The 72,089-nt window shown below is 38.6% G+C and overlaps 5 protein-coding genes across 9 annotated transcripts; 1 reads left to right on the top strand and 4 right to left on the bottom strand.

Annotated features, from left to right (window-relative positions):
* Nucleotides 1-15,280: 15,280 nt before the first annotated feature.
* On the bottom strand, nucleotides 15,281-26,707 carry LOC124156213 (pyroglutamyl-peptidase 1). 2 transcript variants are annotated; one of them, XM_046530608.1, is made up of 5 exons: nucleotides 26,457-26,707; nucleotides 25,893-26,101; nucleotides 25,559-25,791; nucleotides 25,274-25,344; nucleotides 15,281-15,716 (listed from the first exon to the last, which is right to left on the bottom strand). In XM_046530608.1, exons 1-5 carry the CDS (start codon nucleotides 26,506-26,508, stop codon nucleotides 15,682-15,684), a joined length of 600 nt encoding a protein of 199 aa, XP_046386564.1. In that variant the 5' UTR covers nucleotides 26,509-26,707; the 3' UTR covers nucleotides 15,281-15,681. The 2 variants fall into 2 exon arrangements, with proteins under 2 accessions (XP_046386564.1, XP_046386563.1); XM_046530607.1 differs by lacking the exon at nucleotides 25,274-25,344 and having other exon boundaries at nucleotides 26,457-26,693.
* Nucleotides 26,708-28,214: 1,507 nt separating this feature from the next.
* LOC124156212 lies at nucleotides 28,215-39,105 on the bottom strand. The gene is made up of 2 exons (XM_046530606.1): nucleotides 38,831-39,105; nucleotides 28,215-28,570 (listed from the first exon to the last, which is right to left on the bottom strand). The coding sequence occupies exons 1-2, from the start codon at nucleotides 38,888-38,890 to the stop codon at nucleotides 28,220-28,222; spliced, it is 411 nt and encodes a 136-aa protein (XP_046386562.1). The 5' UTR covers nucleotides 38,891-39,105; the 3' UTR covers nucleotides 28,215-28,219.
* Nucleotides 39,106-40,756: 1,651 nt separating this feature from the next.
* LOC124155074 lies at nucleotides 40,757-46,017 on the bottom strand. 2 transcript variants are annotated; one of them, XM_046528813.1, is made up of 4 exons: nucleotides 45,794-46,017; nucleotides 45,583-45,710; nucleotides 42,129-42,419; nucleotides 40,757-41,147 (listed from the first exon to the last, which is right to left on the bottom strand). In XM_046528813.1, exons 2-4 carry the CDS (start codon nucleotides 45,658-45,660, stop codon nucleotides 40,794-40,796), a joined length of 723 nt encoding a protein of 240 aa, XP_046384769.1. In that variant the 5' UTR covers nucleotides 45,661-45,710; nucleotides 45,794-46,017; the 3' UTR covers nucleotides 40,757-40,793. The 2 variants fall into 2 exon arrangements, with proteins under 2 accessions (XP_046384769.1, XP_046384770.1); XM_046528814.1 differs by lacking the exons at nucleotides 45,583-45,710; nucleotides 45,794-46,017 and adding an exon at nucleotides 43,229-43,559.
* A 987-nt stretch (nucleotides 46,018-47,004) lies between these two features.
* Nucleotides 47,005-52,015, bottom strand: LOC124155073. Its single transcript, XM_046528812.1, has 2 exons — nucleotides 51,218-52,015; nucleotides 47,005-49,618 (listed from the first exon to the last, which is right to left on the bottom strand). Exons 1-2 carry the CDS (start codon nucleotides 51,299-51,301, stop codon nucleotides 49,055-49,057), a joined length of 648 nt encoding a protein of 215 aa, XP_046384768.1. The 5' UTR covers nucleotides 51,302-52,015; the 3' UTR covers nucleotides 47,005-49,054.
* Nucleotides 52,016-55,686: 3,671 nt separating this feature from the next.
* On the top strand, nucleotides 55,687-63,728 carry LOC124156211. Of its 3 annotated transcripts, none has more exons than XM_046530605.1 (3): nucleotides 55,687-55,988; nucleotides 56,177-56,354; nucleotides 61,650-63,728. In XM_046530605.1, exons 2-3 carry the CDS (start codon nucleotides 56,274-56,276, stop codon nucleotides 62,415-62,417), a joined length of 849 nt encoding a protein of 282 aa, XP_046386561.1. In that variant the 5' UTR covers nucleotides 55,687-55,988; nucleotides 56,177-56,273; the 3' UTR covers nucleotides 62,418-63,728. The 3 variants fall into 3 exon arrangements, with proteins under 3 accessions (XP_046386561.1, XP_046386560.1, XP_046386559.1); XM_046530604.1 differs by having other exon boundaries at nucleotides 56,087-56,354; XM_046530603.1 differs by lacking the exons at nucleotides 55,687-55,988; nucleotides 56,177-56,354 and adding an exon at nucleotides 58,830-58,984.
* Nucleotides 63,729-72,089: the final 8,361 nt, after the last annotated feature.

Here is a 72,089-nt window from a genome sequence, read left to right as displayed (position 1 = left end):
AAGCAAAGGCTGTCCCCAAGGCTCAGTGTTGGGTCCCTTATTCTGGAATTTGATCTTCAACGATTTCTTAAACCTCGAGTTACCCACTGAATCACAAATAGTTGCATATGCTGATGACGCTCTTCTCCTCATTAAAGGGGACAGCCGATTAGAAATTGAAACCAGAAGCAATGAGGCACTGCTTAAAGTTACAAAATGGGGAAAAGCAAACAAACTGGAGTTCTCTAAAGCCAAAACAGAATTTACAATACTAAAAGGAAAATTGCAAAGAAAACCAATACTAAAAATGGATAATAAGAACATAAAATTCAGTGAGCGCATTAAATATCTGGGGGTGATAGTGAGTGAAACCCTAAAATTCGACGACCATTGCAAATATGTAATCAAAAGAATCAAAGAAACCTTTATCCCGCTCGCTAGACTTGCCAGAACAAATCAAGGATACACATGCGAGTCACTAAGGAAATTGTATGTGGGATTGGCCGAGCAACTCATGCTCTACGGCAGCGAGGCCTGGGGTGATGAAATTAAAACCAGGAGAAAGAGCCGCGAAAGTATGCTTCGCGCACAGAGGGTAGCTCTTTTAATTGTGACCAAAGCCTACCGGACCGTTTCCACCCAGGCTTTATGTGTTTTAGCGGGATGCATCCCAATCGACCTTCTAGTAGAGGAAAGAAGAGCAATTTTTAAACTAAAAATGACGAACGCAGACAGCGGTCCCGAGCGAAAGCGACTGAGGGAAGAGACTCTTGCCAGATGGCAAGAGCAGTGGAATACTTCTACTAAAGGCCGGGAAACTTTTAAATATTTTAACAACGTTAAAGACAGAATAGCAATCAAAGCACGAGACCTAGACCATTCGACTGTACAGTTTGTGACTGGGCACGGGGACTTTCGAGGCAAACTAAAAACCTTCAACTTAAGTGATTCAGACAAGTGCATATTCTGCAAAAACTCAATAGAACATGCATGGCATCTATTGAAAGAATGTGAAGCTCTGGAGCCATGGAGAACAGAAATTAAAAATACACTGGCACAGAACAAACTTAATTTTAACAGACCAGACTTAATGAACAAGAAAATAATTAAACAAACAAAATGCCTCATGAATAAAATCCTGGAAATGAAAATAAATCAAAGATAACACGAACCAAGAAAAGCCTGAGTAAGCCGATTTCCCAATGAACCAAACGCATTGCGGATGGTGAGGGGGACACCAGCCCGGCGTAAGCCGGGATAAACTTGAACCACGAAATCGCAAAAACGCAAAACTCATTAAACGGCTAACTCAAATAAAGGCTTAGAAAAGCAGCCCCCGGGAGATAAGTCCCACTTGAAACCCTGGGGGGTGGAGGAGGGAACATGGGGGCATTGCCCCCAACACTGGTGTAATGGGGACGATGGAAGCTGTTACATTTACTTTACATGATCATGCTTTTGCCCAGTACAAGGATGAAATTGATAGGCAAATTAATCTTTTACAAGACAGTGATATGGAAATGGTAAACACATTATCAAAAGTCACTGTAATTAAATTCAATGGCGATTGACAACATTCATGAATTTGAGCTTAAATTCAGGGATGCCATGGCAAACGCTCTTACTCAAGATGGTTTAAAATTGATGGTGTCCAATTTTCTTCAAGAACTAGTATCAGATAGAGCATTCTCTCTCGATAGATTTTTCCAGGGCCACATTAAGAGTTATCTGATGCCTTATCAGTCTCAAAAAAAGTGGCTCGATATGCGATATCCAGACAAAAGATTGTTTGATCACATAACACCAAAATTTGAAATATCAGTTTCTTTTATTGATTTTGAAGAATTTACGGTATATGTTTACATCAAATTACCCGTTATTGATACTAAAACAGTAACCACATCAATGGGGATTTGGAAACCCAAACTTCTCATTGGTCCTGATTGCTTTACTTCGCGAGTTTAGCAATGTCCCAACGCACAGTGGGCTGAAATCGAAAAAAGCTGGCCAAAAATCATATCTTCCATATTTTTATAATTAGCTCGACGAAATTTTTCCTACTATTCATATTTGGGTTATATAACATGAATATAAAGACTTTTTGCCGAAAAAGTGATCCTGGGAAATGTTTTAAACAAATTCGCGGAGACGAAAAAAAAGCAAAAATCGACTATTTGGACGGCTTCAGTTAAGAGGGAACTTTTGATTGAAATTTATAGTTAGGAATAAAAAAGTAAGTAGTTTACCATGAAATTTAATAATTTAAATAAAAATGTTCATACAAAATACATAAATTATTTTTTTAAACATTATTAATGATTTAGTCAACTAATTTTGCGTTAACACTTTGAAAGGACACACATAAGAAATCACCTAGCAAAAAATTTATACCATAAACCAAAATGCCACATAAAATTATTTATGAACCATAATATATTAACATAAATATATAAAACATAGGAAAACATTAGGGATAAATTTACCAGCCCACTACCAGTTTTCATCGGATTCCCTGCCGTCACTGTCCTCATCAGAAGTTGGCTCCTCTAATACAAGTAAGTTTCGTATATCGTTTGAAACATTTCTTTTAGCATATGTACCTACATACATAACTATTGGATATTAGATAATCCGAAGTAAGGAGGAGCCTTCGGAAAAGATCTCCCATTTCTTCTAAGCGCAAAATTTTTCGCGTGTGGTGCGCTCCGAATCTTTTGATATCTTTGTGGACAGATTCCAAAGCCCTCCTAAGAAAATTGGCCAATTGGAAGCACTGCTACCTTGGCAAGTGATGCTGCATGAAACTGCACTTTGTGCACCGTGGGAGACATGTAGTATCACGGATACATATCCACAAAAAGGGATGCAGTTTCTGAGCAGTACTCGCTGAAATTGGCGTAATCTATCTCAAGTCCAGATGTCAGAGCTTTTAAAATAAAAACAAACCTTGAGATGAGTTCCTCGCTAATGCCTATTTAAAAAGGAAAAAAAGTCCTCACCAAATCCTTCTTCCAAAAAATTTTAAATATTCATAACAAATTTTGGAATTAATAAATAAAAATCTATATAATATGACTTTTTGATGGTAAACATACCGGTAATTTCTGATGTTAGCTTAGGTTCAGAAAATACGTCGGGCTGTGTTCCTTGACTTGACCATGCTTTGACAAGGAGTCTCAAGAAGAGATTCATGCATATCTGTTGGGAGCGGTATATCCTTCTCTAAACAACATCGAAATTTTACTACAAACCTGACACTGGTTCTCTTGCATTCTTTCCATATCTGGATATACCCATTGAAAACGTATTTATCCATGACATTCTTCAACATTTCCTTTGTCTTCTCGTCTTTCCCCAATTTTAACTTATCTGAAAGATATTGAAGGGCCAATTCACGTTTTGAAGACAGCAAATTTCCACTTTCATTAACAATAACGTCATGTATTTCTTTGCAGGTTACTTTTATGCGCTCCATTTTCTCTCATCCGAAATATTAACAATCTAAATCACCGCGTAAGGAATGCGAAATTAGAACATATTTCCCTAAACAATACACACGATCACAGAGATATTTTACTTGGAAAACGTACCTTTTTATCGTTCCGAGATATCCTTCACTAGTGGTACTTAGTTCGGCCTCAACGCTGAAATGTCACGATATAGGGGAAAAAATCCTCGCTCTTCGCCTCCATAGCACAAGCACGCACATTCTTTCGCACTCACGAAGACAAAATGAATAATTTTCTCGGTAAAATTGTGGAAGAGAATAGTTTTCAACCAATTGGAGAGAAGCATTTGTGGAAAACCCCGTGCGAAGGGAAGCGATCCTCAACAGTGCAATAACTCTTTCATAGATCGAGGCAATAAAGCAATAAGCGGCATTTCTACAAAGGGACAATTATGAAACGAGTACAGAACTTCTTTAACGCCAGATAAGAATCATAACACGGTGGTTGGGTTTTCGGGCACAATAGGGATTAACGTGGTCGGCAGGGTAGTGCCCGCCGCCACTGTGCGGGCGGCGCTCCGCCACACGTGTGCCCTTTCCAGTGTCTGAGCTGATGGGAGTTATAAAAGGTCTAGAAGAGTACGGATAGCAGAATATGCAAGTGTGTAGTGTTAAGAACTGGGCTTTCCAAGAATTAATATATAATTCTTTGCAGCCGCCCGCTTCCCGGGACAAGAATCTGACTTGCCGGCGCAATCGTTGAGTCCATTATATGACTTATGAAGGAAATCGTAATGTGCCCTTGGAAAAATTGGAACAATAAGACTAACATGGCATGCTAAATGTATACAGAGTATATAAGAGTAGACAACTCTAATTTCGCCTCACTTTTGGCGAATTATCGTCGACTACAGCTAAGTCTGAACAAAGGTTAGCATCTAACCACCGCGTCGGGCGGTTGGACATTCATGCACGTAACTTGATGGGAGAGGCGGGGTGGCAAATTGGGGCAGGATTTTTCAATTGATAACTAAAGTTGACACTTCATTTTATAACGTGGTGCTAAACACTTCGTGAAGCAAAGTGAAAAACATCAAGTTTTTCTCTACATTATGCTAAGAATACGTGAAAAATAGGACATTTTAATTGTTTAAATAAAACTTATAAATATTATCGCTATAATTAAAACTTTCACTACAATGGATTGTAAAAATGTCAATTTCTATTATGTAATGATTTAAATTTAGGCATTTTTAAACATAACGCAACAGTAGAAAAAAACTTCCGTCAAGTTTTTCAAAAAATGGGGAAAAAATTTTGCGATCATTTTTCATTAAATTGACAGATGTCTCCTGCTTTAAAAAAATTAGTTATAAATAAAATTATTTCAGTAATGTGGTCAATGATCATTCTATAATTTGAAAATATATTAGTTTTTTCCAAATTAAAAAGTGAAAAAAATCATTTTTGGCCAGCTTTTTTCGATTTCAGCCCACTGTGCAACGGTCGAACGCGAGGTGTAAGGAGGCAGTAGCGCGACTAAGGCCGAAATTTGCTGGCACTGTGGGAAACACTTAGTATTTATGCAACTGGAGTTGCACAAATATTAGGAAAAACTAGAACGCTGGACCTTGTACTACGATACAGACTCAGTATTGTTCAAGCAGCACCCCAGAGAGTGGATGCCTCCACTGGGAGACTACCTCGGCGACATGTCTGATAAACTCTCGCCCTTAGGGGAGGGGTGATATATTTCCGAATACATATCTGGTGGTCCCAAAAACCATGCATACATAGTTCGCTCCAAAATTATTCCAGCATTCGAGAAAAGAGTGTGTAAATTCAGTGGTGTCACAATAAATTCCTTCAACGACGAAGTGGTGTGCTTCGATACTTTGAAATCGATGGTCCCGCAGGCGCTCCTGGGCGGCGACTAACATATAAACATCGAATATACAGAACTAATAAGCACGATGTTGCCACTCGCGAGGAGACTTAACTCTTCAGAGTGCTTACACGAAGAGGAAACGAGCCCTGTACTACGATACCCTACCATACGGGTTTAAAAAGCGGAGAGCTGATGATGAATGATGTGGAGAAGAAACGTTAATTTTTATTTAAACATTTTTTTTATTTACGTCTACATACATACCTATACTATGCAAATTTTTCCATATTTTTTATTTAATTTAATATTTCCACACACACACACACACAAGCGCGCGCGCGTAGCGGCGGACCGGGATTTTCTAGATGGATTCTAGTCCTCCGCGCATCTCGCAACCATCGTAGAAGAGATGGACAGCTCGGCGAACAATGTAATCGTCGACGAGCCTGCTGGCGGGTGGGAATGCCAGTAAATCGAGGCGTCGGAGCCGAGACGTGGAAATCACTCGCAACTCCTCCTCAGCAGCGATGTAGTCCCTACTACTTCGCAGAGTCAGTGTACCTGTGTGGCGTGCACTGATTGCATAGAGGCCATAATGGCTGAAGTGGTTGAAAGATACCCGCAACTTTCAACCGATAGTCAAGCCTGCGTGTTTACAGTGGAGAGAATTAGCACTACCCGTTCTTGCGCGTGCACTCTTTGCAATAGATGTAGCGCCGAAATTTTCAACAGCATAATATCTTATTACGAGGATTTAGCTGAGTTGAAATAAAAGCAAAATAAAGTTCTGTGAAAAGAACTCTCTGATTTCCCCCTTTTCTCAGTTTTGTAAAACTGTGTGTTTCCAAGAGAAACTGTGGAGGCGGATGCCGATCAAGGGACAATGTGGACGATAAGTTCCATAATCACGGAGATGGAGGTTATCAGCCTCGCGGTTACTATGACCGCGGAGCCAGGGTAGAAAGCAAGAATGGAGGAATAACCCTGAAGCACGTCAGAATGGACGTGGTGGGCGGCGACAACCCCAGCCGCGCACGAACGTGGAGGGGCCTAGACCACAAAGGGAGAGTGGCAACAGTGCGCCTCCCTCACCGAGCACCTATCGAAGGTAGCAAGTGCGGAACGGAACGACCCGCTGTACCGTGAGGCGGTCTGTTCCGATGCAGGAGGAGAGCTGGCACCTCTTGCTGATAGACAAGAGATAGATCCCGGCTGCGAGGGCTGGACCTAAATGATGGAATCAACATTCGAAGACCTGCCTGCTAGAAACTACGGTTTCAGTAAAAAAAAATCCACTATGCATCCTACGCCTACTATGACTCGGTTTTGGAGTACGCACGCATTCTGCAGCTGAAGGATACGAATGGCTTTCACATTGAGTATGAAGAAAGGTACTTTATCAACGCCGTTTCACAAGCCAATTATGACGTCCCTTCCCCTATTCAAGCCTATCTTAACGGCATGGGGAATGTCACTATTCCGTATGGTCGCATTGTTTATTTTAATCGACTTGACATAAACTATTTGACATTGAAGAAAAAGGAGTTCCTGGCCTAGGTTGGTTTGGCAGGATTTCTCCCTAGACAAATCATCTGTATTGGATGTACCCTTGCCCCGCAATGTTTCTAGAATACATCCGGCAATGTTTAGAGTTTACTGCCCACGCACGTAGTAGTAGTAGTAGTATTTGGATTTGGGGTGCGTCGACGGCAAGGTCATTTTGCACCACTACTGAGCGATTTAATTACAAAAGTTATGTATAAAGTAATCTACTGCATCTGATGTCTTCGTTCAAAGAGTGTACATAATTAGACTTTATTAAAAATGTTTATTTCTCTGAGAAACCGAAATGTACAGATTAAGTTGGTAGGGTGGTCTCCTAAAAGGGTTTTTAGGTCTCCCCCTAGATTATTTCGTCTTCGCGCTTCGCGGTACTTAACACAATCTAGCATGATGTGTCTAATACTTAATGGACATTTACAATCCCCACATTGGGGAGGTTCCTTCTCTTCAGTAAAGAGATACGCATGGGTCAGGGGGTTGTGCCCTATCCTCAATCGTGTAAGTACTACTTCCTCTCTCCGATTACTACGAGCTGAGGAGGGCCACGCTGCTACCGTGTCCTTGATGCCACGGAGCTTGTTATTATTTAGAATCCTCCATGACTCCCTCCATTTTCCAAATACCACGTTTCTTAGAGATGCTCGTAAGTCCTCGTGGGGAACCAGCGTTGAGACAAGAACTTCGTTATTCAGAGCTTCCTTGGCCATAGCGTCTGCTATCTCATTCCCGGCTATCCCCTCATGTCCCGGTACCCACAGAAAATGGATATTCAAACGCACGCACGTTACGATCCACATTGGGACTTGCCTGACGCAATTGTCCCAGGTAACGCTAACGCTGATAATCCAAGCATGTTGATTTTGGGGTATCGACCTGCTACTTTAGTTGGTTCAGAGCAACGAGCCTTTTTGAATTTGGCTGGTTTCACTCCAAATCAAGTACCCGATAGTGACGACTCCATTGTTAATTTGAGTCATTTTATGAGGACCATGCATGCTGAAATTGTAGCTACCAATACGTTTAAACTTATTCCGGTGACGACAATAGAGCAGGAATCCACTGGACGAATGTTAGTAACGGTCCCAGATGAAGGCAACATTGACCAGTTCGTCTTCCTTCCCGCGCCTTTTTAATTATGCAACTTCCTAGTTCAACGGCATATTTAGGCGGGGCTTTTAAATATCGTTTTCAACATGCTCCTTCGAATTATTTGATTAATCCAGTTTAAGTGCCAGCAGGGTACCTGGACAATGCCAATTTTCCGAGAAATCAAGAACCCTCATATTAAAATTTATTCAATTTCTCGACGCATAGTTTCGATGCGAAGGCACGCATCTCTAAATTTCTTCAAACGGAGTATGTAACAACTTAGTTCGGTTAATGCCTGACGAGCGTGGAAAGACATCTCCCTTCGGGATAAAATAATAATAAAATCCCTGTGTGGCTTCTCTACACCATCATACTAAACCCCCAAACACCCTTCGACAGTTTTCCCAACCTCTTCCAACGGGAAAATAACGACCGATTGTCTAATAGCACCTAAAAGTGACACTTAGAGGACAACAAATTCCTCTCAACCACCCCCCAGCTCCAAAATCGCTTAAGAGGGCTAAAACAACCTCTCGTTTCCATAGAACAAGGGGGCGGCGCCCCCCCCCCCCCACTAGGAAACCCCACTTCGTCTCCATAGCACAGGTGAGGTATTCTCCCCGTCCCCCGGTTCTATAGGCTTGGCGACAATCAGTCTCACCCCCTCCTCCCTCGTTCTGAAGTTCCAGGGATACTACTAATATTATAGATGCACTAGCTGATCTGGCAAACTGATACGTTGTATTACCGTATTAATTATTTCTAGTGAATATTTTGGTATGTCAAGTGTTTGTAGTTAAATAAAATATCACTAACTTATTGTAAATGAGTGGGGTGTGGTATATGACTGAAAGAGGAATGGCGCTCTGCGAACGATGACGACTTATAAAAATGACAAAACATCAAACATCCTTTTTTTAATTCGTTGTGCTTTTATTATCGTAGTCGATATGTTTCAAGTTACGTCTCTATCTCAAATTTGAAAATTGTAGTAGATACTGCTAGAAAACAGTATACAGATGATGTATTATTCTTTTACCTACCTTCACCGTCATAAAATGCATACCCCGTACCCTCAGTAATGTTATGAAACCTAATTTTATGCCTGGGTTTTGTAAGGAGGCAAAAGATTTATTACATTTGACTGCTGAGAGAAATTCTTTTCCTCTTCTTCGTAACCTTGTGATTGATGAAATGTCTGCAAGGTTTGTGGAATTTGATGGGAAAGAGACGGGGGGATATGTTCGTTTTGGTGAACATTTTGCAGAGGATGAACAAATGCCTGCTGCAAAAGAGACATTGGTATTCATGCTTGTCGGACTTAATAGTAGTTGGAAGGAACCTATTGGATATTTTTAATGATGGCCTTAACGGGGAACAGCGATGCTCATTAGTGGAAGCATGCTTGGAGTGGGTACATCACCCTAATTTAAAGGTTACATCAATGACATTTGATGGTCCATATGTAAATTTTTCCACAGCTAATAACTTAGGTTGAAATATAATGGATTATGCGAACTTGCAAACTTCTTCCCCGCATCCGGTCACTCAAGAGCCAGTATCTATATTCCTTGATGCAGGTCACATGCTGAAACTGGTCAGAAATACATTTGGGGGAAAAATGTTTATTTGATCGGGAAGGCCAAGCAATTCAGTGGGCCCTTGTTGATTCTCTTGAGAAGCTGCAAAGAAAAGAAGGCCTGCATGTTGCTAATAAATTAAGAGCTGGTCATATCAATTACAGGCAGCAAATCATGAAGGTTAAGTTGGCTGTTCACCTACTCAGCAACTTTGTTGCTGATGCATTGACATATTGCCAGGTAAAAAAGATCTCTGGTTTTGAATATTGTAATAGTTATATTAAATTAATAAGTGTTCAATAGACATTTTGATGTCTCAAACTCAGGGTCTATTTTCAATAAGGGTAGTGAACGTCCAATTAACATGCGGAAATACAGAGAGAGTAAAAGCTTTTTCCATGAAATGGATAATTACATCCAGAAGTTGAAGCTTGGAGATGGGACTCATATTTCCACAAGCCCCAGTAAAACTGGTTTTGTTGGTTAGAGGTCTGCATGATAAGTCTTATGGCCATTTCTGAAAAATGGATCGAAGCCGAATGTATTTTAAAATACATATTAACATATAAGTTGAGCTAGGACCACCTGGAAATATTCTTTAGTGCTATTAGATCCATGTTTGGTTGCAATGATAACCCGAGTTTCCGTCAGTTAAGTGAATTTAAAAAGAATTTAGTGCACAAGGAACTGATGGAAAACAAAAATGGAAATTGTGTGCCAATAGATCATGTTCCTATTCTAACATGCTCTGTGGTCAAAAACATTAACATTTCCTCAGACAGGAGCATAATGGTGGAGGAAGAAATTGATGTCATGGAAGAGCATAATTATGCAGTTCCTGATGTGATGAAGGTGTCAGACTTTAAATATGACATCATTAGGTACATTTCAGGGTTTGTAGTTAGAAAAATTGAATCTTCAATTACTTGTGAAGATCGTTTGGCTGTTTTGAGGGAAAATAGTGAGGACTCGATGCCCCTTCTCATCAACATTAAAAATAAAGGGGGCTTGATCTTTCCATCTGATGATGTTATAATCTGTGGATGCTCTGAAAGGGTATTAAAGATATTTATTTTGAAGCACAGCATCTGCAAGGTTAGTGGCATTGTGTTCAACCCGACCAGCGAAGTTCTTGGTAAGATGTTGACTATCCAATTATTTTCAACCCTTAATGAGCATACCCACGAGCAGTCTTTTGAGGGAAACCATGTTGTAATGTTAATAAAATTAATTTCGTTGTTTTACATGAAATTGAGGTGCCATCGTGAGACAAAAGGAGTGATTAATGCCTCTACAAATGTGTGGTGAGGCAAAAATTAAATAAGCTGGTTCCTTTCAAAGGTCAATGATGAATTATTTAAGAGAAAACTTCGTGTTTTTACATGAATATTAATTCACTTATTTACATGACCATGGTTTCAACACAAGACGTTTGTAGTGCAGCATATGATGGCAAATTCTCTAATAAATTTGCCGTTGATGATTGTGAAATCCTAAACCTTCTGCTCGTGGCTAATTCATTTTTTTTTAGATATTTTCAGTGTTATGTATTAAAAATTATTTTGTTATTTAATACAACTTTTAATATTTGTTTTAGAATTTTACCGTTATTTTTTTAAGTTGAATACTCCAATTTGTAATAGGGGATATGGTGGCAGTTCTGGTCATTCAAACCACAAACAAAGTGAAAAAATATGGATACTCATAGCGTCATTGTCACATCAGTTACGCTGCATCTGACGCGGAAAGGTGCGGTGGTTGAGGGTACCGTAACTTGAAGAAACATGCATAGAGCATTCGGTTTTGCCACCTCTAACGGCTTTAATGGATTCACAAGTCAACCAAAAAAATCGAGGAAAGAAGAGGATTATGTGAAGTGCCAAATTTCACCATAACTGCCATATAGTCATGGTTTCTTAAACGCCGAGTTCGTTATCTGCCAAATATGATCGATGGAAAGGTAATTAGTAGTTTGCTTTCCTTACTAGCTACTACACAGGCAGCGCAATCGGGCATACAAATGGTAAATCTCTTACAGTTACAAATTTTACCGATTCTTGTTATGTATTTGTACAACATTTGTTTTAAAACTTGTTTACATAATGTTTGTTCATAATTCGGCTCTAATACAAAGAAAATATACCAGGGAAATATCACATTTTTAATAAAATTGTAAAACCAAGAAAATGGCCCCACCACCCGAAAAGAAACAACGATAAAATACGTGAGTAAGGTTTGTTTTCATTCGTAAGAATTCAAAAATTTCTGGGTAGGACAAAGTGGTCGGAATTTCAAAGTACAGCAGAGCACAAAAGATGTTTTGATAAGAAAGACACCAAATCCCAGCTAGCCACTCACCTAATCAACGAGAACCATTCATGCAGTTTCCAACCTAAAATAACCCTAACTGCCCTTCGAAGGAAAAGGACGTCGGCTCGACGCACTCGAGCAATGGGAAATCACCAGGAGGAGAAAACGCAAGGAAAATCTTTTGAATGACATTGAGTTCCTGAGTCATTCCCCGCTGTTAGCCCTCCCCCCTCTCAAACCTTCAACCGAACCCCAAATCCTTACGTATCCCAACCACCTCCCCACCCCCTTCCCCCATCCTTTACCCTCTCAATCCCTCTCCCACTTCCGCCGACTCATAATTATACCCCTCCCATTTGCATGATTGTACATAATTAATAATATGCCCATTCTAAAGTCTGATGTAATTTCTACTGTTCCCAAACCTCATAATTGTCACCAAGGAGCATATTCCAAGAAAGACTCCGAAGGGTAGGAGTCATGCAGGTCAAATTGCTATTGAGTTTAAGATATCAATCCCATTCCACGTTTGATGGTAGTTGGCAAAATACATACTCGAGCCGATAAGGCATTTACACTTTTAAGTGCTATCCCCAGCCTTCATCTTCCTTCAACCAGGAAGAGTTGGATCCAGGAGGCCATCACCACAAATGATCTACCAGACAAGAATTGGATCACTACAATCGTCAATAACAGTGTCCTCTTATTGTGTGTAATAGTAGACTTTTGAGCATGGAAAACTTTAGTTAATGCCAAATAATTCAATGTCAAGGTGGGTTTTCTTATTTATTTGAGTCTGTAATGTGTTGACCATAGCATTTTTACATCCCAAGTAATTTTTCAGGTGAAGGTGCTGACATTGAACTTTTCTTATGTCCTTTCACGTGTTGCTATCTGGGAGGGAGGTAATTGTGGACGGTTTCCAAATCATTCAGAGTTTGGAGGATTAGTTTGTTATCATCCATACTCTGGACCAGTTCAAGATCTGCACTGTTATTTCCAAAGTTCACAAGAAGCAGTTATAACTGCATGGTTTCCAGAACTTTTGGGCAATGTAGAAGGGAGTGGGGGTTGACCCTCGATAGTTGACACAAAAGGACCGGAGGGAAAACTGTCGGGGGCATTATCTCCAAACAAAAGCTGGGCAGAAGCGGGTCATGCTCCTACGTTGTAACAACCCAGGAGTAATATTTAGCTAGAGGAAACTTGTATTTTAATCCCAATAATAAGTAGTTTCATACTCAGTGGGAATTGCCATTTTCCCACATTACCCATCACCCCCCGTGACTCAGGAGGCAGCCAATCAACTCCTCTTGCCATTGTCTGTATATCTCAGCAAAGGCGTCAGGATGTGACAAAGCAATTAAATTGCTGAATATTTCCAGCCAGCGAGGTAAACAAATGTTTTCCCCACCCTTTTAGTCGCCTCTTACGACAAGCAGGGATACTGCGGGTGAATTCTCAATTCCCCAACCCGCTGGGAAAAACAAGCACAATCATACAAAAGCCAGAATAGGCTGGCAATTAAACAACAGGAAACAATGAAATAGAGGAAATTAGCTTTCCCTCACCTGTCTACAACATTTTCCTCAAAATATAACAACAGGGTGTCCAGCCAATCAAAGCAGAAAATTTCATGTTTATTTCCAGGATTTCCAGGGAAATTTTAAAAAATTCCAGGTTAATCTTACGTGATTACTGTGAAGGATAAAAATTTTAAAACATCCAAAATGACTTCGATACTTACTCGAGAAACAGAAATTTTATACTAAATTTATGAATGTCTCACTAGGCACACGAGTGCTAGACATTTCAATCCTGTTGTCTTGCATGACATACCACATATCAATGCAGCTGTAGAAAATCCTACAAAGCTAGAGCACTTAAATTACAACAAACACATATTAGGCCAGAAAATGGGTGTTGAACTGGCAACATTTTATGTGAGATGAATTTGAAGTAAAAGATTTTGAAATTCCAAGTTCGAGCAAAAGCTCTTGAATAAAATTATACTTATTTAAACACATGCTATGATTGAACTGAGCATGGTCATCTATCAAACTTTATTAGACACAATCATACTTGCCTTCACACTTTATCACAAAGCGCAAGAGATTCCTTCAGTTGCTATGCATTGATTACAACCACATAGATACAATAAAGATGCCTAGACTCCACAGAAATTTTAACGATTTCTTCTACCATGCAGAAGCATATTGTTGCCAACACACAGAAACCAATTAATACTGTCTTCAGAAAAAATTTCCAAAAATTAATGACCATAAATTGTGCAATTACCTGGTATTTACATCTCATAAGTGGTATAACCTATAGTGGTGGTGATATCTGGTGGTAAATACCTATCTGGTAAATCAAGTGAACCCTTCACAGATTAAACCCTGCTGAAATGTAGCTCCCCTCCAAATGAACCCTGTAATATAATTTTCTACCAATGGTCATTCTTCAAGGTTTATTTGAGTCTGTAATGATGTCTTTACCCTAACTTCCACCCTGAAGTTTGCCATGGCAAAAAAAATTTCTGCTCTGAGTTTATCAGATTGTTTAAAATCATTTGCCTTGACTGGGATGGATCCCTAAATTTCCGACCGAGTGCTTTGAAAACCCTTTTTTTTTGACATGAGAGAAATTGTTTTCAGGCAAAAAAACATCGTCTCGCTTCAAATCATAAGGAACCCAAGTTCCTTGCTTTGAATGATTCCCAAGGCATGCATTTGCTAGGAAATGGCTTGATGGGTAACTACTAATGTTGAAGCAAGCTCTGCAGCACATTGTCGCAATCAATCTCCCTCAGGAACTCATACTCCCACTTCTGCGTTACGCTACACCCCCTCTCCATAAAAACTTCATTAGAGTAGCATCTGCATAAATTTCTTGGTGCTCTTGATGCGCTTCAGCCACGGTTTTCTTCAAATAAAAGAAGAAAATCTAAATTTCCCAAATATGACAGTTATTTGGCACAAAACAAGACATTTTCACACAACAATAAGGATATGATGCCAAAAAAAAGCAAACTATTGTCATCAAGCTGTTTCCTTAGCAATGTCTACACTAGGTTCGCGATGTTTCTGATGCATCAAAATTTCCACTCTAAGTACAACATAAGAGTGAAACATTAATGAATATTAAAAAAAAAATAAGCTCCTAGAAAGTCAGGGTCTTCGTCTCAAAATATTTTATGTATCTCCAAAACACTTTGGGAGGAGGGTGGGAGATGGAGGTTTGAGGTCCTTGATTCCCCAGATAGCATGTCCTTGCCAAGGAAGAAGAAAAAACCATGAATTAACACTCACCAAGGAAAGTCATTCATCATCCATACATTTGCACTGACTAAATCAGGCATAGATATCTTCCTTAACTCACAACACTCTTTATAGGCAGTTAAAATAAAAAACACGACAGATATATAAAAGAAAATATATATTTTCACGCATTAGAGCACATGTTAAACAATGGCTAACACATAAATAGAAACAAGTTTCCATTCTTGTGTTTCTTCACACTAAGAATGTTGGATAACAATAAATAATGATAACATATGTATGACGATTAGTACTGAAGTCTAGAACTTGGCAAATACTGAGGAATTCAAACACCAAACAGTAAACAAACTACTGCAACATGCACCACAAAGGCACTTCAAAACTTAAATTACCATTCTCATAGTGCTTCCAAACACTTTTTCCTATTAACACAGCCAATCATTGATTTAATTATTCTAGATATGCCTTCAGCTAATTCCATTGCTGTATATGGCTTGTATAGTTCTGGCACATGGATAAAAATTGTTCTATCCTTATCAAAACTTAATGATGTATAATAGATGAACTCACAGAGGTACCTGGAAGTTTCACGGAAGCATTTGTTAACACAGGCAAGTGCAATGCAAAAAATGCAGTTGTTAAGACAACTAATGATAACCTTGTGATACTAAAGTGCTGATTAAAGGTTTACAGAGACTGAATAAAAAATAGATAGCTAAGTAAAATTTAAGATAAAAAACATAGAGGCATCATGGCTGACATTGTAAGTGGGATTCTGATTCTTTAATAAAGTGACCTTTTAGACATTCATTAATTATTTTTAAACATTGTTAGCTAAACTGGTGAAATAAAAACTTTCATAGGATAGCCACCTTAATGATTACCATCTATCATTTCCATTTTTCCAGAAATTAGGCGGGAGCTGAGGCCACATCCTCCTCCCTTCCCATGCTTATGCTGCATTCGTTACAGCAAGGGAAGAGTTTCCTTAAGTAATATTTGGCCAGAGATTTTCTATATTTTCAAAGAGTTGGCAAAGAAAGGTAGTACACCCACTAGGGTTTTGACTTTTTGTAAAAAATTTGATTTCCTGAGCCACAAAAGGTTTCACCCAAAAATAATGTTAAAAGTCTTAGTCTTGTTCAATTTTTTAAAAAAGTCACCCCCACAAGAAATAGCAAATTAAAATTACAGTCAAATACAAGGTACAGTGGCGGAAAAAATTAACGCAAAGCTCATTGGCATCTGAAACGGCCACTTCCGGAACTACTTGTCTTCCAAAATTTTGCCCTCATAATGCTCTCATACACCCAAGATTTTAACATCTATATGCCCCTTATACTAGGAAAATAATCACATCCGTCGCATTATGACAACACAAAAGAACCAGCTACGAATTCTTTCCCATATTCTCCGAAATGTGATTCACCCACAGCTCACCTAGAATGGAGTTTACCCTCTTAGGGACAACTGTGAACACAGCCGACATATTGGGCATTGAGACTGCCTCAGAGCACAATCGTTCAGGTAGTGCGGTGGGTAAAGTATCATACAACGAATCATAGGTTCCACGGATCACGTCTCAGTGACGGATGATTAGATGCTGCACTCTCACTGCGGACATTTTTCTGATCTTTAAACTTCGAAAAACCTATCACAAGGTCCAGATGATGTTGCATGACTATTGAATTCTTACGTGCTTTTTTATTTGTCGAAATTGAACTCCTATACCGTATAACTATTTGGGCAGTTGGCTGCAGAGTGAATTTTGACCTTTTCCGCATCGTCCAGCCCTGCTTCTAGGCCCCTAACATTAGCTGCATGTGCGATGTATCACGGCCTACTCCTCCTCCTTCTTTTCAAGGGAAAATTCCTCGTACGTTCCGCAGAGCTGAGCGAAAGCAGAATATAGAGCTGCCCAAACTCAGTAGTATTCAATCGGGAAATTTTAGGTGTCCGTGTATGTATTTCGTCAGAAACATAGAGCATATAAACGAGGTAACAAAATGTTAAGCTTGCCCTTGAATTTTCCAACAAAATGCACACTACAAATACATTTTTTTTTTAATATTTCATCATTCTCTTGGAACTGATTTTATATCGAAGTCATAGAAATTTTTGACTGCTGTCTACTTAGACCCTACTTTCAGCTTATGATGACTTTAAAGACTCATCATAGGTTTAGGAATAGAGCTAAATTATACATGGATATTTCACCTCAGAAATGTAAGACAGTTATTTTAATTTTCGTACGAATTTATAAAGCCACCTAATCTGGTATAGATTTTTGTCGTAACATTTTCAAAAGACTTAGTTACGAACCTAAATGTAGCAAATACAAACTGAGATGCTCATTATCTTTACCTATCAATGAAGAGATTTAATTCATGCGATTACATTAACGACAATTCATTGTGATACCTTCATTTTCTGGCCAAATTTCCAATATTCTCCATGCAATGAATAGGTGCGATAGAGAATTTTTTTGCCCGTACTGTTAATGAAAGTGTTTGATTGAATCTTGTCATTGACTTAGCAAAAAATATTTCCATTGAGTCACCGAATATTTACTAAACATTTTTCTCATACACAGCAGACCATTTCCTTTTCACTTTCTAATGAAGGATTTGCTTTTATGATTTTTGCATGGTCGAAATCTAGTAAAAATGGACTGATGAAGCAGTCTCCTCAAAATAAAATAACAGTAAATAAGTTTAATTGTGGACATAAAATACTTTGCGGAAAATGATTTGGACACAAAAAGGAGAAGATAGGTAAATGACTGCATTGTACAGCATATGTGCCTAAGAGAAGAGGGGAATTATGAAGGAATCAATAAAGAAAGCTAGCATCAAAGATCAGATTTGATAAAAAAACATTCCCATAGAATAAAAGGAATTAAAAACAAGAATAAATAGATTATGCCTCGATATACAGTGAAAAATACATTAGTTCATGAGATGCATAAACGTTACGCTAGGAAGGAAAAAAAAAATAATTCGATTATAGTGGAAAAAAATTCTAGAAAAAAGGTCACTCTCTCCTACTTACTAAAAAATAGTCTATCTCACTTATGTTCCTTTCTGCCAATTCAAATTTCTGCAATCTTTCCAATTTTCTAAATAACTTTGCGATAGATGAAATACATATAAATACTTTTCTGATTCTCATTTTATATCAGTTTACAGAATTAAAACACAAGAGATATTACGGCCAATAATAAGAAGTTTTTTATAAATACCGCGGAAAACTTGGAAGGAGTATGAACTCCAGCACGGATAAGCCACAGCTGGAAATTCGGGAGTAGGCTGCAAATGAAAAAGCGTTTCTATGTTTCACTTTTTCTTTCGGGGTAAACTGTAGAACTTAATAATATTTAAACATTTTCGTTAATTAACAACAAAATATGCATTCTAAAAATATGCAAAAGCCAACTTATTAATCTACATTGATGAATGCAAATTTGTGGAAGATGTATCCTAAAAATGCCGTAGTTTTCCCCAGGTCGAGTTATAAAATTCACAAAGTTGACAGAACAGCTAATTTTATGGTGCCCAGAGTCATTTATTGCACTGGCACTAGTACATTTTTTAATTTCTCGTGCATCAAAAAATAAAATGAGAATTTTGAATAAAATTGTCTTTAAAATGTAGTATCATTCATTACTACAGTATGCACTGAAGTCCAAATATAAATTCACAAAGTACAGCCGCACATCTTTTTGATGCCGATAGTAAGCTAACTGCCCAATAGCAACAGTGATTCACTGCAAACAGAAAATCCTCATAAAAATTATCCTTATATGCAAGTTCAGGCACTTTAAAAGCTCATGACCTACAAATAGAGCAGTAGATAAACAATGATATTTCTTCCTCAACATCCCTACAATAATATCCCAGACTGCCACCTGTAATGCTTCCTTAAAGTCCCAACAATAATTAATGGAAATATTTTATTGAGTTTAGCACAGCTACATAAATATATAAATTTATCCATAAAGCTACCAACAAATGCAGTATTTAACCAGCCAGCAATATAGATTATTATAGTTTTACATGAAAACCCAAAATCAGTTTCCCACAGACAATTAGGCCAGAAATATGCCATTGTGTACCTTTACAGCATTTTCAGTTCCACATTATGAACAGCTTTGCATAACTTATTAGTGTACACAAAAATGTAAAATGTATATGGAATGTTTCAAAAGTGACTGCCTTGTGAATTAAAAAAAAAATGAAAGAACATTGTGAGTAGGCTATGTAAAAAATGGCTCCACTCTCTTTGAAGAGCAGGCTAAGTGCACCAGTTCCTACAACAAATATATGCAATTCAAACACATTCCGTGTCCTTATATGCACAGTTATTCACAACAGCAATGCTATTCATCAAAGGTAAATGATAGAATAGATTAGTGCAAGCAAATTATGAGATAACCTGAAAATAATCATATGTCAGTACCATAACTGAACACAGATGCAATCATACATGCCTATTATCATTCTGAGCTACATACTTTAAATCGCTTCAGTCTTTAGTAGAAAAAAACATGGATTGAGGCGGTTCAAACTATTTATGAACAGTGGAGGCAGAAGTGAGGGGTGAGAGGGATCATAAGTTACCTAACCCTGACACAATTTGGCCTGGGCTTTTTGAGTAGGCCTCTTTTAAGGCCCAAAAGCTTCTTAAGAGCAGAGGTTTTTATTGCTCAAGCAAACATAATTCAAGCTACAATAATTACCAACCATTTAAATAATTAGTATGTATTTATATTCATCGGCTGAAGATGCAGCTGGCAAAATGACATTTTAACTTTTGGACACATTACCTAAACTGATGGGACTGGGTTCTTTCCTGGTCACACTAATGCAGATATTTGGCTTGAAAAAGAGAAAAAGTGTAAATTAAAAAAAGCTAAGTGTAAGATTTCAAGCCAAGATACCCATTTGAATTGAATTTTGATGAGAAACCAACATTTCCTGTAGCTGAGGGATACAAAACCTTTTCTCAAAATGACAGAAATTTTAAGACATGCATTCTAGAGGCCTGAAGACAATCGGAAAACCTCGAGCATGGCTCACCCATTTTCATTTATTATCCTTGTGTTCACAACCATTTGCTGATGCAGACAATCACCTATAACCAACAATCCTGTCATTGGGGTTTCAGCATATGCTGCCAACGCCATGAGTGAAGGCAAAGGAGGTCCTCCAGAAAGAGACCTGCATGGCTTAGAGACAACTTAGTAAATGATACCCTCCGAAGCACAGGGTTCCCAGTATAACTAAACTATAAAATTCACTGTTTTTTCCAGGTTTTCACGGTCTAAATTGCGTCAAACTCATGGCCTGTTGATAATCCATTTTAGGAAGAATTATCGATCACATAACAATCACTGGCCGCACGTTAGCTAAAAATATAGCAAACGCGATAAACGCCGTAAATGCAAACGCAGCAATGAAAGTGCTCTTATGACGTCGCCTATCGTTAGCAAAATTAAGTGCCGGCTAAAGGTTGTGAGAGGGACAATGGAGGGTGACAGGGAAGTGAAGAGGTGTCTGATTTCTCGCCCGGGTTAATGATCACGGGATAACGGTCTTCTAATAACAGGCTAAAGGCATGTGTGTCGTCATATCATACGGACCAATAATTGCGCTTCGAATACACGTGTGCAGATGAATGCGTAGACAGTGTCTTTGACTGACCTTGAAATATGATTGATACATCGACTTTTCTTTTGATCCGTCAATCGTAGGTCCACAGTCAATTTTGAGAGGTTTTTAAGGTTTTACGACGAATTTCACGGCTATTTCCAGGTTTTTTCACGGTGGACAGAATTCACAGCTTATTCACGGTTATAAGGTTTTCACGGTTGAGTGGGAACCCTGGAAACAGTTCCCACCCTCACCCCTCCCAGAGAGAAGGGTACAGAAGAAAAAAGGTGTCAAGAGTCTTTCTCTATCTCTTGCATGCCCCTACCCGAATTGAACATGACAGAATTTTTGGTTGTATATTTGCTTGAACTATCAATTTATCATTGCAATTTTTGTTATTATGGATATTATGGCAATACAGGCAAAGTTAATTCTAAAATCTGCACAAATATTTTCTTATCAGATAAGATTTCTGCTGCAACACTAAGCAAAATGCTTATGCGTATATAGTCAATTGATAAAAGATTGTACAACTAAGAGGAGTTGTATTATGATTATAATGAAGCATAATAGCACGAAGCTCATTTATAAATAAGTTTCATTATCTACTCAAGCAGTAACTTAGTGTCATTTACTAGTTTTAGATGTGCAAGACAAAGTCTGCAACAAGAAGGCATTCAAGCAATGCTTTCCTGCCTTAAAAGGATTTTATGGCCAATTAAAAACTGTTACAAGTAGCTCTTGATGCAATAGATTAGATATTATTTTCTTTAAATTTGGCAAAATTAACTACAGCAATGCAAAACAAATAAGCTTGGTATTTTACTAAAAAAATGAAAGAAAAGATTTTTGTCTTCCTTCTTCAACACTGTTCACAACAGGAGTGGAAGAAAAGATTTCATACTGTATTGTCATGAAGAAGAAATGTGCAGCACAAATCTATGAACAAAAACCTAATGAAAGAAAGACACAATATAAGGATGCCAAACCCCAACGATTAAAAAGGAGACATGAGAAAAATATTCATACAAGAACAATACAATACAATGATACTTGTGAGCAACCAACCAACAGAAAAGGGAAAATAACCTGTAATAAAAATTATTATTAATTCCATGAATAACCGATTTCTTAACCATAGATACTTCATACAGGTACACACATTAGCTAGAAGAAAAATTCTGTTTTAATATTCAATTTAACTAGCAACCTAGCAACAACCAGCATTTCAAAACAATAAGAGCAACTACCTAATTTCGTTCCAATCAAAATCGTGATTTAATCAGCCACTCAAATTACCTCAAGCAATTTAAAGACACTGTATTGGAATAACACCTGATTACCAAAGTTGCAATCGATCATTTGTTAAGCTAACTTCACAGGACACATAATGATTATAGTATTCAGTGGTTTATACCGAAATCAGCCCATCCTATCTCCTAAGCAGTTGACTTCCTGTTTCAATGAACAATAATTCCAAATCCATTTCATTCTATCCTTAGGCATTTCACTCCCTCCCCTCCTTTCTTTCTTTACTGAATTTCTTCCTCTGACATGGATTATACGCAGTAATTACAACATCCACAGCTCATTCTCCACCAGTGCTTAATTTCTAAAATTATAGGTACTGCAACGAATACATACACATTTAATCCACACAATTTTCAAATATAAGCCCCATCCCCTGAAACTTCCTATTTCTTAAAACTTGTAATAAAATTTATAATGAGGGATCATCTTGTACCAAATATTTTTAGAAAATAACGAAATATTTTGACATGACCCTATTTTCCCTGAGAGGTGCTATAAAGCATGTTCCTATTCTTCAACTAGGAAAACATTCACCCGATGTGAAGGAAAACCCGGCATTTTTCCAAAAGCACCTACATAGTGCTCTCGGCAGATTAAAAGTTAATTTTGAAAATCCATTACAATGATTTAAAACAACACTGTATTTAAATTTACAAGTGTGTGTGGTTACATTCTTACCTACATTTAATTTCCTAATTATGAGAAGCATAAAACCATGTCATTAACACTATATAATGATCCACTACAACAGCAATACTATTATTTGTTACCAATTCTGCCAGTGATAAATGTCACTAAGTAAAGGGGTGAGAGTAATTTGATAACCCCGATTTAAAAATTAATTTTCATTTTCCAAAAAGTTAACACCTTTGGGATTCTTACATTGGACAAGATATAAAAAACTATCGAAAGTTCAATGTTTAAGATGCCAGATTCGTGACTGGGAATTTCAAAAGGACGGCCAGTGTAATGGAGATGATAAAAGTACTACAGTCGGAATCCCTTGAATTAAGGAGAAAAAAAGTGCAGTTGAAAGGGATTTTTAAATCCTACGTTGGTGATCCTGCAACAATAGATTTAAAAAATAGATTTAAAGATCCGCACTATTTGTCAAAAAAACGATCATAGACACAAAATAGACCCTCCAAAACAGCTATCCAATTTGGTGAAATGTTCTTTCCTGCACTGGGGGGATTGACACGGTCTTCCTAAGGTAGTTTTGGAACCCTTCCCACAAAATCTTAAGTTCATTATGAGAAAGTTAAATAAGGTTGAATTGCAAGGGTCTATCCATTTAGTATGTCTTACTATGCTAAGATTAGTGTTCATATTGAATTACTTGTTTATGAGTTTTTTTATTTATTTAATTGCATCTATTTTACCACCCGACCCAATGGTGGACTAATAACTGTACTTTAATAATAACGTCCATTATCTCACCATTACCTAACTTGTTGCATTTTCACCGTAAACTTCTTGCTTTAAGGCCTGTTTACACGATACATTAACACGTACGAGTTAATGTACGTTTGCGTGAATGATTTTTGTGGACCGGAACGGAACATGTACGAATGCATGAACCAAATTAGAACAGGTTCTATTTTCTGTGCATGCATTCGCACAAGTTGGGTGGTTACACGGTGCATTTTGGCGTTCATTCTCGCGTTCATACATTTAGACATTAACCCGTACGTGTTAATGTACCGTGTAAACAGGCCTTTAGACAATGAATTTTGACCGGCTTTATGGTTCTTGTTATCAAAAATAGAATCACAGAATTTATCTCAGAGTCAGCAGATTCCATTTGGTGGAGGAATTGTCTTGAACATTTTAAATGCAATCAGAAAATAAAATACTTTAGAGAAATTAACCAAAATGATGTAAATAGTATTCAACAAACTCGAGGCTAGTGCGCATAGGTGGAGAACCAACAGTAGCACTAGAACTAAACAGCTCTTGCTCTCTCGATATGCCTCGCCTTCGGTAATCAAGACAAGCTGGTACTTCGTATTTTATATTTTTGTCTTTATATATTTTCTGATTTTATATGACCACCCGACTTATGGTCAACCAGTAACAATGTTTGCTATAATAATAAGTCTGTGACCCAATGGGATAAGAATGTGTTTCCGCAATTTAACGCTGCCACTGCTTCCTGTCACTGATAATTTTTTACAGGCATATCAGTGGGCTAATCAAATTTAGAAACATGTAATGAAATAAAAAAGAAAATATTAAAATTTGAAACATGATCATTTACTTTTGGCCTCATTTTTCTCTTTCATTCTCTCTATTTGGAAAAACTTATCTTCAGCCAAATTGTAAGCTAAAAATGAAGTTAAGAGCCACTTTAAATCCGGTTAACTTTTTCAGTATCACCTAAGACTTTTCTATCCACATTTTCACCTAACTGTCATATCCTAGACAAAAAATAACATTCTCAATTGACCCAGGTTGCAGTGTCAAGGAAAAATATTGACATCAGCTAATTCTCCAGTTAATGGTATCATAATAACCAATCATCAACTTAAAATTCTCACCAAATAACATTTCATACATACTTAACTAGCTCCCACTGCTACTCAAGAAGTTTTTAAAGGACTGTTACTTTTGCTGAAAATGACTACAACGAACTTTTCACCAATACTAACCCATATCTTCAGAATACCCTCCACCACGAACCATGTGTCACTGCAGCTGTAAGGGTTTTAGAGAATAAAAGACCAATTGTCATAGCTTTGAGCATTCCCAGAAGCTTAACCAAATTTGAAGAAAGAGTCATTCTTGAAGTTTATATAAAATTTAGAATGCTAAATAAGTAAAGAAATGCCTCAAAAACAAAAAGACATTAGGGCAGCATCAAAAAGGAAGCTGTAAACATTACAATGATATTTTAACTTAAGTACCTGTGTATTTAGTAAAATATGGAGCCAAAAATAAGAAAAAAGTGTACTACCAGTCATTTCAAACAAATTTAGAGCTAAAATAGGCCTTTAATTAGACCAATATTTTGAACAATGGGGTAAAATTATTAAGCATTATCATCACAAATGGAAAGAGAATTGGGCATTTAAACATGGGCGGTAAAATTCTTAGATGAAATTTTCAAATGAACTTCACCAATAGAATTTACATGGACACATCCAAAAACGTCCATTAAGAAGTGTGATTACTCATGGTCCATTTTTCTTGCACCAATAACCTGAACATGCAAGGAATGTAATCAGTATGGCTGCAATGTTCACTGGAAAGTAAAAGAATAAATTTTGTAGATGATCTATAACTGTCAGTGGACTCTTAGTAAGTTTCTGATACAGAGGTTCATAAGGCAGCCACTACAATGCTCAAATGACCCTCTTTCTGGGCAGTGTGTGCCATGTGACTGTCGAAATGATGTTGAATTTGTTTGTTTTCATGACTTCAAAAGCTCTACCATACTAAAATTAAGATGAACATACCGCCCAGCATCAGAAGACAAACAAGCCAGAGAACCCCCTTCACAACTGTTCACCTCTGAGCAAATATTATCCACATCCAATGTCGATGATATGCACTCATCCTTCCCACATGAGCAGCAGCCACTTTCCGGAACTTTTCCATCCACGTCAGGCTTCCAATATCCGGATTTGTAGGCTTTCGTCTCCAGCGTTATTTCTTTGGCAATGCTCGAAACACCAACATGGACGACTAGCTGCAATATTCCAACGAATTCCAAACGGCATTAGAAAGAAAATTCATGCAACACGAACAAAAATATCAAGTTAAATTACTAAAAAAAAATTCAATACTTACTACGGGATTGTGGGTTTTCCAGAGTTGAGGCACTCTTTCGGTCACAGCCTCGTAAGACACGGGGATCTCTTCTATCACAAATTTTACACCAAGACTATCTTCAACATTTAACGATGGAAGAAGTTTCACCGCTTCCCAACTTGCATTTACGGTGTGATGCTTAAAAGGGCCGAATCCAGTGACGACTACCTTGGAATCACGTGCATCCACTGCAACAAAGGGATGGGATTAGGACATCATTCCATGGCAATTCACAATTTCCTTAATTCAAGTTTCTTCCAAAATAACCTTATTTTTCTCAGCAAATGTGAATTTATAGCAAAATAGTGCATTTCAAGAAACATACGATCCATCGCGCAGTGGCAGTAATCAATGAAAAGAGGACGAGCCAAATATTTTAACAGTCATTTTGAATTTCAACCGTATTTTTGAAGATTTCAAACAAGATGAAAGTCATAGGAAAAATCGCAGGGCATGAATTCCAAAGCGTTCAATTTCATACACCTTTGTCAATTTTATTTTAAAATATAGGCCACTAGTAACAAACTACAAGCTATTTCTTACCATTATTCTGCATCTTTCCGACTGCTGCACTATCGACAGAAATATCTCCCATTATTCGGAAATAAATGTTATGCAATACACGGGTGCACTGGCACCACGCTGTAAAAGGGCGCGAGCAAACTAACTCGCCACAGTCACAGTTACCATAAAATAATTCCGTTTACTTATAAACAGTTTCTCTAAAAAAAAATCCATCTAGATATCCACCACGTGTCCTCCCGCAATATTGACGATATTCGATGACTCAATATTACATGTACAAATAAAGGTACTAATTTTCAGTAAACTAAAAAATAATCAGCGCCATGGACCCAAGCGTCAGACTTTAGAACCTCTTCAAACTTGTCGCGCAGTGGTTCCTCATACTAAGCGCCAATTTTTAAATTTTACATAAAGGAGTCAAGCTAATACTTAACGCTTATTTCCTTCACTCAAGGATTTAAAAGGACTCTGAATGCCTCAATTGCCTTAGAATAATTAAATTAATGAAATAGATGGCATGAAAATGAAAGGTTGAGAGAAACACGCTATCAGCGTTGACCTTCTCTTATTGGAAGGCGCCGAAATGACCACAGCCGAGCGTTCCGTAGTATTTAAGTGGTCACCACACTCCATCCAAGCATAGATTGACTTTATTATTTAGAATCTTCGCCACCGTCAAGATTTGGATGTAGACTTACGGAATATGGAGCCAACAATATAGCCATAAAGCCAATCCGATGTTCAGTCTTGATGTGTCACTATTGTAAGATGAATTGATATGAACGACTGATTTGCGACCAGTAAATTCAAGAAATCTTAACCTGAATTTTTGCAGATCAACAGACATTGCCCTACCCGCTATTGCTGCCTAAGAGAACCATATTCCCTGTTGACACGTTGGGTGGTTTCAGCAGCATGTGGAGATGAGCAATCAAACTCAATATGGAAAAGGTGAGAGGGTTATACTATTTCACAATTAGAGAGCCTACCACCAACGGTCAACCGATACTTTCATCTGCGCGTATGTACCAACGCGGTGAAAAACTCTATAATCAGTGACGTAGCCAGGTGGTTAGGGGGGCCCGTACCCACCCCCAAACCAATCTGCAGAAAAATATTGACCTATAATACAAATTTATTCTACTCTGCCAATATGTTTTAGCGAAACAGCTTCACGACGACCCATCAATAGTGTAATTTTATACGCCGAAATATGATAAATGTGATTTCTACAGATATAATGTTTACATTTTCTCCAGAGGGGGGTTCCACCCCCCTGAGCTCCCGGGTTGTGTCCCCCAATACATCGTCCTGGCTACGCCTGAAAAGACTGTTGAAACTTCAAATCGCCGATAAAGGTTCTTCAAGGAATTGGGAGGTTTTACTTCCAAATCTACCTGGTTTCCGGATTTTAACTACTAAATTTCCCTTTGTGAGTCACATAAAAAAGCAGCCATTTTAACAATGCATCAACCGTTTATTTCAAAATCGAGAGACATGTTAAAAAAAATCAAATAAAGGGTACTCGAGTCTCGGAAAAATGAGACATTTTCCCAAGAATGCGAAGTCATTCACAATCATGAAGTGCTGATGTAGCGTCCAGCATTTAGTCGTTCCCAGCTAAAACCCATTGAGATGGCTCACAGATTTTTGCGTAGGGGTAGGCGTTGTCCCAGCCTTGAGCATCATTTCACAACGGCAAGGTCTGCCACACTGATACAAATCAGGAAAAGGAAAAACCACAGTGTTTCGGGTCGCTTCGAGAGATCTCTCCGCTCCTCTCACGTCATTCCCTTGGCGATCAGGTGCCTCCCTTCTTCGGCGGCCTCCCGTTTGTTCCACGTCTTGAGGCACGAGGTGCAGTCCACGTTTTCGTCGGCTGCGTAATATTTGGCCAGCTTGCGCATCACGTTCCTCGCCCTCTCGCTGATGAAGTGCTCGATCTCGCCGACCAACGCGAGGAAGTTGACGATGCTGCGGAAGGCGCCGGCCACCCGGTCGGCGCGGTCCACGAGTGACGGGTGACGGTGGTCGAAGCGCGGGAGGGACGATGCCTGGCGCTTAGGCGGCACGCCAAGGCTCTCCCAGCCGCCCCTCGGCTCACTCTTCGGCTCCACCGGCAGACAGCGGCACTTCAGAATTAAAATAAAGACAGTACATTCCGGTTATGCAGTCATTCCAGTATATGTTGCAACCTGAGTATTTAGCGTTTTAGGCCACTTGCCACAACGTTATACAGTTGAGGACCTCAAATACGGAATCCTGAAACCAGAAATCCAGAATGGCTCACGGCTTACTTTGCTACATAAGCATCTACGTGGAGGTGTCATAGGTGACCACATGTACACCGTTCACTATGGAAAAATACGAGTGATGAAACAAGTCATCAGCTTCACTCTCCTTGATTATATGACTTAGAGAAATGGAGAATTCACCTGTCCTACTTTAAATCAAAGAGGAGTTATTAAAAATGGGAAATATATTTGGGAAGGCCCTCAAGACCAGAAATCCAGAAAAACCAGTAATCCAGAGACCCTTTAGTCCCAAGCTTTCCGGATTTGAGGTCCTCAACTGTACTACCATTTCATGCTATATCGGTATGTTTTCACAAATCGTATTTTCGTAATTATGTGCATCATCATGTTAACAAATGTCATTATGTTTTCATCTGAAACAGCATTTCGTATTTTTATGTATTATTTTTATTGGCAATGCAAATAGTTGTAAATATTTAATATTGGTTTAATGATGAGGGGTTAGATAGGTGACGCGACTCCACACACCGATTTTGGGTGGCCGCTAAAATACAGGTCGTCCACATTCCAATAGTGATCAATGGGAGGGCATGGGAGCTTGCACACTGACTAACCACGCACTGGCGCCGATAAAAACCCGGTTAGCAGCCGGTCATTGCCACTGCGGATCACCGGCGCACCCAAGCATGCAGTGGCGTAACTAGGAATACCCTTCGGGGGGGATAGGTCGCCTCGAGGGGCGACCCCCATCCCAGGCAAGGAGGGTCCGGGAAAATTTTAGAAAAGTGGCATGCCTGGAAATGCATTTTACATCATTTTGGCAGTTAAAATTTAACTTAAAGCAGATGCAGTTATTATGTATCAAAACTGCACAGTATTTAAAAAAAATTATTTCTCAGAGGCTTTAGAAGGGGGATCTATCCCAAACCCCCCCCCCTTAATTACGCCACTGCGCTCAGTCACACGATTCTTATATGGAAAACGATTGTCGACTGGTAAAACTCATCGGGACTTGTGTCTAGTTAATGGACCTACAGTTATGAGTGAAGGAAAGAATAGTGCCGTGAAACCAATTTGAAACAGTGGCTCGGTGGTCAGCGTTTCGAAACCGAAGAACTTAAGAAGGGCATTGCCAATAGGGTGGTTTCCTATTATTTTTTTATTGCCTGAATCGAAAGATTATTACTCCTGGAGTGCGCATTTCACGCTCTTAGATTTTAGAATGATGATATATATTTTCGCGATGAAACGAAAAGTGAAAAATTTCAAGCGCGCGAAAACGCGACGGCTAAATAGGAATGATAGGAAAAGTCCGTGTGACGTATTTCTGGTTCCAGCTGTCGGCGTGTGAGGTGACCTTGGGGCGAGGCTTGAGCGCTGATACGACGCAGGCTGCTAGCAGGTAGCTGAGTATCCTGCTAGCAGGTAGCGCTTGGCTTAAATAAGGATTATTATTCCCCTAGCAAACGAAGGAAACTTTCCGAACTTAGGTATTTTTAATGTGTGATTATAAAGAGATATTTCCCTGAGCTCTGTACCTCATGCATGCATTAGTAATCTCAGACAATGTAAACCTCCTATCTACTCGTATAGAAACTAGGTCCCTGTGACGTCACATGGAGAGGAATCGCATGGGTGCCAAACTGGCCTTTTTGAAATGCAGTTAAAATTGACCATTCCTATTTGTCTAAACTGGGATTTCTAAAACCAAATAATTTGTATATTATGAAAACACTAATGGTGGTTAAGGAATCGCAATAAATGCATTTCGTTTTCTTTGATGGAGGAAACTACCCTATTAGTTCAACTCTCAGGCTACGCTTGGATGTGAACGGCGATTATGTAGATAAGTGAAGTAGGTTTGTAGCTAACTAGAAATGCCAATTCAATGTGCTTCAAAAGAGTATATTTTTTCCTTTGACCAAACGGCCCTTAATTTATTTGCCTCGTATATCCTGACATACGAGAATTACACTAGCTTTGAGTTAGTGAAAAAGACTTATTCTTGGAAAATTCAATGCTAAATTTTTCATGCCCTCACGAATGGTGTCTTTACGAGTAGATTCAAGTTCGTGCACGAGCTTGCTCCACTATACCAGGGCGTATCTGATTTTGGACGGCCAAAAGGTCATTTCCGTTACTCCGTCCCTCATAAATTTATAGCTTCACAATGATAGTATGAATGAGATACCAGCTGAATTCTGGAAAGTGGTACAAGAAGCGCTGGGAGGAACCTTATAACGAAAAGAATATCGTGGAGAGAATTCATCCTATGCGAGGTTATCTTTAGGGGCGGATTCAACATCAAATTTGGGGTGGGGGTCTGAACATGGGACCGGGGAATGTGGAATAGGGTGGTTTCCTATTATTTTTTTATTGCCTATATCGGAAGATTATTTCTCCTGGAGTACGTACTTTACGCTTTTAGATTTTTAAATGACGATATCTATTTTTCACGATAAAATGAAAAGTGAAAATTTTCAAGCGCGCGAAAACGCGACGGGTAAGGAAATCTCTCCGTGTGACGTATTTCTGGTTCCCCCTCCCGCCTTGTGAAGTGACCTTGATCGAGGCTCTGAGCGCTGATAGGACGCAGGATGCTAGCGGGTAGCTGAGTACCTTGCTGGATGGTAGCGCTTGGCTTAAAAAAGGTTAATTAATACCTTATCAAACGAAGAAAACTTTCCGACCTTAGCCAGTTTTAATGTGTGATTATTATGAGATGTTTCCCTGAGCTCTGTGCCTCATGCATTCATTGGTAACCTCAGACGATGTATAACTCCTATCCTCTCGTGTAGAAACTAGGTCCCTGTGACGTCACGTGGAGTGGCATCGCATGGGCGCCAATCTGGCCCTTTTCAAATGAGGATAAAAATGGACCATTGCCATTCGTCTAAACCGGTATTTCTAAAACGAAATAATTTGTATATTATGAATACAGGAATGGTGGGTAACAAATCGCAATCAATGCCTTTCGGTTTCTTTGATGAAGGAAACTACCCTATTGCGAAAGAGATGGGCGTTCCCCGTGTAAATTGCTTTAAAATATTACACGGGAGAATTATTATTTTTTAAAGTTGCCAGTTGCCCCTTACTCCTTTAGAAGGATACAAAAACTATTAAACTTATAAAATTTTTTAAAAAATTAGATAACTTTGGGGGGGGGATCATGACCCCTGTAATCCCCATAAATTCACATTTGCACCTTCATAGCGCCACCTCTGAGGCGCTTGGCAAGAGGTGAGTATTTCTACTCAATATGCACTTACCTACAGTACATATGTTAACTTCACCGCAGTTTACGCAGCATGGTCAAAATAATACACGGAGCAACCACGTTGAATGCGACCAATAGAATAAGAGAGATAATTTATTTCTACGTTGGGTCATATACTTTAAAAATATTATGTTCCGAAGTATTTCTCGTGTTTAGTTTTATCTCAATAAAGTACTCATTTTTTGCGCGTAATATCGATTTGCCCAGATTTTAACTTTTGCTTTCCCGTGGTTTTTGTTTCCGGAACATGCAGTTTTGATATACGGAAGCTATAACTAAATCTGTATGTGTGAAATAAATTTTTTACACTGCTATAATTGAAAAAGCCATTGTAAACAACGAAACCTCCGCTAACTTCGTCCAGAAAGACATGCACCACAAACTTAGGGCATGCAAGAAAAGCTACATGCATGTCGACCTTCTATTTTTACTGGGGATATTATTTTAGTATTAAAAGAAATAGTAACTTAGTAGCTAGCATTTCGAACGAAACAGATTTCTTTATACCACGGTTAGTTATATTGAGTTCCACTATCGTATTCCAGGAGAATTTACAAACTGAAATTTCCTCAGAGTAGGTTGCTTTACTGTTTAAAAATTAGCTTAATTACCACGTAGGATATCTCAAAGTATCTATGACTTCATCTTCAATTACATATTTCACCTTGAAACATACTAAAGTATTACTTCTAGGATTTTAGCAATATTCAGGAAAGAATGGGTGCGAATTCTGGTCAAGAAAAATTCTGTGTAATTTCGCACATCCATTACCGTTCTCGGAAAGAATGAGCCATAATGCATTATATTCGTTAAGCTGCTAGTAAAATAATAAGATCGAACTTAAACGTGCACGTAAGCGATGCATTTTGTCCGGCAGCATATTTGTGTATTTTATATCTAACCAATGGTTCGCTTGCCAACAAATGCAGCAGACCTTACTAACTGGGCGAAGTAAATGAAGTGATCCATATAGTATGCTTTGGCAAAGTAAATGCATCCTCAGTGGTGGAGACATTTTGATATCAGGTAGATTTGCGACTGCTTAACGAGAAATAACCCAGAAAAATATTTTTTAGGCTGACAGCCATATGTTTATATTGGGTTGGGATCTATCTTCACCTATCAAGCCGACCTTCAGGCTGAAACATAAGAAGGTGATGAAATGGGTTTAGGATCATTACACCGACACATATAAAGTGCTCCGAGAAAAAAATGCTTCAGCTTTCAACTACATCACAGTTTCCAGGAAAATATGGAGGCTCCTATACTACCTACTCGAGATCCATTTCGTGGAAATTTCGTGCTTTTGTATATTTTTACTCTCCTCCAGGTATGTGTCAGTGTAATGAGTCAATATCTTCGAACTTTTGAGGAAAACTAAGGATACCAAGCATAGGCGGCCCTAAAAAGGACCTCTCTAGAAAGGAACAACAGAGAAGAAAAGGAGAAACCGGTAGCCAGAGTCTGTCTCCCCTACATCTCCAGTGTCAGCAACAAAATATCCCGAATACTCAAGAGACATAACATAGAAGCGATACACAAACCGTCCAGCAAGATAAAGACCTGCATCGGAACACCGAAAGATGACCTGGGCCTCAAGACGTCGGGAGTATACAGCATCCCATATGAATGTGGCCACGTTTACATTGGGGAAACAGGCCGCACCATAGAAAAAAGGCTGACGGAACACGAACGATGCATACGCTTGTTCCACCCACTGAAATCAGCGGTGGCAGAGCATTGCCTGGACCTCGGTCACCGAGTAGATTTTAAAAGTACCAAAGTGCTATGCCGCACAGACAACTACTGGGATCGAATTGTCAAAGAAGCCATACAAATCAACATACACCAAAAGAACCTAAACAGAGACAAAGGCTTCCAGCTAAGTAATACGTGGAAGTCAGTGATCAATCACTATAAATCACCCCAATTCAGAAAGGACCAATCAGGGCCCACTTGAACGGCCCTCATGAGTATAAATACCGGAGAAAAAACTTGGCTCAACATTAACCCCTGATGACGATGACGGACTTAGTCATGGAAACGTTGGGAATTACAACCCGATACGACACCCGGTGGGAAACCCGAGAAATATTCCTGCAAAGCATAGTGGTGGGTTGAACATTTTCCGTAGTGTTTCTACGTCTGTATAATACCCTGTGAGCCATCTCAAAAGTATTTAGCAGGGGGTGGGTTTAAGCCACCTTGCAATACCCTTCATAGGAACTTCATGAGTACTGAGGGAAAAATGAAATAAAAATATTATAACATGTGCGCATGAATGAAGACGGTCTGAGCTCCCACCCAGCAGGTATCGCCCCTTTTAGCGTTGAATCACGGCACAGGCCAAAACGAATGGATCACCGCAAAGGAATATTAGGCAAAAAGTATTAATAGAAGAATAAGAGAAAAACATACATTTAGGGCCTATATTATATAACGCCTATATTTTAGGCGTTCCAGCCAGCACACAGATTAATTTCATGAATCGCTCAACTTTTTCTGCACCTGATGGCCCTAAGAAAGTGGAATGGAATGGTATCTAACGACGGAAACCGTGAGATAGTTTTCATGCCATGTGAGAAAACTTCTCTCCGATTTCACCCCATATTTTGCTCTTTTCTCAAGTAAAGATCCGCAGACTAAATCGCCAAGCACATGAGAGACACTGCTGTGTTTATCACATAAATTCATCGCGAATCTTGGCGCTGTACTCGCTTATTTTCTGTTATTAGTTTGATAGTCACTACTCGTTATCGAAGTAACTGTTGGCGATTTGAATAGCAAGTCCGATGATTTATTTCTCGTAAACAGTTTTATGAATTTTACCATCGTTAACGTAGCAATGAATGAAATTATCACATCAAATTGCGAATTAATGAGGAATCGCGACGCTGAAGTGATAATAGGGTGGTTTCCTATTATTTTTTTATTGCTTTAATCGAAAGATTATTACTCCTGGAGTACGTATTTCACGCTTTTAGATTTTTAAATGACAACATCTATTTTTCGCGATTAAATGAAAAGTGAAAATTTTCAAGCGCGCGAAAACGCGACGCTTAAGTATGAATGCCGGGAAATATCTCCGTACGTCGTATTTCTGGTTCCCCCTCCCGCCCGGTGAGGTGACCTTGAGGCGAGGCTTAGCGCTGATACGTCGCAGGATGCTAGCGGATAGCGGAGTACCTTGCTGAATGGTAGCGCTTGGCTTAAAAAAGGTTTATTAATACCTTATGAAACGAAGAAAACTTTCCGATCTTAGCCAGTTTTAATAGGTGATTATTAAGACATGTTTCCCTGAGCTCTGTGCCTCATGCATGCATTGGTAACCTCAGACGATGTATAACTCCTATCCTCTCGTGTAGAAACTAGGTCCCTGTGACGTCACGTGGAGTGGAATCGCATTGGCGCCAATCTGGCCTTTTTCAAATGAGGTTAAAATTGACCCTTGCCATTCGTCTAAACTGATATTTCTAAAACCAAATAATTTGTATATTATGAATACACTAATGGTGGGTAACGAATCGCAATGAATGCCTTTCGTTTTCTTTGATGAAGGAAACTACCCTATTAAAACTAATAAGAACCAACAAAGTGAAATTATTTGAACCGCATTGAAAGAAGCGATTTCCACTTTAGCTAAACTAAAGTGTGTATATATTCACTTCAGCTGTAGGAGGGTATCAAAATGTTCATTGACTGAACTAGCAGTCAAGGGCGTAGCGAGCTGGGGGACCCCTAAGGTTTTACATGTTTGAGTGATACACCCTTAAATGTGACCCCTCCAACTGAATCCCACCGAAAATATGCCGTCTTTTCAAATGAACTTCCCCGAAATTTTTTTCAAGTTACATTCTTTCTTGGACCTGCAAGATCACGAAACTTTCAGAAGAGGATCCTCAACTCGGTCTTTGAATGTGCTGTCACCCACCGCGAATTTAAATAGATTTACAAAAGTCCCCAAAGTGATCCGAATTACACGGGGAAATTCGGTATAGTTAGGGATCTCATACCAGGAGACCTTCCAAAGATTCCAAATCGACTACATTCTAGTGAAATAAAGATTCAGGAACCAGGTGAAGAACTGCAAAAGTTTTCGAGGGGCAGATATCGATAGTGACCATAACTTAGTTGTGATGAAATGCCATCTTAAATTTTTTAAATTGAAGAAAGCCGTGAAAAATATATGGCAGGTTGAAAAATTGAAGGAGGTTCAGCATCAACTGGCTTTTAAAGAAGCTGTAGAAAAGAGAATAGAGGAGGATACGACCGATAAACCAATGGAAGAGAGTTGGAAAGCCATTAGAAGTGGTCTGCAGGCAGCAGCTGACGAAGTCCTTGGTAAAAGAAGAGTCGTTATGAGAAAAACATGGATCACGTAGGAAGTATTAGATCTCATTGAAGAAAGAAGAAAATACAAGGCTGTGAAAACAGAAGAAGGACAGAATTGTTACAAGAGAGTAAGGAACGAAATATGTCGTAAAGCGCGGAAGGCTAGAGAAACGTGGATGAAAAATATCTGTGAAGACGTTCAAAACAGTCTTAAACATGGAAAAGTAGAGGCCGCCCATAGGATAGTGAGGAACCACTTTAAGGAAAGGGGCGTAAGATGTAATACCCTTTGGGACAAAAAAGGAGAACTAATGATTGAAAACGAAGACAAAGGGAAGGGATGGAAGGAATATCTGGAATGTTTGTACAAAGGAAGCAGCCTAAGAACGAATGCTATTGAAAACGAGAGGGAAGTGGAAGCCGATGACATTGGAGCCCCAATTTTAAGATCAGAATTTGATTCGGCTGTAAGAGACCTTAAGATAAATAAAACGTTTGGCATTGATGATATTCCCGCAGAGATAATTAAAAATGCAGGAGAGAAGACGTTAAACTAGCTGTACATAATCATTAGTGAAATGTATTCGACAGGTGAGATACCAAAGGACTTCGAGAGGAACATTATAATCCCTATTCCTAAGAAGGAAAGAGCAGAGAACTGCGAAGATTTTAGGACTATAAGCCTAACTACACATGCGTCGAAGATTCATCTTTAGAAGAATAGAACGAGGAGCAGAAGAGTATTTGGATGACGACCAATTAGGATTCAGAAAAAACAAAGGCGCAAGGGAAGCAATATTGGCCCTTAGACTGCTCAGAGAGAAGAGAATGGAAAAGAACAAGCCAGCGTTTGTTGCGTTCGTGGACCTAGAGATGGCATTTGACAACGTGGATTGGAGCATAATGCTTGGAATCCTAAAAGAAATGGGGGTTCTTTACAATGACAGAAGAATCATCCACAGTTTATACAAAGACCAAGTAGCGGTGATAAAATCAGGGCCCAGCTGTGAAGAAACAAGCATTAGGAAAGGAGTGAGACAAGGCTGTGCATTGTCACCCGTAATTTTCAACGTTTACATTGAGAAAGCCATTAATGAAATCAAAGAAAAGGCATTGCGAGTGAATATCCATGGAGAAAAAATTAGCATGCTAAGATTTGCCGATGACATAGCCGTTATAGCAGAAACAGAGAAGGATTTGAAAAATATTCTGGTTAATACGGGTAGGGTAATGGGTAAATACAGGTAAATATCAACTGAAAATAAGCACGAAGAAAACCAAGATATTAATATGCAGCAGAAGAGAAGAAGTCAAGACTAACATTAAAATAGGGAAGCAAAAACTAATAGAGGTGGATGAATTCGGTCATTAGGGAAGCAAGATAACTAGTGACGGGAGAGGCAAGAAATAAATTATCAGCAGAATAGCCCAGGCGAAGAGAGCATTCCACCAAAAGAGAGACCTGCTTACAGCGGGAAACTTAAATATGGAAGTCCTAAGAAAAGTAGGAGAGAAGAGAAGCCTCATGAAAACCTTAACAAGAAGACGGAACTACTTTATAGGCCACATCTTGAGACATGATGGCCTGATGAAAGAGAAGAAATACGTAGGTGTGAAAAGATCAGCTGATAGGAGAATTGAGTGGAGAGCTGCGTCAAACCAATCTCAGGACTGTTATGGGCGAGTGATGATGATGATATGTTATATTTAAGTCTTAGGATTGCTATCTAGTGATGATGATGATGATGAACCGAAATTTATATGCGTGATGATGTGATCTATCAAATTCATTATTTTTAGTACTAATTACTTGCGATTATATTGCAAAAATTATAATGCAAAATATTAGAAAAAAAGTGGATTGCATTGCACTCATCACCGCTCCGCCGACATTTTTGAAAATAAAATACGACCGAAGTGGCAACAGAAATCAGCCATCTATGGGATGGAATTGAGCCTCCTCTATGCAGTCCCCTTCCCTATGAGATTATATCGGCCTGCAGCACGTGCCCCCGTGACCCCCCTAAACGGTCGTGCCTAAACCCGCCTAGGATCCGTCAGAGGTCGCTCCAGACGCTTAAAAAATAGGCAAGATATTTCATACGGTTATCGTTTCGTTTTTTGTATCACGGAGCCTAAATAATTCAATTTCGTATTAATAACATTCATATCAAAACAAAGAGAATATTTCGTACAGTGATTCTAGTATGCTGCTTTTAATCTCAAATATGAGAAGACCGTGTGCCTGTCAGGACCCCCCAGAAAAAAAATCCTGAATCCGCCGCTGCGACGAATACATTGGCAAAGTAGCATCGGAGCACCGAAAAGGTGAGAAACGGTGAAGTTTCACGGGATGAGTAAGGTCCTAGCTCACAGCGAAACTCACTCAGAGAAACAACCGAAGTCTAATGTAGGCCACCGCAGGATATTTATAAACAAACACAACGGTCACACACCATGGCGACCGGGGAAAACATGCATGCAAAACAACGAATTCCATGTAAGGCAAGGAGGACTTGAAAACTCACTGTTTCGGAGAGCAACAAAAGCACTAATATGAACATTGGCGTTTGCTGTGGACACTCCATTATCCTCGGGCAACACTTGACAGACGGATGGAGTGGGAAACTTGTCCGAAAAGGGAACACCAATGTTTTTTTTAAGGCCTATGTATGGTTGGGCACCTGTCTCTATCTCACTCTTCAACTTCACACCTTTCAGTGTCCGTCTGTAGACTGTTTAAGACTCTTACGACTTATCCAACACGCCGCCCCACTCAAATTCTCTCCCTCCCACTCCTTTAAAGTGTTTGAAATTTGCTCGGCAATCCATATAAGGTCGATCAACTGGACATTCTGAAGTCCCGACGAGCTTACACCCCTCCTCAAGAAAAAGTATTGCGTTACAAGCCCGGGTGGAGTGGGGTCGCAAAGGAAAATAGAAAACAATAGAACAGCGCCGCATGCAATAGTGACACAACTTTCATCCATCCAACGTAATCAGTGTTTAAAAAAAGCATCTACATCGTTTCATCACTGTCACGTTTTTTCTGAGAATTCGACTAACTTCAGCATAAAATCTCAATGAGCGAACCGATTAAGAACTGAAATTACAATAAAAATGATAAAAAACACGCTCTTTTCATAATCAGCATAAACTTCACAAAGAAAGGTCTAAATAACCTTTTAAGATAAGTGTTGATAATATTTATTATTAACGAGTGTAAAAGAATGATAGTTAATAGGTTAGTAAGAACAGACACGAAATATTGATATGTAAACTCATTCAGCATCCACACTTTATCCACCAAGTAATAAATATATCAAAATAAGCTTAATTATTCTAAAAATATAATTTTTTTGTAACGAATTGATATGTAGCAGCCACGGTATTATATCGTTGATATTTATAGTATGTGATGGACAGAAGTATGAATGCACAATAAACATTTTGGAGTAGAAGGAAGGAGGTCGGTGAGAACTAATGGCCTGTCTTTCCAGAAGGTTCCGATAATGAAATTGCAAGGAATAGGTTGAGCCGAAAATCGGCTCGTTCATCATCCTCTTTTCCTTTAATGAATGAATTTGAATTGAATCGGACAAGTCAGCCTTGATTCATACCGCTTAACCCTGGAAAACTTTTATGGAAACAATGTTACACCTAAAATACTCGAAACTCCTGTTTCTGGACCGCGTCCACAAAAACCTGCCGGTTGAATCTGTTCTTTTTTTAAAGAAATTTTATCCTTCCATTATTTTCGTGGATCTCAGTTATCATTATCGCAAAAATGTTAGCATAAACGTTGTAGGGGTAAATTAGCGAAACCCAAGTCCGTCATTCAACATAATTGGGAAGTGATACAAATCTGTTTTTGTGGAGAAACTTATAGATTTTAAAACCAGAATAATAATTGTTAATTCTTTGACCGACTTGCACTATTATGAATATTTAGCCCTTACTTGACATTAACAAGTTTGACACACACATCCACGCCCTTGGTGGATTCACCACCTGGCAACCTGCGGCTCTTTCGATCCCAAATTGAGGCCTTCCAGGTACATGTGAAAAAAATAATTATTTTATTACTTTAATTTGGAAATTCCAAATATAGTGGAAGCAGGATAAAAGCATGAATTTAGGAAGGAGATAGGATAGAGTGTCCAAATATATATACATAGTCGGCAATCAAATTAAAGCACTGTCGAAATGAAATAACTCTGGGATCTTCTGTCTCAAAAGGTTCCCTACCCCTGATCTAGGGCATTGAGATATCCGAGCCCGCGAAATTTAAAAGGGCGGTCAAGGACGTTTTCCCGGCGTCACAGTGGCCGGTTTTATAAGCTCTCAAGTGAACCCTCCCCAACTGCACCACAGCAGAAATACATGTACTTCATCACACCAGAATTTGGATTAGGGTAGGTTTTGTGCGGTAACACCAAATAAGAGCAACAGTCTTTTTTTTATTAAAAAAAGGTATATTTTCGCTTTTCGTCATTCATACAGCGTGATGACGCGAGGCGTGATCCTGTATCGTCTACCATCTGCCGTTTCCACGATCCGTCCCCTCGTCGCCCGACCGTCCGACCTCCTGTACTGCGACCCTGGCTGACCCTCAGGGTGCACCAGACGGAGCAAGTACACGCTGTGGGGAACCCTGTCTGCAATCTGCGTGATCCACTTCCTGGAGCGAGGAGCTGGAAAATATGGGCCGGTCTCCCCGGGGTACGCCGAAGGCCATGTGTCCTGGAAATCTCTCAAGTTCGCGCTTAGGAACCAGTTCGGGGGACCTGGGACATCAAATGACCTCCGCTTCCGGCTGCTCGTGAATTCCTTCATCGCCCTAATCTGTCGAAATTAAACAAAAAACGAACAAATTGTCAGTAAAATAATTAGCTGATACGACAGAGATAGAGAGAAAACGAATTCGACAGGTTCTTCCACCACTCTTTACCAAACATTGGAAATAAACAGGTATTTCAAGGAAGAGGAAAAATGGAATTGCTTTGACTGTGAGAGCGAACATTTGAAGATAGCTAGATTCATCTCGTTTACCCTGTATAAAGGCAATATGAAACAAATATATCCAGGGTATATGGACCATAAAGAATTAAACTGAATATATAGGGCATATGGGAAAAAATTCGGATTTAATTGAAAGTGAATCAATGTGAAAACAGCTCATACAAAGTTTCTCGACTCAAATGGTATTTTCCCATATGACAAATATGCAAATGACAAACAGGCAAATGAGAGAGAGTATATGCTTAAATGCGGCTGTAACCGAGGAAGCAAAATCATTTTGTCTCCATTTAGATGATAAATCGGCTTTTGTCAAATGTTCGTGCATCATTCACAAGCTTGGTGATGACATAGAATTTCACCGCATTGGAGAAAAAGTAAACAGAAAGGTTTTTAAGAATATGGATAAGTTATAGGGAAAAAGTTCCTCTTTCCACTTCCACAGTGAAGGATAATTATTATAGGCCGCATCAAAGACAAACCATCATCATGCCCAGTGACGAGGAGGTATGGGAAAACTGATTTACTCAATGCTTAATAGTCGAAATCGGACCTCAGATCTCCGAGCACGACCTGGCATCGAATTTTAATTTATAAAACGGGGAATATCTTGTGTTTCGCATTCAACTTTAATAAAATTGTTGACAATATGAATGATCCAGAGAAGAATCCAACGAAAGCATAAAATTTGTCAATATACTTTTTAACCATAACACAATCCGGGCGAATCATATTCTTACTAGGAATTTCCTGCGACTAAGTTAAAGCTTTGCCCAGGGTATTGGAGGTGCATGAAAAAATACTCACCGTCAAATCGCCATCATCCTCGCCAGAGGCAGAGGATTCTTCATCCATATCGTCGCATCCAGTTTTTGAACACAGGATATGGGCATAATCATTTCCGAAAATGCTTCCCGCAGGGTCATGCGATACCACCGGTTTCCCAAGATCAGTCGTAAAGGACCCCGATTCCACTGGGTCAAAATTCTGGGGTTTTTCTTGGTTTTCTGATGAGCTTGCAATATTTGACTCCACAGAGCGGGTGTTCCTCAAATTCAAGTCATGGTCCTTATAACTTTTGTCAGGAAGAGCTGACACCTAGTGGGATGGGCATAGATTCATTACATTAATGGAATTACCTTGAGATAGCTTTTAGTTACTACGGAAAAAAGCTGATGGTATCAAATCAGCTGGAAATCACTACAGAGTTACGTTCAAACTACTTATAAATATTGAAGAGCTTAGTTACGACGAAAGTAGCAATCGTCTACGTCAACGGTTCCTAACCGGTGGTACGCGCACCCCTTAGGGGTACGCGACGAACCAGTCGGGGGTACGCCGAAAGTAATCGTAACCATGTATCTCTCAACTAGGAAATATAAATACATATTATCTGGGGTTTTAAAAACATAGTTTCTATTCATACAATTATTTATAGCTAAAACTGTCACCTACCCGAAGTGAAATTATGTAATTAAATGTGTGCGTTACATTTGTGGGGGTATAACATTAGTAATATACTTAGAGAGGAGTACGAGGGGGAAAAAAGGTTGGGAACTTCTGATCTACGTTATACCGTTTCAGTAAAATATGAAGAAACTATTTACTTTTCCAACACCCGATGCTTAGTAAAGGCACTTAATTGAATAATTCGTGATTTGCTATTGATTTTGATACGATTTTCATGCACCGCAAAAACTAAAAAGCTGACATAAAACATTATTCACTAATATCCCGAATTAAATATATGGAACAGGTAAAGAAGGATGTGAAAGAGGAGAAATACGTAGGTGTACAAAGATTAGCTGATAGGAGAATTGAGTGGAGAGCTGCGTCAAACCAATCTTAGTATTGTTGACCAGTGATGATGATGATACGTGGCAACCATAAACTGAAAACTTTCTCACCGTAAAGACACCAACTACCAGAAGAGTGAGCGTGGTCAAATGTGGAGCAGAGAGCATTGTCGATTTGGCCAAAATGCTTCGCTTGAGAACGTCCTTACGTCTTTTATACGTAGCTAGGTTTCCGCGCTCGATTGTTATCGCTGCTCCGAATGACTCTTATGTGCCACACACCGGCCTGGAGAAAGGGAGACAATGCACTTGGCACGCTATTTAACCTTGTGCTCATTTGGAATTCTCACCAACAAGTCGACAAAAATGAATGCCCATGAACGCCAAATTGCTGGAAACTGTCGCATAGGATGCATCCTGGTTTTCCCCGTTTGTGATGAGCTATGATATCATCGTCGCGTCGCGTTGATTAGAATTATATGCTAATTAATTTTTTCTTCTCACCAAGGGCGGATCCAGGATAATTTTCTGGGGGGGGGGGGCTCAAGGGGTCTGACTGGCAAACGGTTTTCTCATCTTTGGGATTAAAAACTACATGTAGCATTTACTCTACGAAAAATGCTCTTAATTTTAATATAAATTTAATTATAAAATTAATTAATATTAATAAATTTTATAATAAAATATGAAATATATTGATATTTGTATTGAAAATCTCATCTATTTTTTTAGCGTCTGGGGGGCACATGTCCCCGTACACCCCCCCTAAATCTGCCTGTGCTTTCTACCCTTACAGTTGTTTGTAGAGAAAGGAGAAGAGAAGTTTTTGCCACATAAAACATCGTTTATCAGACAAGACTCTTGTGTCCATTCTTTTATGATAGTGTGATGACCGTGTCGTGAATGATTTGAGGGAAAAGGGTGTGACTGGAAGGGGTGTCCAGGATCGCGTGACTTGGAGGCGACTAGTTAAGAACAGCGGTCCCTCGCAGGAATTAAGTTGCAGAGAAAGAAGAAGAACAAGGCTCTTGAGCTCATTCTTTTCCATCTTGAAAACGTCCATCTCTGTAAGTCCTCATTTTTACTTCAGCAAATTTCCCGCTAAATTTATGAGAGAGCAGTAAAATAAGTAGCGATATTGAAATAGTCCGCAAACAAAGGCACAGGCTCTTTTCCAGCACTATAACGGAAAAATCACTACTCCTCTTGATAGTTTTAATTCCATGATTAATCTTCGAAGTTTCAACGGAACGTTGCTTAAAATACAGTAAACTAATAAAGTTCGGGAATTATGATTAGCATTTCTGTTAGATAGATTCTATCTTTTGGAAAGAAAACTTACGAAAATATCAAAAATGTCCTCTAAAGCGTATGTTTTTCATTTGAAGTATTCGCACAATTATCACCGTAGGGCATACCTAGGCATATATTCGCACTTGACCCTGAATAAGGTTGACATCTCCTTCTCCAAAGACTAATATTTCCAGTTTTTTTCTCCGTACTATTTACTGCAAACAGCTTCCGCAGCATTTAAGTGACTAGTTACACAGGACGCATCGTTTTTCTACGTCATCTAATACAGCTACAATGTATCCACATATTTCCTACTCTCAAATGCTAGGGGAAAACTTCCTTCTCTCGCAGATTCCGCAGTCTGCTTTCCGTAGCATCACTCTCAATGCGTCATTTGAAGTATCTTATCCACTAACGAAATTGCTTTTAGGGGGTAAAACTCTAACCAGCAAAACGGTTTACAAACAAAAATTTTTAAAATATAGATGTATATTATTATATGTATGTATGTTAAGTAAATCTGCCTCTCAGTATAATGAACTGAATTTCATGGCATTTATGAAAACTATTTATATTAAAACTATTTACACACGAAACTACGGTCTCCCATGTCTTAAATTAAACGTCTTTCTTTTCAGTTTAAAAAAAAATGAAGGTTTTATGAAAAAGAACATGAATCCTAATTCAGCGAATGGCACGGTGAACGTGTTGAAGGTTAGTTTTCCGTTTGCTACTTCGGAGACCGTCCTTAAGAACGAAACTTCCCTGGCCCAAAAGATAACGGTTCGGGAGATAAAACGTCGGCGTTCAACAGCCTCAGTAATCGAAACTACCACGGAGGATTCACGAGCAGTTCCCACTGGTGAAGCACAAGTTCAATATCCCAGAATGATGTCAATATTTACTCATGGGTCCGATTGTAAGCTAGCTCGGGGTCATGACTGCATCAAATCTCTCTGACCATTGGAGCACCCAGAAATTTCACAGTATATTGCATCTCATAGCCCATTTAAAAGAGCCTTCTTTAACTTTCGGTCCAGCCCTCTCTTTTAAATTGGTGGGAAAAGTTTTTTTAGTTTCCTCACTCAAACATTGCATTACACTAAAAACGCAAACGTGCGCAAATTTTTAATGTCTTTGTTAACGGGCTGCTTGGAATTAGTTTTACTCACCGGTACAGCTAATAAGAAACGCGCCTTCGATGGGGTCATTGACATGAGTTGACTGATATTTCCATTTGATGCTACCATATGAATATGACCATTGGATTAAAGAAAAGTTGCATTTTTTTGAGATTTTACTGCAAAAAAAACAAAGTTATCCATAACGATGAATAGAACGGAAAATTTGAAGGTGACATCTACTTCACATGCCTATCCTTACCAACCACCCTTATTGTTAAGGTTCTTGTGTGCGGATAACAAACATTCAAAGTATTAGGGCCGGTTCCTTTCCTGTGAAGGATTTTTAATCTGAATATAATAAATATACTATTATTACTCAATAATCCCGGGTAAACAAATACTTCACTGGGAAGTATTTAGTATTTGTACACATGACCCTTTGGGTAGTAACTAAATGCTTCACCCTTTAGAATATCAGGCTACCCTATCGTTACCCACGCTTTTTAAAATCTAACTTCGGAATGATTTCATTAGAAAATAGACCCCTCGATTTGAACGGCATTCGCTGAACACCGTGCAGAGCGAGCCGCTTTTCGCGGATTCGCGAGCCGACGAGAATTTGCTGATGACAGGATGAAGCCCCTTGCATATCTGACAGGTAGGCAGACAGGTGGGGAAGGTGGTGACGAAAGGAATGGCGCAAGAGCGCCAACTGTCGGGAACGAATGGCGAGGCGCATTTGTTATTTTTGTGAGCGCGCACTTGCCATCGGCTACCATCGCCATCCTGGACACGGCCTGCGTAGTCTACCGCAGCGGGGAATTCGAGAAATAGAAAACGACGATAAAAAATTTAAAGCATTGCGTCATTCATTGGCTCTGAAAAAAAAGAAATTTCACTAGGCACAAGCGCAATGGAGAGGAGACAGGCACATCGCGTAATGTAACTGAGAGTATGGTCTCCTCGTGGCTTTGACTGCAGTGCTTTAATATAATCTTGTATAGATAAAAAGATGTTTCGTAGAAAATATTAAAGGCTTCCGTTTTCCGGAATTTTGCGTATTATTATATCGTAAGCCCGATTGTTGAAGCCCACCCACAGTAACGATTCGGGTATAATATCCGGAGAATTCTTTCTGATTCAACTTCTATGCTATAATTGCAAATAGATGTCATTATTTTTTCCGAAAATATTACACTAAAATTCCAATGAATTACTAGTTCCCAGTGCAAAAAAATTATCATAACATATCTGCGGAATTTTTTTTTCATCTTTGAGATTAGAGCCGTATATTATTATAAAATGTGTATGTCGTATTTTATAAGGCGCTTAATCAAAGAGAGCAAGGCATATTGAAGGGGTGTTTACTATAAAACTTGGAAAATTTATAGATATAGCAATCAACTCCAAAAAAATCTTCAAAAGTAAAAGGGAAATATCATGCGTTAAATCATTTAATAAATAACCAAATCGAGATAATTATTTATTTAAATTCGTCATTACACCAAATAAATAATAACTTACGACATAGAATTCAAACTAAAGCTATAATCTAATCTAAACAGAATTACATAAATCACAGATCATGCTGACTACATCCTCAGTATGTATCACAAAAAACTTTGAATCACGCGCATTATATGCTATAAATAGCAATATCCGGTAAAAAAATTTCCAGATATGCATAAGAATAAAAAAGGAAGTGTCGAAACTAATTACTCAGTTTTTCTAGCCACAATATTTCAACTTTCAATTTAAATACACAAATTATCTGTCCCCTCAGGTTAAAAATAAACAAAATTTAATTCCGGCTTTAGCGGGTGGGACCGAGAATGCAATAGAAAAATTCGAAATCACGTGATCCCCACCCTATCCCTGGCAAATTTCCGCGTCAGGGAAGAGCGCTGATGGACTGATTCCGTCCTTAGCGATTGTTGTCATGTTTTTTTTCAAATATTTAACTTGATATTTCCGTCAAATACTCAAGGAGGAGATGAGGCATCAATATTTTATTAACATCTACTCACGGTATGTGAATTTAACTTCCTTTTTTTAATTTTCCATAGCAATATCGAAGGTTTTTTAAATTTTATTTTGCCCCAGATTTATTAGGTCTCCACACAGCCACCTTTAGCGCTCTTGCATGTATTTGCTCTGAGCCTGTTCAAGAGCACATCCATAACGGTGAAATGAACGAAACGTTTTACAGGAAAAAATGCTCTTTCTAAGCGTTTTGCAAACTGCCAACCGAGCGAATTTTATCTAGTACCAGACTTGCGGGTGACGTGCGAGGTGGATGAATAGCGCGCTGAAAACGTGAGACAGAGCAGAAGATAGCAAGAGGAGCAAACGAGGAGGGCCAGAAATTTTGGCTGGACGGCGTATGGCAGAGCGTGTGAGAGTCTTGATGATAGGTAGGTAAATGATACAGTCACAAAGTAAGAAGATGACGCCAGTTCATGCAAATGAGTGCAAAGTTATATAAAAAAATCAAGTAAATCACAGAACAGCCAACAGTGATTCTTTCGTTTCGTTCCTACTAATCAAAAAGACTGGCGAACAAATAGTATTATTGTCATCCAACCAATAACTACAAGCTTGAGCAAAAACTCTATCAAAATTCATCACAGTTGCTATTTTTTTAATCCCAATTGTAAAATAAATTATGACCAAGTCTCAGTCCTAAAATGGCAAAAACAAAATACAAAATAATCTTAACAGCTAGTCAACAATTTTCTGACGTGAGACGTTTGATATCAGAATTTGAAACCTGAGAGTTAGAGGTAAGAATAGTTTTGCCATTATTTCTACTCTATGAACAGCGTTTGAAGGAATAATATTCTTTCAGGATAGAAAGGAAAGTTAACCTCACATGACTACACAAAAAACCGTCGAACAGCAAAATAAATAATATGCCATACATGATTATTTCAGGGACCATTTTTGATTAACTTAAGTTGCAATGCTAAGATTTCTAGAATATTACCTGCATATAATTACTTCCCCTTATTTGATTCCCTACGTAGTCCTTATTTGAATTTCAAGACATATTATTCAATGATATATGAAGAAGGTGAAGAAAAAGGCGTTAAAAAAGTTCGCCGTTATCAAAAATCAGTGTGCGACATTACCTTCTCGAAAGAGGAAAGAAGAACCTTACGGAGTACATTATCTTGTTAATCATCAACGATGAAAAAGAAATAAGTTTCACGGATAATAAAAAAATATTCGTACATCTAGAAATAGAAATTTTCAATGGCCATAATATATAATATTCACAAACTCATGTTTAACTCGGTGGTATTGCATTTTAATGTAAAATAAGAGGTAGATGTAAAAAATATTCATCCAAGAAACAGTAAAACATAAAACTAATCAATGAAGGGAGCAAATGGCCAGCGAAGCCGCTAATTCCATCGACGAAAAGTATCCAATATTTGCAATAATATCTCCAGATGAAGTCACCAAATCCTCGTAATGCTCATCCACGATATCTCAATGGGATACCCTGGAATCATTCCTATGAGAAACCCGCATATTTTGCGTGGTAGAGATTCGAGGAAGCGTAGGATTGAGGTTGAGGTTTCAAGGGATTATAAATCGGGTTTTGGGGCCTCGGAGGAGCCCAAGTGTGCGTATTGAGGCCGTAAGTCTTTTGTCCGTATTTCTGCTGGACATTGGCTGGACCGCCGTAAGTCTTTTGTCCGTAATGCTGCTGGACATTGGCTGGACCGCCGTAAATCTTTCGCCCATAATGCTGGTGGACATTGGCTGGGCCAGGGACCACAGGCTGCCTCGTGTAGTCGCATCGGTCGAAGAAGAAATTCCCGGTGGGGAGAATTCCCCACGATCCTCGATGATACTCGACGCCGGGAGTGTGAGGAATATGGTAGCTCCGCGATTGGAAAGCCGCCATATCGACGAGGGCCTGACGGGAGACTGTCTTCACGAATCGTTGAGGTTGGACGTTTTGGTACTCGAACCCGCGCTGGTGGTAAAACTGCCTGCGGGGAGGTGTTGGCGCGGGATTCTGGTAGAACTGAGGAGGCTGTCCCCAAGACGGCGGACGTTGTGACATCGAAGCCTGGAAGAAGAATAAGAGGTAGTGGGTGAACTCACGCCTTTAACTGAAGTCACTGTCGAAAAAAATCATGAAAATCAAAGATAAACAGACTTTAAAAAATATTGGTATTTGGTAATTGGACCGACAGCTGAGGTCATTTGCGCCACGAGGAATGGGTAGGTAAGGAAGGGTTGAGATAAACCCGGCGTCGGCATTAGCCTGCTAGGCGACAGGCGACAAGGGGAACACGGCTTAAGAGTCCCATCCGATGCGACGGTCGGTGTGTTGCGCTTGAAAAAAATGTATAATGTGGTTGCTCTATGATGAAAGAAATTGAGATAGCGTTGGAGCTCCACCCCTTCAGTTGGATGGCTCAGCCATAGATTTAAACCTCTTGACAATCAGAAGTTAACTTCTCCACTTTTATTATAGTGACTCCGAAAAAATATGCACCAAGAATTATGAAAAATTAATTAATTGGCTTAGCCGGGATTCAAGTCCGGATCTCCTAATCTGAGGCAAATCTCAGACTAGGGCAGGAATTACATGGCTTAATGGTGTAAATGGTAGTATACCTACCGGCAATCGGGAGATCCTAGTTCAAAATCCCGGCTAAACAGAATGATTTTTTCACGGAAAATTTATACATAATTTCGCATCGAGCTCATAACTGCTTAAAAAGTTACTTGCTTTGTGCAGTACTCAGCAAAAAAAGTTTAAGGGGCCACCTCACAGAAGAAATGATAGATTGCTCTGTGTTCCTTTAGGGCATCAATTAAAATATGAATAATAAATAACGACATGTATATCAGTCGGGCAAAGTGATTTCGAGGAAACAGGTGAAAAGTCTATGGGGACGTATACTATCACCAAAATAAATAAATTAGTATACCTAAGTATACTATTTGAGAGTAAATAAATACAAATAATAAAAATACAAGTAAATAAATAAGTATTTATGTAAGCACTTGATAATGGCATAACGGCGGAAACCGCAAGCCGAAACCATTGTGGAAGTAACGAAGTGTTTTTCATTGCTAATATGGAGCCCTTCCACCACGTACAAGCTTCAAGTTTCTTTTTGATTGTATTCGGTTGATAGAAATGAAACACAAAGATATCTGCCTCTCATACATGAGTATCTGACTGCAAGCCAGTTAAAACACGTGTAGGAGAGTTTTTGAAATTAAAATTAAGCAGACAGTACGATATCTATGGGTATTATTTCATTATGCTGTTCTACGATATCTCGCCGGAAAAAAAGTTGACTCTTTAGGTAGATAGATTCATATCACGAGCAATGGGTACTTCAACCCCAAACGAAGAGTCAAAATATTCCACCTATTTACAAAAACAACTGTATACTTTGGTTTCTCAGTATGTAGCCAAGTTAGTGTTATCGTACTGAGCACTGCACTGCAAGAAAACTGCAAGGTCATGCGAAAAGACAAGATCACAGTCAATTCTTACGGGCCGCATATTTATCCCACATATTTTTTTTTTAAGAAATCGAATAATTTCCACATACATAGCAACGAGTTCTTAATGGTGATAAAGTAAAAAAAAATTCACTCGATGTTATCGAAAACATTAAGATAAATGGGACTGAACATCACATACCTGAATCGAAATTAGCAGTAAAATAACCGTCGACACCAAAGGGAGCAGCGATGGATGACTGAAGGAGATCATCTTTAGCGCCATCTCCTCCGAAGACGAACTGTTCTAGCTTACGTTGAGGCAAACCCTTTTTATACGCAAAACGTATTCATCTCAGAGCGAAAATTAACCTCAGGAGTTCTCGACTTTTTAGAATTTTTCTGCACTTGTCATTTTCAATGAGAGCACGCATGAAGCAACAGCCCTATTTTAGTCACATACGCTGCTTCATCGCAGGGAAATGAGCAAGGTTGGATCGCTATCAGACCTTCAGTACTCTAATTCGGCATAAAGTTTTCCATCAAGGCAACTAATATTAGTTCAAGGGTGTGGTTCAAATAAGGGATCTCTCGAAAGATAAGTAGTTAAAAAGATTTCCAAGTCCGACAAAGATAGTCGCAGAATAAAGAGCAATTGAGCAACATATGTGTGAGAGCATTTGTCCTAATGGGGGAGAAGGTTAGTCCTATATGAGGCGAATCAAGGTCGCGAGCTGAGAAAAAATAAAAATGACTCCCTAAAAGCACTTTTCTTATGCTCTGAGCCAGTTTGTTCTCAATCTCGTTGTACCGCAAATAACACAGCATTGGACTAACAATTGCCATGGGCCTGGATCTTTACCAAGGACAGCCTAATCAGAGCTTAAAATATCTTATCCTCGTAAAATTATTACATATAGTTTTATCTGAAATACTAAAAAAAATGGTTTCTTCAATGCCTTAGATGGATCCCTATCTCAGCGGATCATTCAGACTGACATTACATGAAATATGGCCCACTCCCACGAGCCACCATCCCATTTGCCGTTGTTACAACCATTCCGCCTCGCCTTTCTCAGAGCCCAAAGCCTTTTAAATAAAGTTTTAACAAAGCAGTTGTAAGTACGTATTAAAAAAACTTAAGTTTACCCTATCGTGCTCAAGACCTCAATTTAAGAGCTGCTTTTTCATTAGTCCTGGGGACCATTGCATCACTGTAAAGTATGACTTAGTAAGGCTAATAATTGCAGCTCTCACAGAAGGTTGGAGAAACATGTTTTATTTGCGTATAATTTAACATATTCTTACAAAGCTATCAATGGAAATAAATATGAATTGCTGCATTGAAAATCGTAAGAAGGATTGCATACATGGCAACGATATCTATCATTCCACCAGTAAAGTAAGTGCCAGTGTCGTAAGTTTGTTTCCCAAACCAAAATTCACAAGCATCAGATCTACAAAGCACCTTTATTTTGAAAAAGAAACGCATGATAAATTATTTTTAGCAGCAAAATCACAGTAAAATGCGCTCCTTAAGCTGCTTTATATATGAATTAGATATTAAAAGAAAACTATCCCCTTTGTCATGTCCATCATTGTTTGAATCTCAGTTCCTTCATCCATAGCTATTATAATAATTGAATAAAATACTATTTCACCTATTATTAATCTCAGATATCTTTTTAAAAAGTGATGGGTAATTGTGATCAAATATTCAGTAAATATTTCAGTTAAAATATATTATAGAGGTTGTACTCTATAAGAGGTTGGTATACCTAACTCAGGTTATTTAATTGATTGCTCGTAACGGCATTGAGAGATTATCTAATCAACTTATAGCTTATACAGGTGATATTAATGATTACGCTAAGTTCATTGAGGAGCAGCAGTGGAAGCACCTCTTATGCATGAGGCAAAAAAAAAAAACGCAAAAAAGTAGCTGTAGACATTATCAAAACAATTATGAACTTTAATAGCGAATATGGTTTCCAATTTTAACAGTGTGATAGAGTGTTATCTTGCAGAAAAAATAACTCTTCCTAATAGGTGGAGAAATGATTCTAAAATAATTCCCCAATTATAATAATGGGAAAATAATTCCCCAATTGCATGTAATGAACACTGGGAGCACCTGAAAACTTGTCGACATCCTTCACCAAGGACCCACGGTAGTGCTACTGGAGAAACTGATGAGTTGTAATTACAACATACGCAGAAGATTCCCGAATAACATTTTCATTACCGTCTTTGATAAAGTATTGCTCAATTGTTGAAATAGCACTTATTCAATTCAAAGATGTTATGTGTCTCCAATGCTACCAGCACATTCATCTCAAGGAATTTCTCCCCATTTCATCCTCACCATTCTTCGGTAGCAACACATTTCGAAGGCCTAAATCCTTTTTTTGGTCACTCTAGAGGATAAATGCACATGCTCGAATGTAATCACATCCTAAGAAGTAATGTAAGGCTTAAAGATGTTGTCATATTAATTATACCCATAAGCCTAACTTTATACCGCGAGTATAATGTGTTTCGTCCTCGAAGTGCAGAGACTAACGGCTCTTAAAATTTGCAATGCCATTACAATGAGATAGAAGTTCTACACATTTACAGTTTCACATAAATATATTCCTTTCCAGAGCTCAGTTGAGGTCCATTGATATGCCTCCACCTCAACTGTTAATTCTGATAATCGTAGGCATCGATTGTGTGATTGATTATTATTGGAAGTTTACGACCCTCTAAATACTTGTGACTGTCATCTTTAGGTGCTTCAAAAAACCTTCTTCTTTTAAGAGCCCGTTAATTACTGAAATAAGTAGTATATCCTCTGAGCAATAAAAAATTTACTCCTCCGGCGATATCCAGCCTAAATTCCCGCATTAAATGTATGTGTAGCGCTTTTCATTCGTTTCCCAGAAGAAGACAATCTAAATGAGAAATGAACAAAGAGCATGATGAGAAACAATTTAAAACCACATGTATCTGATAGGGTCTGTAATTGATTAAGGTAAATGGTTTCCACACGTTTCCTTAACATCAGCTTCGTCAGAAGTCAACTTTATCCGTAGAGATATCGTGGAAGAGCATATTAAACGATGAGCAAAGAGTACCGCCCACTTAATGTTAATTTCACAAGCTTTACTAAACGTATTTAGATTGGCTTGCAATCACCATCAGCTATTAACTCAGGTACTAACCAGGGATGGCCAGTAAAACGAAAGGAAAATGTTTCTTTTCGATTCGGAGGGAAACGAAAAAACGAGGCCTAGGTTTAGAATCGTTCCTGCACGAAATTAAATTCACCAATGAGTTCAGTTTCGACGTGGGACGGAACTTTACTCCCGAAAACGAAACGAAATTAATCGAAACTCCGCTGCTCATACTTAAGTTTCGATCCAAAAAGTTGAGTGGAGGGTGATAAATAGGGAATAATTTCGACCTATTACGTTTTACATAGCTTCACGTTTGAGCTTAAAAATTGAATGGCCAGTTTACCTTCACCTTTCTCCTATTAGTGGTAAAAATATGAGTGCTCCATGCATCCAATGGCGGTAGGCCGAACCTCTACTTCATTCAACCATACTTTTCAATCGCTGTGTGGGTCGAAACTAAACCGCTCGAAAGTGAAGTACGTGGTCCCTCCGGTGTGAAACATAGTCTGAGTTTCGTTTCGTCCCCGAGCTTTAGTTTAGTTTTGACCCGAAGTAGTTTTGACTCCGATTTCGTCTCCATCCTGAGTTTAGTTAGAGACGAATTTTGCTTTATGAATTTGGCGACCAAATGTATGTGCACTAAATTATTTCAGTATTAATGAGCTCTTAATTTACCCTGTAATGTAAAATAAAGAGAAAACTATGAATTGAATTTGGACTTAACTAGCACATAATTATGCTCCCTATGAGTAAAAATATTAGCACCGCGTTATATAATATTCACATTTTTAGGATTCAGATAATTACCTTTATGCATTTAACTTCAGTAAAGAAAGACGCTGATGTAATGTAAAAATTCGGCGTTATATTGTCAAGTGTTTAGCTCGATTTGGAGGAAAATCAGGGTCTGGGTCTACGTACTAGGAACTAGAAAACATTAACTCTAGTAATAATTCAGCACAACAGTGGAATCTATCTCAGTTTTTACAAAAAATTAACAAAAATGTATCTGAGGCATTAAAAAAATCAATACAGTAGATGCGGAGTATTTGAGCACTAATTTTCCCACATGAGTATTCAAAGCATAATATATAGGTATAGTCTAGTTCACGCGCTTGAGGCGTCATCAATACGACTCTTTGTCCAACGGCACCATAAGGCCTCAGTTTTCGGGTAAATATACTGTCTGAGCGAAATGTTCGCAAACCGCTGACTCCTAACTTGAAAGTCAACTCAATTCATTCTTTCAAAGCTTTCCTGCTGTCTTCTCAACACCTCTAATCGCTGGTCAGGTGTCGGATCTTTTGTGTAAAGTTCATGGCAATATCTCGGTCACGGTCCGTTTGCCATTTTGCAGCTGATACGCGAAGAACAATACGTCCTCAGAGTTGGAAAGAAAGCACTTCTCAGTATTCGAAGAATGAAGTATTCACCGAAGTCGCCTATTCTTTTTAAAGGCGACGTTAAATTGAAGTCATTTGCATTTAAAAGGTCAGAATATCGGCAAGGGAGGAACAGCACGGTTGAGACAGCAGGCATTGCTCCGATCATAACGATACACCAAAAAAAGCGTCTCAATCAAAATTAAGTATGCTTATAATTCAATTAGAACCCATGCTAAGTTTCAGGGTGTTATCAACCGCTAATAACTTCAAACAATAATGGGAATTTCGCCAACAAAATTTTGACTAATTAGAAAATCTATCATGGGATAGAAAAAAACCGTCTAAATCTTCCACCTCAACTAGTGAAACATATCTCAATACTATTCTGATGGGTTCCCACCTAAAATTCCGCACATGGAGGACAAAGGTACCGTATGACCAATTCATCTTATGTTAGAGAAATAAGCATCCTTTTTTGTAATTAACTCTATTATATTACATTCAAATACGTTTCCACCTTCACAGGCTATATTTTCTACTGATGAATGCTTGGATGTGTTGCTGTAAGTGTGCGGTAATGTATTCATTGAGTTATAATTTTATATACATCGCTAGATTAGGCAAATACGGGTAAATAGCCACCCAGCATCAGAGAAGGACAAGCACCCGATCTGAAGCGACATAATGTCCTTCGGAACTGAAGCTGATATGGATGGGGCATAATTTCAACACCGACGAAGAAAATGGATTAAAAAACGCTGTTACTCAGGAGAGAGGAGTCCCAAAATATGAGGTAAGTTAAAGTCTGCACTACTCAAATCAGCGATTAAATAAATCTATAATTACCTAGATATCCTCAACGATCTTGACGTCAACGACTACTTGGGGCCATCAATATATTCTACTAAGTACATCAAGGAAATATATTTAGGGGGCGCATCACATCCTCTTGATTGGCCTTTTTAGTTTATTTTCACGACATGATACTCATTCAAAAGAGATGCTATCATACGAAAATGTTCACGAGGTATGGAGAAGACTTTTTTTTACATTTGCCTATATCTTAAAAATAAAAAAATACGCCTGAGAAAGTCATTATTATTATTATTGAAGTATTCTACCGATTAAGGAATGCATAGAGTATTTAAGGAGTTTTCTGGTAGAATCCCCTCCCTTCATGGAATTCCCAAATCAAGCCTGAGAAAATAAGTAGATAAAATTTTTAAATCTGAAATACAAAAAAATGTTTAAAGGGGTATAATTTACGAAACACGCAACTTAAAGCGTAATAGCGTAAGCTTAACACAACTAGAGCGTACCCAAAAAATACCGGTAGAGCGGGTGGGATTCGTCTTCTTTAAAGCAAGATAATGCTGGAGAACTAAAGATTTATAGTGTGGACAGTAATACAGCCCGTATTCCAGTAGAAAGCCATAATGGACTCCGACCATATATTTCCACCACACAAACACGCTCATTTGTCTATTTACATGATTTCTCACGAAACAAGCGAGGGAGTATCCGCGCGGAGTGTAATGTTTTCGAGCGTGAAGAGCAACATTTTATAGGGTCAGCGCCCTCGTCTCAAAGCGACATGATTTTCTCAACGAAAATTCAATGCCAACTGAAGAAAAGAATAGGGTTTTATACTATTCCAGTGGACACACATCGCCTTAATCAAGAAATCTCACGGGAAACAATCCACGTAATCGTGGCATCAAAGGCCAGAACTGCAGGATTCATAAAAATAAATAACACCCGCATTACTGCTTTACTATTTATGAACTCTATAACGATTTCCACCCCATTTAGTCAAATGACGAAATTTCACGGATTTAACACATTCTTTTTCAAATCTTAAGTCACTATTGATACATATTATGAACGATATAACAAAATTAACTAATTCTATCTATGTATCCAAAGAATTCATGTTTTATACTTCAGCTTAAGTGCCATGCAAGTGTCCACTTCTAAATCGAAATAAGTAAAATTATTGCTAAACATTTGGATCCTTTACGCAATTAACTGAAATCATAGACTTTTAATCCACATCCAAAGTCACTTTAATGCCTTGCGTTAGAGTGTAAACAAAAGTGACTATTCGTTACCATTACGACCAAGAATTCAAGATAGATGCTTCGGCTGCAATAAATTGCAGGTCAATTTCCACGTCAGCAAACGCAGGATTCTCATGAGACATTATGATCTTTTGAGCATTCAATGAAACGATAAAATAACATTCTAACATAATGAAGTTTATCTGCAAACTTCTCGAGGGAAATGTTTTCTTACAGTTTAATAATACTCGTATTAACAGTTTTTACCATATTAACGTGACTATGCATCAAATTAGCAGTGTTACAGTCATTATTTTTTTGCGTTTCCGTAAATATTGAAAAGTGTCCCGGTTCCATTACTGGGGCAAAGATTACCATCGTAGTAACTACGAATTTTTGTCTTCGAGAAGTTTCTTTTACCAATTATTTATGCAGACAAGAAATGGCCTAAAAAGCATTATTTATTTCCCTTGTCCCCATATTACCTTCTAATTTAGCACATTAGGTTAAAATTGATTACGATAATTTTTCCCAATTTTGAATGTTGGTCGGTGACTTGTTTAGAAGCGTTAAAAAATTAATAGCAGAGATATTTTGAAAAAAACGGCATTTTTACTGCCTGAATTTAGTATTGCGTATTCAGGGTTGATGCGGGGATTAAATTCGTCTTTTTGATAAATAAACCAAGAATAAAATACTCTCGGGATGCGCAAGGAAGCTCAAGGGAGAGACGGCGAGAGCGACGCCCTGTCGGAATTTCCCCAGTATTCAAGAATGGGAGTGAAATTGCATGAACGTACTATCGACCTTCGGCCGGAGAAAGAAAGATTTCCGGAAAACAGAGTGAATTAGCCCACCAATGTAGCGGGATAGAGGGTTGGTAACTTCTAGCCCTTGATTTTTTCCTGTTTCGTATGTGCTTTTTAAGGAACAATGCACAATAGGACACGAAACTGGCTATACAACAACAAACCAGGGAATCGAGCATCCCCTCGCAGTGCAACAGCAATTCATGGAGAGCTGTTTGCTTAGATTTCAAGGAAATATCACAGCACTCAAACACAGGCATCTTCTTCAACTCCCTCCCTCTCTTGCAATCCTCCGGATAGAAAATTCAAACAATGATTCATTCACGGAAATTCTAAGCTCGCCTCAAATAATTCGCATTCGCATTGGTTGGTCCCCATTCTATAAAATGCGATTAATCCGCATAGGGGAGCATATTAGATCCAAGTCACTTCTTGGAGCATAACCAGGAGGATCAACGCGAAAACCTACTATGGTGTCAGGGGAATTCGCCCGATTGGCCATTCTGGCTGTCATCCTGCTTCTATCCACGCACCAGTCGCTGCATCTAGTCGGGGTAAGACCTATATTTTCAATTGAACTGGTCCTTGACATTTCAATTTCTCGAGCCAATTTCATAGATGCTGTAGAATGCCCTCAGATAAAATCGGCGTATTAAAAAAAAACTCCAATTTTTTGTGCTTGCCCTCTAAAGGCATGATTATACTTGAATCTTCTCGGAGTTACTGCCATTTTAATGAAGTATGCAACCATTAAAAGTTAATTAAGTGCAAAAAATCAAAACAAATTCAAGTATTTTTATAAGCTTAAGCTCCCAAGATTTAAGCCAAATCGATCAATTACGTTAATCGAGATGGCATCAAAATTACATATTTTTTCTAATTTAATACTGAGCAGTATTTTGTATAGATAGCTGAACAAAAACTTCAAAACACGAAGTTTTCTCACAGAATATAACCTTTAGCTACAAAACCATTAAAAATCATTAAAAATTCAATTATTTTTTAAAGTTAAGTTGTTAAGGTTTAAAAGTCACATCGATCAATTACGATAATCGAGAAAAGCACCAACATTACATGTTATACTTAATTTATTACTGAGTAGTAATTTACATAAATACCAAATAACGACTTCAAAACACTATTGCAACCTGAGAATTATCTCGTATAGGTACATATTTTATAAATGAGAAGTTTTAAAATTGTTTTAATGATTTAAGGGACAATATTTTGCTTTTTATATTGGTACAGATTTTTAAATGGATAATATAAGGCGAAGGACAATAAATTGGAATTGGCTGAATTAAAAAAATATAAATGGAAAACAGATTCTTAATAAAGAAAAACGTCCATATGGGTCTCCCTTTCATCAAGTTGATCACCTATATGTTTATTCAGAACTGATAGTAATCATGAATATATTAGTAGGACGGCCCTGAAATAATGCACTATGCAACGTAGAGAATGCTGCGTAAAATTAGCCCCCTACCAAGTTCTCGAGAGGTGCTGTCTATGGTACCATTTAGACGTGGATTTCGTTTAGTGCACAAGTTTTAGTGGCCACTCAAAACAGAAGAACTAAAGATGGGAATAGTTTTATCATATGTATTTTGGGAAGTGACTGAGGGAGATCCAACGAGTGTTTCAAGTGTGAATCTGTACATGCCCCAGTCTCACGATCATTAAAATGTGCATTCTCATACTTGTCCGTGGTATCTGTGTATCCCTACTGTCTTCAGCCAAGTTTAATACTGCAATAAATAATACTGCCAAGTTTAATATTAACTGCAATGCACTATACACTATACAGTGTATAGTGCATTGCAGTTAAACTTGTGTGTATAGTGCATTGCAGTTAAACTTGTGTGTATAGTGCATTGCAGTTAAACTTGGCTGAAGACAGTGATATTGTCTCAAGTCCATATAAATATTTTATTCCATTGCAAAATAAGGACTTGATCTTTGTTTCAATGTCAATTCATCTACACAATGGAATTTAGATAGGTAATAAGTCAAAACAGGCCATGCATAATATTTACACTTCATGTACATTCCAACTTGCATGTTATTGAAATATTCTTATTTAAAGCTGATTCAATATTTTAGACATAATATTCAAGGGAGAACTATATTTAAAATTGTGTAAAAGCATATACTTTTTCGAGATACATTTTATATAGATGAAATAAATTGGAATAATGATTATATAAATGAGAATAAAAACTGTTAAGTGCTGTCACTCCTCCCTGTAAGGTGCCGTTGCAATCTTTCCATCTTATTGTTAGAGTAAAAGAGAGCTCAACGTAATCGGTTTAAAGCGATCAGTTAAGAAACAGAGGCTTGATCTTTGTTTCAATCTCAACTATTCTACGTAATGTAATTTAGATTGTTAGTAAGTCAAAACAGGCCATATATGATGTTTACATTTCATATTTATTCCAGTAAGCATTTAACAAAAGTATTAGAAGCGGTTTCAATATTTTCACATCAGGGAGCAATGACAGTAATTTTTTTAATCATTGCGTTGTAGAAGATGTGAATTTATTAAATAATTTGGAGAAACGATAATATTAATGGCAAGAAAAATTTTGAACAGTTGTCCCTCATTTCAGCAGGATAGCGCAGCAATATTTCCAGGTTAGGGTAGCAGTGGGCTCTACCTAACAGGATTAACCCTTTATAGCCCCAGATTGCTTCTCAGTGACATTAAAAATGTATAAATTTTCAGCTCTGTTCGGAAAAGATCTATACTGCATTTACTTTTGTGCCGTAAAGTTCAATGGCTGAATACGATTGCCACGATAATTATGATTGAGTAGAAAATTTTCACTTTCTAAAAATAAGCAATCTTGAAATTTGATTCCTCTCCGAAGCAGCTCTGCTGAGCAGCTCAGCGATCGGTTGAGAAGCAGATACTTAAATTCAAGTGTATTCAACCCGCAGCCCACCTGCTACAATAAACAATGTAAAAAATCGCATTGATTGATTGAAAAAAATATCAAACCTTATATTAACCTCGAGGTAAAACCTTAGGTTAGTTAGTTAATGTAAGGTAAGGTAAGATTATTGCACTTGGAAATTATATTTATTTAAATTTTATTGATGTTGTCGTAAAAGTTACTTGGAGCATTCCGGACCTCCGGACAATGTGAAGTCGATTTTTGTCCCTTTGTATCAAAAAAGGCTGAAGACCCCTGCTTTAATGTATTCCTTCTTTCACAGGCGACAAGCATCGAGCTGAGGAATCCTCCCGAAGCGTCCGATTCTCTCAAGAGCGACCACGTCCCCGCCGCGGCGGAACCAAAGGAATCGTTGGAAAGGCACGCGGAGGGTGATGAGGAGGAGGTGATTGCCGTGAGCACCGACGGTGGACCAGAAAAGGACACAGATGAGCATTCGGAGACGAAAGAACGACACGATCTGGAGTGCAAAAAAATCCACCCGAGGGAACAAGAGAGCAACGCGTTGCGGCCACGACTTCCTATGCCCTACGTTCACGCCGTGGTGCCGTACGTCACTCCGCGAGTTCCCTGGTTGCCGCATTACCGTCGTCCAATCGATCACTACAACCACGCGATCGTAACTCCTTTCGCTTTCCGTCCTAGCGTCTACAATCCGTTGGCGGCACCCCAGCGTCCCTTCACCTATAACGCCCTCCCACACTATTCGCAAACGAGGCACGTGTTCTGGCAGAACAATTCTCCCGCTTACTACTTTCCCAGGCTAATGCACCATTTCGTTCCGTACTACAGGGAAGCGTCCATCCGCCCGCATTACGCGCCCGTGAGGGTTAACAGCGGAGAGACCGTGAATGCGATTCAGGGGGTTCCGCATCCGTCGGATGAGGCACACAAAATGGGTGGAAAGCGTTGCGAATGTCCAAATCAAATCAAGATTCAGAATAATGAGAGTGAGGTGAAAGCAGAAGATATGTCTCTCCAGGGTTATGTTAATGACACGGCAAAGATAAAAAATATGGCCTCACCTTAGTTGAATTGGAGGGTATTTACTCAAAATGATCTCATTCAGTTACAGAATGGCTTGATCCTTGGACTTTCGTCAATCGCCTGTCCCAGACATGGCCCCATGGCCACATGGTCATGTAATGAAAAGAAGAGTTCAGTATCGTCATTAAAAAATAATTAGCTTAAAACTTTCGACTTGAGTTGTAAAGTAGGACTTCCCAGAGCAACTTTCATATTGTTTACAAGGCTTTGAATTTTCCCAGTGTCGTTGATAAAATACGAACGATATCTCCTTAATATAGGTGATGGTTTATTTGTTTTAAAGACAAAGCTCCTAAAACCGAGATTAGCTCTGACTTTGATCATAGTGAACTGAAGCGGGAGTATCTCCAACTATTTAGGACACCTCACATAGAACACCATCACGGTTTAGTTTGAACATTACCTCTCCGACGTGTATATTCCTGCCGATCTCATGACCCAGAGTTGACCCTATGACATAAAATGACTGGACCGGAGACACGACTCTATACTATTTACCATGAGCTTCAAACTGAACCTGAATAACTCTTTCACAGCGACGAGACGATAACAAGTCATTCAATTAATTGACAAATCACAAAATGGTATCATTTTCACTCGACATTGAATCTTTAAATCTGGTCAACCTGCGGATACTCTTAGACGATCTGACGAACAAAGACATTAACTGACTCAGTATTTCCCAAAAACAACACAAATCAAGTTATTTTAAATTACGTCAAAACACTACTCTTAACTACTACTCAATGACTTTCACGTATTTTCAGCAGCAATGACATTAACTAAAATTTGAAACCAGTATATTACTTCGAAAAAAAAAAAGAATTTTGGACAAACGAAGGGAATTTGGGGCGAATTTGAGATACTAATCAACTTAATCGATGCCTTGACGATGACTCATGACTTACGACTGTGACAATGGGACGTGACATTGAGACGATGGACTGGCAACTTCTGGAAAAGCCCATTGTGGGCTACGGGGTTTTTGTACATAGTCATTATTACGACTATCGTGAGAGGTATGAGTGTATCAGAGAATGATTGAATGTACCTATACTTATGTGCGTGTGAGCGGATGAATGAGAGTGAATGTGTGTAACCTAATTCAAATTTCAATGCAAGAGGAGTGTAAATTTTCAACTGTACCTGAGTGATTGGAAGCTTTTCCTTAATATTTCTGCATCATCTAGTATTTACCTTACTTCTGGCCGCTAAGAAATTTTTCTTGAGTTATATTTTTGGAAATGCACAAATTCCCAAATACCTATTTACAAATATAAGTTATATCAGTTAATGGAATTGTTTTATTTATCTCTGGGCTATGCAACTTACTCAGTGATTAAACCCTAAGACTGGTTTGAACAGGTGGGGGTAGAGCTCACCCCGAACAAACCAAAGTTGTGTAAAATCACCCATATGGGGGGAGTCCGTTCCCCTAGAGCACATCGAACTTCGAGGATATTGTTTTGTGGTGTCCGATGGATTCACCCAGGGTGTAAGAACCTGAAAAATCTTTTTTTTTATTAGATAACTTTATTTGAGGTACTCGACATTGCAACGCGGAATTACGGCGTGGCGTACATGGCGAAGAAGCATGGCATCCTATATTCATGCACGAATATGAGATTAAAATACGAACTATTTTTAATCAAAGGATTCATCCAAATTCGGAGACAAAGCCATTTACTTGGGATCCAAAGTATCTTGACCAATAAGATGCCTTTGATATCAATTACAATGCTTGACATGGTGGAAAGGGTTGACGAGCGATGAGTTCCACAAATCTTTTGCATTGTTTTCATGTAAGATGACAGTGAAAAAATTTTGGAATTTTAATTTATAAATACTTGCCATCTGAGGCAAAATAAATGCTAAAGAGCAAAACTTATGAAATCGATACAAAAAACGCTACCTCACAGCAAAGTAGGAGAATTTCAACGCTTGGTAAGGGTATTCAAATGATTCTTTCTTGCGTTTGCAAACAAATTCAAAATGGCATCTTCTTACAGTCAATATTCCATACAGTCAATTATGCTAGCCAGGTAGTTTTCTGCTGATTAAAAATAAAATTATAGGAATTTTTATTCGCTGAAACCACCTTCACATTCGTGCAGAAGTAAAAGAAGAAGGAAGGCTAAAAAATATAGGATCAATAAGACCAGTGATTTGTGATAAGGAAAGACGAAATCCGACGATGAAACATCTAGACTAAAAAATATTTGAGAATAGTATGGTATTTCAGAGTGCCCGAAATATTATCAGAGAAGTAAACGGCCTCCATGAAGCATTTGAAGCGGCATCAAAAAGGTCATTATTCCAAAAATCCTTAAAAATAGCCCTGGCCAATAGATCTTCAACATTCCAAGTAAAAGAGCATTTCTTCCGGAACATGTTATTTGTATTATGCTAACAAATATATTAATCTGCAGTCTATTTCTCTTATATTACTATCATGATTCCTTCACCTCGTGATATTTTTCATACCTAAAAATCAACATCATTTAAACGTTTTGGCGCATACACTCCACTTTTACCCATATCTATCAATCACTATATCTACAACATATTTTGAGCAAAAAGCAATTTAAAAATTGCAATCGGATTGTGACTACCTTTCATCGTAGAAAAAAGGCCATCGATTAGAAGATCACAATGAAAGAACAAGTAAAATCAATGGTCACTATGGACTATAAATCTTAGTTTATTCATCACTTTTGCTCAATTTTAGGCCTTTAACTTTACAACACTGTGATGTGTTTTGGCCGCCGTTATATGGGCAGCCCGCTGGTGTGAGCTGTTGCTAATTCTCCACAGTACGTGGAAGAGAGTCTTCGCCCCATACCCCATGCTATTGTTCGCAAGGTGACCAATCAACAACTACACACTCCACCACCTATACGCTGCCTATGTGTATAACGGCGGCCAAAACAAGGCGTCAACCTGAAGACGCTTGCTGGAATGCAGGATAAACTGTTGTCTCAATCACGACGACGCGGAGAAATCCGGAAAATGCAGCCTTCATTAAGAAATTGGGATCCCTGAACAAAATATTTTTAATTCTACTAGAGTTGAAACGTGTTAAATGAGGAGATCCGTTTTAATTATTTACCATTTTTTTCTGTCCCTGTTCCTCTCCTCCCTATACTTTGGCCCTTTGGCATCACTTTGACCCCATTGTTCCCTTAACCACGTAATCATTCACCACGAAATATCCCGCTACCCCAAACTCGCTAACAGTTCCCTGTCTGTACATACTCTTAATGTATGCCCAGTAGGGTGCGGATAATTTATCGAAAATCGGAAAATCTAAACTTTCCCCTGGCCAAAACATTCATTTTTATGAGAAACACTTCTTTGAAATTTTTGCTGCTTTTTCATATTGTTAACACTATGAAAAACGAAAAATTTAGCCTTATATTTCGTCACTAAATCAGCTATGCCTATTTTCAGAGTATTTGATTCGTTCGGATGCCCTTAACAACTATTATATGTCTCTCTTTGAGGTCTAAATGGTAATATTTTACCATCCCTAATGCTATAATGGATTCGGGCTGAATGACTCCTCACTTCCTCAGCAGAATTATTAGCCCTTGGCACATCTCGTTGTCGCCGAATTGTTGCTTCATTCATTTTGGCTAGGCATACATCATATATAAAAATTAAAATTTATTGTTATCCACAAGGATTTATAAAAAAACACTCGACCTTTCCAGGTCAATATCAAAATTCCACCAATTTAGATCGCCAACCATTGATTTCAAAGGGATACATACCTCCAAAGGCAAGGAAGACAGCAGTAAGGATCTTTGAAGTTTTCTGCAGCTTAACTTATCGTCACCTAGCGCTTCAGATAAGTAATGCGTTGTGATTTTTTTTCTATTCTTAGATGTAGTGGGCGAGAGATTCCAGGGATCGCCATCAGTAGAAAATTTTCCCCTAGATGGCTCGCAATTACAAACATTGGCATTCAGGTATTGATATGGTTTCGGAACAGTTTTGAATGCCGTTATTTATCGCCGCATATCTCTTGAGCACAGATTTTTGGTGAATAAAGATTCTATAGTGGTACGAATTACGTGATAGAGGTTGATTAACCACACTACGATCATATCCAGGATGTTCACTGCAAGGATTGCTCTGGCACTGAAGAAATAAACACATAACTTCAATCTACAAATAGATTGTGTTTTCAGAACGTTTTTAGTTGACAATTAACACGAAAAATAACTATTTACGATACTTGAATTCATAATTTTATTATTATTGGATGATAAACTTGTTTGCGTCAATGGAGATGAGAATGACCTCAATAAGAGAGCATGCTTAGGATATGATGACTGATCATTCCGGATTTTATATCATTATTTATTACATCTGTGATACTACAGTTACATTCTGACATGCAATGCGCACAACTCTTAAATAAAATATTTAATTCGTAAAAAAATAGAATGCGATGCATACGTTTTTTAGCATAAAAATGAGAAATTAATGGTGAAATTTTTGAAACTTTACAGCAGGGTGATCAATCACCAGCATGCAGCATACATTTGGACTCCCACATGCGCACCACATCGTCCAAAAAACGTCCCGTATACTAAAAAACTATACTACTATATGCTGTTAGAAATAATAATTGAATTAAGAAACATGCACTAATTTTTACATAGGTTAGTAGGCTACACTACAAGTCATGCAATCTATTTTCGAGTTCTATTGCTGCCGTTATAATCTCTTATTGATCGTGGAAAAAATGACATTCGGAATCTGTCTGTTCTACAATCTATCTCTCTTATTTTATTTATATGATCTGATCTTCCGTAGTGTGTTGGCGTCCGTAAGATATGGTTAACTTCGTCAGAAAAGACACTGCTCTTGAATTTATCTAAAAGGTGTAGTCTATTTTTCAGTCTACGGTCCGACAGAGATTCCCATCCGAGTTTATCTAAGAGGTCAGTTACACTAACAAGACTCTCGTAACGACCTTTCACATACGTGGCAGCTCTTCTTTGCACGCGTTCTAACTCTGTTATTAAGCCTTTTTCATGAGGGTCCCAAACACTGGCAGCGTATTCCAAATGTGGTCTAACGAGGGAAAAGTAGCTAATTTCTCTCACTTTGTCGTCGCACTTTCCTAATATTCTTATATTATTTTAACAAAACCCATTTTACGATTAGCTTGACCTAATCTTACGATTATACGATTTAACCTTACGATTAGCTTGACCTTGATCCATGACACCACTCGATGATTTATATTAAATATCTTAAGCAACCTTCGAGGCTGCATCGTAAAGAAAGTGGTACAAGGAGATTTAATTTGTCATACACCCTTTCGCCTTGGTGATTTGTGATACAACTCGACGTTGCGGCATAAACTTTTTGAGATAAGCTATTTTCCGTATTGCAAGAGCCACCGGGAGCTACCTGACACATAATTCGATCAAAAGACAATATTTTTATCAGGAAAGTAAGCACAGGAAATAAGTGCTAAAGAAGTCAGTTTATGTTTTTCTAAATAAAATTTCCAACGTAATGGGAAATTAAGGTAATTAGGAAATGTCGTAACTGATAATACTGTCTTACTTGGCTATACATACTAGCATTACGCAACTGGAGATATTAGTATCGAAAGCTACATTTGAACTGTCAAAACATTAATTGCAAATTTGCTACTGTATTTATCGTTTACTACTATTGGAAAACGTGACATTTATTTTGTATTATAAGACACCTGTAAATGTCAATTTTTCACGAAATAGGAATTAACCTCATGAAATTATATTTCGAGACTTTCGAGAGTCTAGTGGAGGAGGTATCGGCTCGTTTTCAAATTTTCCATTTCGTTATCGAGACGAGAAGAGAAAGTCTCGAGTTTCACAGTAATACTAGCTGAATCACTGAGTAAATGCTTCTATATCTTGCGCAGATTGAGTGTAACTTGAGGAAAAAGTATGCAGAGAAATTACTAATGAAATCGTTCTCGAGCTGGGGAGTGGGTTGATATGTCGGCTAGAGCGCTGGCCTCTCACAATGAGGGCCTGGAATCAGATTCCGGCGGCGGCAGATATATTTCACAGACAGCCCTGTCCGATTTCTGCGTGAATGCTTCGCAGCGGGCACTTCTATTACACAACGCCGTCAGTAGGACCGCGACCGTTAAGCTGTGATCCCCTTGGCGCCTTTGGTTAAGATTGGGCAAATGCCAACGCCAGGTTTCTCACAATTCTTCCATTCCTCATGGCCCAAAGGACCTTAGGTATCTGTTACTTCTCCAAATAACACACTATACAGCTCTCGAGCCAATAATTCCTCAGTTAATCCCCGCCCGAAAAGAAAGCACTCTTCAAAGATTACTCTACTTGTTGGAACAGAATCATTTCATTGACCATTAACTTTGGACACCGTGGCGAGAAATGCAACTCGAACAGTATCTTCATATCAGCGGTACGAGGGTAGCCTTTTAAGTGTCGGGAATAGAACGTTCCTTATCACCTAGCAACTATAAATGGTGTTTATACAAAAAACTTTTTCAGTTGGTCAATGCCCATGCAAAGTTTCATTGAGATCGGCCTGATAGTTTTAAAACGGTGGCGCGTCGAAGTTCCCAAGTCGCCGTACGAGATGGAATTAAGTCATGAACAGTACAGAACCATAATTTTCTATAACTTTCGACGAAGCCTCGAGTTACAAAGTCGCTTTTGGAACAGCAAAACGTCGGAATTCTTTATCATCCTCCATACAGCCCGATTTCTTCACATTTCCCAGAATCAAGAACATGCTACGAGGAAAGCGCTTCCAGACTTCTGAAGAGGCGGTTGATGCCTACAAAACAGCCATTTTGACTACCCATACTTCGGAATGGAATAAATGTTATAACGACCGGTTCCATCGAATGCAAAAGTGCATTGATTATCGTGGAGAGTACTTTGAAAAACAATTTTAAAAATTGCGTTATTGCACCTCTTATAGTTTTCTTCATTCCCGACACTTGAACGGCTACCCTCGTACAAGAAAAGAATAGCTGGAGTTCGTCAAGGTTCGTAGCGACTGCAGCTATCCAACCCCACCTTCCAAACCCCGCCATTCCCCCACCAATTCGGCTGAATTTCTGCTGGCTTAGACCTCAACCTATTCCGCACTCGAAACGCTGCGTCGACTATTTCAACCCCAATGCTGTTCGGGCGCAAGTGCAAACAATCGGTCAGAAAGACCTTGATTCCAGCTCCCACCAGGACCTCAATTTGAAGCCGTGCGTGCGCTGCAGAGCAAAACGTGACGGCACGGCAGCGCAACTAGCGGGGAAAGGTAAATCCCCTCCGCTGATCCCGTCTTCTAATCTCCGTTTCGTGTGAAAGGAGAGGAAAGAAAAGGAAGCTGAGCGGAATAATACCAGGGAAGCGGAATAGGCTCTATTACAACATCGAGAAACGTACAGAAAGATTAACAGTATGAAAAGAGACTTTATTTTATTCGTTTAATTAAATTTATAATTGTGACCAGGGGCGGTATGAGAAGATTGGGGGTTCTCGGCAGGGGATCATGACGGGGCCCCCTTTACTCTGAGGGGATTCGGGGCTTCTCCTCAGGGAACTTTTTACGAAATTTTATTCCCGGAAATGGATTTTGCCGCTATTATGGCACTTTACAGCCAGATAAAAGTAAATAAAAAATAGCAATTTATTAAGAAAAAATATCATGAAAAGTTACAAATTCACAGCTTATAAAATTTAATAATACATTATGGTTCTATTATCTATTAACTAGTGTATTTTTTACTTGAAACCGCGCTGAAATCTAAAAATACTCCAGGATAACTTTTCGAATAGCCCTTTCAATAAAGCATTAAGTTCTCTTTTCTCTTCTCATACCTTTATTTTATTTTTATTATAATTTTATTACACAGAGTATGTTGTAATTAAAGCAGCAAATGAAAACGTACAATTTTATAACGGCAAAAAAACTTTGGTTCAAGTACTCATGAGTCTTTTTTGACTACGCCTTTCTTATACGCTTCACGATGGACACGAATGTTGCGGGGGGGGCCTAAGCTCGGGGCCCTCGGTAATCGCCGACCAGCCGACCTGGCCAGACCGCCCCTGATAGAGACTTTTAAATACCCAGTTATTCTCTTCACAGAGAGTATACCGATTGGCACAATGGCGAGAATATACTATGAAACCCACTTCCGACCACGAACTGTTACGTAAAAATGATTGGGGTGAACGAGACAAGATACGACAAAAAGTCAAGAAGTCGACCCCAATTAAAATCTTCTGGAGCCACAGAAAAATTATCGAATCATTAACATTTCTATATCTTACAGTGTTGTTCGCTGCCTCTAGTTTTCGGGGTGAACGAGACGAGATACGACAAAAAGTCATAAAATCGACCCCTTCTAAAATCGTCTGGCACCCTGAGAAAATCGTCAGAACACTAAATTTTCTGCCATATTGTAGTGTTGACATCTGCCTCTCTGCAACTATATTTTTGGCATTTTAGGGTCGAAAAATCTGTGGTAATGAGGAATTTTAACATCACGGAGAAGCTTTTCAAACCTCGAGATCGTGTTTATCATAACCTGATTTACAATCACCGTGGTTTACAATTTGTCTGCGTTCCTTGACAGCTGATTTGACAAAGTTTTGAAATGGGTTTCCAGAGGTCGTTTGTGACGCTTAGGAGATCCGTGTTCCACGGAGGAATACGATATAACTGGTACCGTTAACTGAGGAATAAAGAGACAAGGATTCTTCTCTATTTTAATCTTATTAGCCGCGAAAGATCGACGAAGATCTTAACATTTTTTGCAGATGAGTTGATGACGTCAGGAACTCATTCCAAGGGCGCGTTCCGTAATTCACTGGCAGTACTGCTACTGCTGCTGCAAAACGGAACGGAAAACAGTACTGCCACTGTAAGCAAGGCAGTGATTTCGGAACGGTCAACAGTAGCTGCCGTGATAATTTCGCGGGAAATAATGAATCGTGCAAATGCCACTTTCAAAGTAAATTCAATATATAAGTTGTAAGCATGAAACTTCGACATTGATGTATTGCAGCCTAAAGAAATATTTTAAAATATCCATTGCAATCGAGGAGAGTCACGTAAGACCTTTAAAATTAAAAGTACTTCAATCTCAGGTTGAAAAATGCCTTCCATTGTTAGGTTTTCAGTGCGTAAACATTATCAAGAACAATTTACAAGGCACCGATGCAGGATTTAATTAGCTGTCCCTCAATATTCATGATTGAAGAAAAGTTAAAGGCAATATACGCTTTACTACACATTATATTTCGTACTTCATGGACTAACGCAAAATAAGCGAGTATGCTGAAACTTAAGCAGACGAAAACATGGGTACCGTTGTAAGGTAGAAGAATGCCAAGGGAGACGAATTTCCAACGTACAGTTAAAATTAATAGAGTGTGCCACTACCTAGAATACACATTAAACGGTATGGCATAGAATAAGGAAGTTGCATCTCATTGATGATAGAAATTAAGAAAGTTTATGCATACATTTCTGTAACACATGATACACATACATGCGTGGAAAACGTAATTTTAATTATAGTTTCTTGCGTTGAAGTTTTCGGGGATTACTTCTTATCTACAACTGGAGTTAACGAGACATTATTCCAGACACCATCGGT

The sequence above is a fragment of the Ischnura elegans genome, chromosome 3, assembly GCF_921293095.1.
Source record: "Ischnura elegans chromosome 3, ioIscEleg1.1, whole genome shotgun sequence".
Taxonomy (NCBI): Eukaryota; Metazoa; Arthropoda; class Insecta; order Odonata; family Coenagrionidae; genus Ischnura; species Ischnura elegans.
Note: the sequence above shows the minus strand (reverse complement) of the source record. Positions and strands in the feature narration are given on the sequence as shown.

Coding starts and splice junctions, on each gene's coding strand:
- LOC124156213 (XM_046530607.1), bottom strand. CDS start 26,508: ATGGGAGATATTTCTGTCGATAGTGCAGCAGTCGGAAAGATGCAGAAT. Junction 26,102..26,456: donor CGGAAAGATGCAGAATAATG/GTAAGAAATAGC, acceptor CCTTTGTTGCAG/TGGATGCACGTGATTCCAAG. Junction 15,717..25,558: donor TTGTCTTCTGATGCTGGGCG/GTATGTTCATCT, acceptor TGAAACTTCCAG/GTACCTCTGTGAGTTCATCT.
- LOC124156212 (XM_046530606.1), bottom strand. CDS start 38,890: ATGGAGTGTCCACAGCAAACGCCAATGTTCATATTAGTGCTTTTGTTG. Junction 28,571..38,830: donor TTTTGTTGCTCTCCGAAACA/GTGAGTTTTCAA, acceptor TTAATTCTGAAG/TGCCGCTGTCTGCCGGTGGA.
- LOC124155074 (XM_046528813.1), bottom strand. CDS start 45,660: ATGGTAGCATCAAATGGAAATATCAGTCAACTCATGTCAATGACCCCA. Junction 42,420..45,582: donor GTTTCTTATTAGCTGTACCG/GTGAGTAAAACT, acceptor CCATCCCACTAG/GTGTCAGCTCTTCCTGACAA. Junction 41,148..42,128: donor AGGATGATGGCGATTTGACG/GTGAGTATTTTT, acceptor TAATTTCGACAG/ATTAGGGCGATGAAGGAATT.
- LOC124155073 (XM_046528812.1), bottom strand. CDS start 51,301: ATGGCGCTAAAGATGATCTCCTTCAGTCATCCATCGCTGCTCCCTTTG. Junction 49,619..51,217: donor TACTGCTAATTTCGATTCAG/GTATGTGATGTT, acceptor TTCTTCTTCCAG/GCTTCGATGTCACAACGTCC.
- LOC124156211 (XM_046530603.1), top strand. CDS start 58,901: ATGGTGTCAGGGGAATTCGCCCGATTGGCCATTCTGGCTGTCATCCTG. Junction 58,985..61,649: donor AGTCGCTGCATCTAGTCGGG/GTAAGACCTATA, acceptor CTTCTTTCACAG/GCGACAAGCATCGAGCTGAG.